Source organism: Capsicum annuum, chromosome 3, assembly GCF_002878395.1.
Source record: "Capsicum annuum cultivar UCD-10X-F1 chromosome 3, UCD10Xv1.1, whole genome shotgun sequence".
NCBI classification, from domain to species: Eukaryota; Viridiplantae; Streptophyta; class Magnoliopsida; order Solanales; family Solanaceae; genus Capsicum; species Capsicum annuum.
This window is the reverse complement of record NC_061113.1, coordinates 25869246-25941334: the sequence shown is the minus strand read 5'-3', so window position 1 is coordinate 25941334 and position 72089 is coordinate 25869246. Positions and strand designations below refer to the sequence as shown.

The 72089-nt window shown below is 34.0% G+C and overlaps 4 protein-coding genes and 1 long non-coding RNA gene across 6 annotated transcripts in view; 3 read left to right on the top strand and 2 right to left on the bottom strand.

The window, feature by feature from the left end:
• The window catches only part of LOC124897047, a 4529-nt gene extending 2909 nt beyond the window's left edge, over window positions 1-1620 (bottom strand). The window contains exons 1-2 of the long non-coding RNA XR_007053482.1: window positions 1540-1620; window positions 938-1022 (exon numbers count right to left, since the gene is read on the bottom strand). This is a non-coding gene — a long non-coding RNA (uncharacterized LOC124897047). The remainder of the gene's footprint in view (window positions 1-937; window positions 1023-1539) is intronic.
• Window positions 1621-7453: 5833 nt separating this feature from the next.
• On the bottom strand, window positions 7454-8457 carry LOC107856518 (4-hydroxy-3-methylbut-2-en-1-yl diphosphate synthase (ferredoxin), chloroplastic-like). Its single transcript, XM_016701516.2, has 4 exons — window positions 8371-8457; window positions 8088-8194; window positions 7897-7997; window positions 7454-7816 (listed from the first exon to the last, which is right to left on the bottom strand). The coding sequence occupies exons 1-4, from the start codon at window positions 8455-8457 to the stop codon at window positions 7647-7649; spliced, it is 465 nt and encodes a 154-aa protein (XP_016557002.2). The 3' UTR covers window positions 7454-7646.
• A 23684-nt stretch (window positions 8458-32141) lies between these two features.
• Window positions 32142-39441, top strand: LOC107864091 (cyclin-T1-3). Of its 2 annotated transcripts, XM_016710353.2 has the most exons (7): window positions 32145-32374; window positions 33452-34088; window positions 34277-34358; window positions 34453-34587; window positions 34706-34881; window positions 38223-38368; window positions 38997-39441. In XM_016710353.2, the coding sequence occupies exons 2-7, from the start codon at window positions 33457-33459 to the stop codon at window positions 39026-39028; spliced, it is 1203 nt and encodes a 400-aa protein (XP_016565839.1). In that variant the 5' UTR covers window positions 32145-32374; window positions 33452-33456; the 3' UTR covers window positions 39029-39441. The 2 variants fall into 2 exon arrangements, with proteins under 2 accessions (XP_047265171.1, XP_016565839.1); XM_047409215.1 differs by lacking the exons at window positions 38223-38368; window positions 38997-39441 and adding an exon at window positions 35201-37432 and having other exon boundaries at window positions 32142-32374.
• Window positions 39442-41675: 2234 nt separating this feature from the next.
• On the top strand, window positions 41676-44403 carry LOC107865506. The gene is made up of 5 exons (XM_016711759.2): window positions 41676-41818; window positions 43204-43207; window positions 43322-43671; window positions 43786-43885; window positions 44254-44403. Exons 1-5 carry the CDS (start codon window positions 41676-41678, stop codon window positions 44401-44403), a joined length of 747 nt encoding a protein of 248 aa, XP_016567245.2.
• A 9157-nt stretch (window positions 44404-53560) lies between these two features.
• On the top strand, window positions 53561-65132 carry LOC107864092 (long chain acyl-CoA synthetase 6, peroxisomal). The gene is made up of 23 exons (XM_016710354.2): window positions 53561-53944; window positions 56263-56323; window positions 56395-56472; window positions 56588-56659; window positions 56741-56822; window positions 56974-57079; window positions 57162-57238; window positions 57675-57719; window positions 57820-57906; window positions 58848-58937; window positions 59021-59100; window positions 59247-59340; window positions 60476-60564; window positions 60651-60739; window positions 62280-62409; window positions 62525-62643; window positions 62721-62844; window positions 62943-63029; window positions 63245-63348; window positions 63431-63516; window positions 64325-64411; window positions 64488-64574; window positions 64662-65132. Exons 1-23 carry the CDS (start codon window positions 53824-53826, stop codon window positions 64758-64760), a joined length of 2094 nt encoding a protein of 697 aa, XP_016565840.2. The 5' UTR covers window positions 53561-53823; the 3' UTR covers window positions 64761-65132.
• The last annotated feature ends 6957 nt before the right edge of the window (window positions 65133-72089 follow it).

Below are 72089 nucleotides of genomic sequence, written 5' to 3'. Positions count from 1 at the left end.
ATCAATAGTGGTGCAACAACTCTACACAATATTTTAACTAATTGTTCCAATCAGTTAACGCAGGATATATATATATACTTCTTTCTTTATCTGAATCAATAAGTGCGAAGACACTCAACATTATATCCTTATAGAAGTTAATTACCTAAGATTCTCTACCTTGTAAGGTTAAGGTCTGCGTACACACTACCTTACCGGATCTCAGTTAAGGGATTATACTGGAGATATTGTTGTTATTGTTTTAAATCAAAGCTATACGAATCAACTTAAGTGTATCAATAGTGGTGCAACAACTCTACACAATGTTTCAACTAATTGCTCTAATCTGTTAAAACAGGAGAAATATATACTTCTTTCTTTATCCGAATCAATAAGCGCGAAGACACTCAACAATATATTCATAATAGCTATGGTACTTCTCATACCTAAAGAATTCAACAAAAAATTTAAGAAATTGATAAGGTAAACAATCATATACGAAAAAAAAATATGGGAAAAAGAAATTCTGTTTAAGAAATCCACTAAGTTGATTAGTATTTAGTGTTAATCAACAGTAAAGGTTCCTTTTGTGAGTTATGAAAGGTTTAGTTATTCATATGTATTCATATATTGATTATTTTGGATAATCAAACACCATACTTGGTGTGCTGAACTTTATACATAGTAGCTAAACTGCTATCAAACATAATATTAGTTGGGAAGGTTCCCAGGTGACCTAAGAGTTTCTCTATTGTATGGTGGGCACAATATTATTGCTAGAAAGTTGATGAATCTATGTTGCTTGGACTCTTTAAAAATATCAATGGGTGCGTGTTGAATTCTTCAAAAATAGTATATTTTTGAAATATCTAACATGAGTGTGGTATAAAAAATGAAGGGTCTGAGCAAAATTAGCAACATAATTCATGGTAAAAAGGTGAAAATACTTGATTTTTACCTCTTTAACAGTCGACAAGTTTAATGTTTGCTTGAACTCTCTAAATTGTCGTTGAGACTTTCAAAAGTAGAGCATTTTGGAAGATCTGACATTGGTGTGACAAAGAACAATGGTACCTTAGCAAAGACTTCATAACCAATGTAAATCAAGATATGCAACAAGCATAGGTTGTACTTAGAAACACCAATGAAGCTCTTACAAATGTGATTGTTCAAAAGAGAAACAACAACATTCAGTCTTATTTCATAATTTAGTCGACAAAGAATCAACTCTTTTATTACTACTATTTTTCCATTTTTATCCCGTTTGTCCAATTTATTCATTCAAGGTGAATTTTTTGTGCTTAGTGTCCGTAGAGATTGTTAAGAGTTTTATTCTTCACAATTTGTAAAATGAACCAACCTTCTGACTAAAGAATTAGAAATCTTATTGACGTAGTGACAATGATGCAGTGCGTCCTCTACAAATACTAATTTGTTACTTGTATAATAATTTCTCTTTTGTTTTTTATCCGACCAGTATGCATTATGTTTAATACATACACCAATTTGCAGTTTTCTTGTAAACTGATTACAAATAAGCCCATGATAGAGACAAGTTACCTGGTACAAGAAGGATCTTCTGTAGAATTATCTCAGACCTTTTCAACTGTGTAAACGAGAAATCCAAAACTGAGGTTATGGAGCCATACCTGCAATATGGGAGATTTCAATTACAAGAATAAAACCAAGGATTAACCTATTACTACAGTCATTGAATTTACACAACAACAACAACAACAACAACAACAACAACAACGATAAACCTAGTGGTACGCAGTCCATACCAGTACTTTCGAAGAAATAAAGAGGATGTTTTCTGATAGACTCCCAGCTCAGGAGCAATTGAATTGATGAACATGCAAAATAAATGATAGCTTACGTTGAATTTATTCAAGCAGAAAATAGGTTTGCAAGCAACATACAACAATGTATAAAATTAAATAATAATCATTAAACGGATAGCAGGAGTTCAGGCACAAATCAACATTCTTCTGCTTGTTACATTGCTTTCTTGAATAAATACATTTGCGTCTTTTGAATAGCTAAATCATTGTGCTCAAGACATTCATTACACAGAAGGTTGCCATTTTTCCAAGTACTGAAATAACAGCTACATTTCAAGCAGTTTAAAATTAGGCATAAATATTTGAGTTGTGCTAGTAGAATAGTTACCTCTGTAGGAAAATGATGGTAAGTTTGTTTAGAAAAATAGTGATAGTATGGGAACTCATACAAAACAGCAGCTGAACTATTCGTTGAAGTGATATACTTATTAACTTTGGTACATGAAAGAAATAATAATAACAACATACATTAAGTATCATCTCTTCTAGACTATGTTTGTTTATGATATCGAGATACCCTTAAGAGGAGATACACAATTGTTAATTCTATACTGATTATGCTTTTCGACAGAGATTGAAATTGAAGTGGGATCGGTGAGAATAATAGAACACTAACATAAACATTAGATATGAATTCACCAATAGAAATCAATATCACAACGGTAACATACATTTCAGACATGAATTCACCAGTACAAATAAAAAAAAATCAACACAAGTTAAGAAAGTCAAAATCAATCAAAATCCTCAATTTTTTCTTACCAGAAGTTAGGGAACCAAAAATCCCAGAAGTTAAGGAAACTAAAATCAATCGAAATCCCTAATTTTTTTCTTAGCAGAAGTAAAGGAAGAAAAAATCAATCAAAATCTATTCACTAATAGAAATAAAAAAGAAATAATTTACCAGAAGTTAAAGAAGCCAAAATCAATGGAAAACCCCAATTTCGTAGCTATTCTCTTTAAATTTTTCCACAGCTATTTTTATCTTTTGTTACAAAAAAGAAAAAGTAAGAGGAATTCACTAATAGAAATGAAAAAGTAACAACTTACCAGAAGTTAAAGAAGCCAAAATCAATGGAAAACCCCAATTTCGCAGGTATTCTCTTCCAATTTTTTCACAGCTATTTTGTTTTCTGAAGGAAAAGAGAAAGTAGATTTGTTTGGTAAGCAATAAAAGGCAAAGTAAGTAAACAGGTGAAAACAATAGTGACCACATATATTCTGCATATGTGTATTACTCTTATACGACTCTTATACACTGGATAGCAAATTTAGGAAAAAAAACCTTCATTGTAAGAGTAATTACGTAAAGATCATTTATATAGGACAAAATAGTAGTAACCCAACTTTTTACTTATATATAATAGAAATAGAAATGTAAGTATAAGAGCTCATTTGTTTGCACTTAATGGAGGTCTGAATCTGAATGGTTCAGACTTCACACCATTAAGTATATTTGTTTTTGTCACGCCCCAAATCCTATTAAGGCGGACTGGCACCCGTTGCCGGTAAGGCTCGGGAGAACCAACCTGCAGCAATACATTACCTATGAACATTATAAGTTCCTTTCATACTAAACATGCCCTCAAAAGATAAATAGGACTAGCAAGCCAAAAGATATTATATGACTAGGCCGTTGGAGCCACAATGTCTACGATACGATACATGACCATACTATACTTTACGTAGTCTACAAGGCCTCTAGACAAGAAACATTATCTTATAAGGGTCGGGACAGGCCCCGCCTCATGATAAGATACTATACAATGCAAAAAGATATGATAAGACTCAAAGCCCCGAAGCAACCTGGAGCTCAGTGACTGCGGTTGATATCCTGTACTCTTACTAGGAAGGTTTATTAGCTTCTGTACCTGCAGCATGGAATGCAGGTCCCCCAAGAGGGACGTCAGTACGAAATAATGTACTGAATATGTAAGGCAACATGTACTATATATGAGATAAAAACTCAAATGAAACCGTGTACTGCTGTAGGGTAAAAGACCACCTTTATGAATATTGTGGAGTCATGTATCTTATAACAATTATGTTACTTTACTCTTATTACTTGTATAATCTGTGCACAGCATGTAATACAAATGACCAGCTGATCAGTGGTAAATCTATATCAGGATCGACCCATGCTAGGCTTTCCTTTCACCCCTGGGATACCCCCTGTAATACTGGGATTGACCCATGCTAGGTGATTCTTTCACCCCTGGGATACCACCCATCAGAAGCAACTGTAGACATAAATCTTCTTATTACTTTTGAGATGAATCTTTGGTGGTCGTAACATTTGAGCTATAAGACTATAAGCATGACAAATGACAAGTATGTGTCCATGTAACATCATGTCATAATGAAAAGAGTGGTTTGTACAATTAGTGAAACATGTAGGACATAAACAACGTATGACCTTTATTTAGCTAAAAGGAAGACTCATATGTCATGGTATCCAATGTATGTATGCAACAGTGACAATGCTCGAATCTGGACACACAAGTACATGTTAAAGAGTGGAGTGGTTATGTCGAAGTTTGTAAAGATCTCTATGTGCCAATGAAGACTTTGGATTCCATGCCAAATAATAAGAGATCGAATAGCCTTACATACCTCGACATATCAACTTGTTTTTACCTCGAAATGACTTCTTTTCTTCCAACTATTTATCTACAATATCATGTTTTAAAGCTAGTATTAGCAGCTAATCAATGCATCTGGACAGCCCAATCTCACAAGACACAACACTTTGGCAACAAACGTATAACCATCAACTCAATGGTGTTATTCCGACTTTCTCAATTCTAACTGTATTCAACCAGCATAGATTATCATATACATGATGTATACAGCCTATATTAGTTCTATAACATGCTGGCAACAGTCCATAACTACAACACATAACCATTTTACAAAACGCTCAACTAAGAAGCACAACATCTCGTCGTCTCCCTACATTTCGTCGTTAACAATTCATACTTGTCCCAACTTTGAACCAGATGCTCCCAACATATATACACATCAAATAAACCTTAACATAGTCACAAAAATAGCTCAAAACGTAGGGGGAAACGTGAAACAACATCCCCCTCAACAAAACAGTCCAATACCAGTTTGGAAGCACATAAGATCATATAAGGATACTTGTTTCCAAAGAACTAGCAAAACAGTCCAGCAACCTTGGCAACCATATACACACTATAACATGTTAATAACCTCAACTTTACATCATATTAAAGTCAAAAATCAGGGTAAGAATCGTTCCAAAGCCAAAAAAACCAAACAACAACTTTCAGGACACAAGCTGTCCAGAAATTCCTGCACAGTGAACCAGCTAACTTATCTTGTTTTCCATGGAAAATTCATATCAAGTATATGGTTATTTTTACATACCTTAACTCCCAAGGTGTCGGTCTAATTCAAGAACTCAAAAAGTAGCCTTTGGTTGCCTTCCAAGGTGAAGAAATAACAAGAGAAACTTAGAGAGAAATTCTGAAATTTTTGGTCTTTTCTTTGGTTAACCTAGAGCTCGGTTTTGGTCCCTTTTTAAGGAGACTTTAGACCGACTTTCTCCTAATATTTGTAGCTGATTAACTCAAGTTGGTCAATGAATAATTTCCCCCTTTCACTTGGGCCTTTTGGATCTCTAAATCAATGGGCTTTAGTGGCCCATTTCCTTACTCTTTCTTGCACTTTGTTTGGGCTCAATTTTGTTAGTAGTGAATGAATGTAGTTGGGCCTATTATATAAAAATCTTGGGCTGAACATCTTGGCCCAATATAATGTTAAACCATTGTCTTTAATAGCCTCCCTAACTTGGGCTTCGTTTGTCACAAGACTTGGAAAGTTTCGGCGTTAAGCCTTGTCTTCGTTCCCCTTTCTTTTTACTAACGTCTAGACTTCAAGTGAGTTCACTTATGAATGAATTCTTCTCCCTCATGTATATATAATTTTTAAGCTAAGCACACAGGTGACTCACCTGCTAGCTTCCTAAGTTCCATAAGCACGTCAATGATTTTCTCCGTTTAAGGCCACAGTCTCTAAATAGACTTCCAGATAGTGCCCCAATCTAACACTTGAACACTTGAAAAATTTTGGTAGTAATTAAATCAAGTCGTATGTCATTTTATGTGAACATTACTAGTACATGTAAAATGTGGGGTGTTACAGTTTTTTATTAAGATTTTAGCTTTTAATAGGTCTGAATAGGTCTTAATCATTCGATCTAAAATCAAGTCTTAATAAGCCTGAAGAGGTATTCTAGTGTTGGATAATATTCACCGACACCTTATTCATAATCATCAGTCACCACCTCTTCCACCGCCGTCATTGTCAACCACCACCAACCACCTCCACCATCACAACCACAATCGACAACAAATATCGCTACCAACCACTATTGTCAACTGCTACCTATTACCTCTATTATTCTAATTATATTTAACGCTACCACCGTTGTCAACACCACCATCACCATCACGCACTATCGGTCAATCCCTACTATCGACCTCATTTATCAAAACTAGCACCACCGATAACTGCCACTAATACATCACCACCGCTAACTATCCCTAATACATCACCACCTCCACACATTCTTCGGCGGCCACCATTATTGTCACTAGTAACGCCACCTCTACCATCACTTCAATTACCATCTTCGCTATAATTTATCTGAACTAACAACCATCTCCACCACCACAACTAATAATATCTCCAACTAGCACCAACACATCGTCAACCATCATTCATTCATTTTTCAGCCATCACAATCAACACCTCCAACTACTAACATCAAGCAATATCACATCACAACCACCACCACCACTATCAACTGTCACCATCATAATAGTCACTACAATACCAATCATCACAACTATCGCCACTAACATTACTAATCATTAACATCAATTATTGTCACCGCAACCACCATTATAAACTATCTCCACTATCACTAACAAACATAAATATTTTTTTCAATCAAATAATAATTTTGTTGTATTATATTACATAATTTTTTGATATATAATTAATTTTTTATTTGAATTGTATTTTTTATTTTATTATATGTACAAATAATTTTTTTTGGTACATTCAGATGTTGAAAAACAAACAGTCTTAATCATTCAGTTTTCAGATCTAGAGACAACATCTTAATTATTCAGACGGACATTCAGATTTAGACGTCTGAATCTTAAAAAAACACATGCAGCCTAAGAGTACATCTTTAATTTAAAATCACAAAATTTAAAAACCTTAATTGAAATGGCGCAATGTCAAAGACCCAAATACACCAATCATGAAGATTCATGTAAAAAATAAACTTAACAGAGAAAGAATTGAGTGTTAAAAAACAAAAAAAATAAAAAAATTATAAAAGAAAAATAGAAAAGACAAAAGAAAGAGCCAAATGAAGCAACATGAAAGGATAAAAAGTTTTGTGAGGACTACCAAAACTTTTTATTCTCCCTTATATATAAGTACTATATAGGTATGCCCATGCGTTGCACGGGCCTAACACGTATAGTAGAATAAAATAAAGATATAACAACAAGGAACTATTTCGTTTGTTTGGATCAGTTGATGGAAATGATTTCAAATGTATGTTTTATACAATCATGGGAATAACATACTACTGGATGCTCATATTTATATCTGATAGTGATTGTTGTCTATTTACATTAGTATGGATAATATTTATAATTTCTACAATAGGGGATGTAGTTGTCGCTGTGATCAATCTCTCGAGCATTCACGATGAAACACCTGTTAAAAGACATTCCAACTTGCAGGACCAACACCTTACACCATGTTAATGACTTCTTAAGTATCATCTAAAGCAGGGCAAATAATTATTTTTACATGTATTATCAGTTGAAAAAAAATGCTATAGTCAACAAGTGCAAGATAGTCTGACCTCCTCAATATGCCCGAGTTCTTTCTGATAGTCATCATGTGTGTACCTAATTGCTCAAACTGGGCTCGCCTGTTAGCTAAAAGAAATTAACTGATTAGATCATCTTTATTCTAATGGCTCTTCCAAAGACCAAAACATAGATAGAGGATGAAATACCAAAGTTTCCAGGATTGACACATATTTTGTCAAAGCACTCCGCCACTCGAAGTGTAACAAAAGGAGCAAAATGAATGTTTGCCACCAGAGGGATGTTGTAGCTACAAGTGCAGAACATAAATGAAATAAAATATGCTTGTATAATCAAGTCCATAAAATATCGATATATACTAATGAAAAATGAGACCTACTTCTTTTGCACCAGAGAATTTTTAATTTCAAAACATGCATCAACTTCTTTCTTCCCTTGAACTCTAATTCGGTCTATGTCAGCTCCTGCATCAGTGATTTTCATTACCTGAACAAACAAGAATTAGCATCATGGCTAAGATTGTGTCATCTTCCAGGTTTTCAAGCTCATTAAAAGGCATGTTCAGATACATCGTGCAAATAATTGGCAGAATATTTATGTTGAAAGTAGTTTGGAAGTAACAAGTGTTATGCTGAAATATCCACAACATAGTTTTTAGGAACCCAAACAGATCGCCTCACATAAGGTCCAGCCAAATTTCCAACAAAAGCAATATAACATTCCTTAACAAACAAATCCAAAAGCAACATTCCTCAATCTAAATGGACATCTCTGTGCAAAACTTAATATTTTTTAATAATTTTACATAAAAACTAAAAAAATCAGTGGAACAATAAAAAATAACAACGTACTCACTGTAATCCTATGAGTAGAGTCGGGGGAGGATAGAGTGTACACAATTCTTACCCCTACTTTGCGGAGGTAGAGATAGAACCCAATTTCAATAATATAAAATGCAATCCATTAAGCTAAAAAACCAAGGGTCTATAAAAAAAAATCTTTCCGCAGCATAAGAGGTGGAAATCTCACCTTTTCGTGGAGCAACCGATGTAGCATATGGAGTATGATTGGAGGGACAGGCTGGAAATATGGATAGTGGTAGTGTTGTGCTCCATAGAGATAGCCATCATGCCTCACAGTGGGGACAGGGAAAGTAGCAGGCGAGTATGTAATATAGGCTGCATAACTATAGCCGTGGTGATACATAAGTGACCCGTGGTCCCCGTAAGCTTCCTACAATTTGAACATATGAAAATCGAAAACATAAACAAAAACCCAACTAACATTTATTTAAAAGCTATAATGTAAGTCAAAAGCATAAAAGATCTGGTGACACGAAAAATGCAATCCAACACGCAATTAGATTACCACATCAAACACGTTCAAACAGAATAACTTACAGTCATATCAACTCCATCTTAGGCAGATGTACCTCTTATAAATTCAATTGACTAAAAACAGAATATACTAACACGTCACAACTGTACACATCAATATATACTTATAGCTCAAAAAATAGGAAAATGGGTAACTATAGCACAAGTATTATGCTATACACATAATTTCAACATTCATAACTAAAATGGAGAAAAGGTGTATGAAAAATTAGGATTAAAAAACATAACAACACAAGATTATACAGTGCACCAATATAGCACAATTAATGTAACAAGACACATAATCTTTAACATTTATAACTAAAATAAACAAAAGGGGTAAAAAAGAACATACCAATGCAAGATTTTATAATGCATCAATATATACCTGTAGCTTAAAAATGGCTAGTATAGCACAAGTATTATCCTATACACATAAATTTTGACATTTGTAAGTAAAATTGACAAAAGGGGCATAAAAATTTATTGAAAAAAAAAACATACAAGCACAAGATTTAATAGTGCATCAATAGATACCTATGCTTAAAAATTGTTTAAGTGTAGCACAATCAATGTAACAAGACACATAATTCTTAACAAGTATAACTAAAATGGACAAAATGGGTATCAAATATTGAACATACCAGCACAAGATTTTATAGTGCATCGACTTCACTTGCATCTTGAACAGGAACCACATCGTCAGAACCCTCCCATGAATCCATAGGAGTATTCAGATCCAGGTTAGATCTATCAGTGCGTACAGAATCATCAGCACCATTGTTATTCAATCCATTCTTTCATCTTTATTTCTGAGACATGTCCTTCTATTCATTCAAGAAAGATTTACAGTTACACACAGGCAAATACAAAAATCAAGTATTATATCTCAACAGAGAGAATTGTGTTGTCATGTAGCATAAATTCTGTCAAGGCAACAATAATATTGTTGTCCCCATCATACCACAAGGTAGCATAAAGAAGGATTTTGTGTATGGGAACATCATGTTTCGGCAACTGAATTGCGTCATAACAAAACAACACTTATTAAGGGCAGAGTACAAAATAATGACACAAAAATAATGCTAACCCGGGCCATCATCTGTTTCTTTTTGGTCAGTAGCCTAGACCATCATCAATGCCACATAGACACCAATAGTGAAAGGATACAGAGGACCAAGATCACCCGCTAGTCATGTTTCTTGAATGCGCTCACCAACCTTCCATATTCTTTGTCCATTAATTTTTCCCATTGGGAAGACTGGTAATCCCTTCTTTTCCTGCATGTACAGAACCAAAGATAAAATTATTTTACTTTCATATTTGATGTTTTTCTTCAACTTTCCCCTTGAAAACTTAAATTATCAGGTCTAATATGTGAACTAAATTAAAATGACCAAGAAAAGGCGTCATTAGCTAGGTAGTGGTAGGATTTTAATCTAAAACTTAAATACAGAAGACACCAATGCCGTTCTGCCAATTGATTAGAAAAGTTTTTAGATAATTGTCCAAACCTAAAACACTTGTTTGTTTGTAAAACAAACTCTTTTCAGCAATCATACTCAACGGCATTAAAAGAGACCCGGTGAATGAAAATACTTGCATTAATTCCAACACTATTGATTTCTTTTCCTTGAAGATATAATCGCCTGACTGAGGGACCCATTCCCTTGAGACAAACAACAATCACACTCATGTTCTTCAGGAAGTCTAGACCTATTGACTGCAAATGGCCAAGGAGGAAACCATGTGAAAGCCAAAGTATGTTGTTTGGCTTCATGTGAGCACACACTTTCTCATAATTATTGGCCTGCATATACATCAGAAAATTAGACAAAGCAATAATGAAACAAAAAGTAATATCTGCACACTGGTGAAAGAATAAACTACCAGGTTAAGCAATCAAAAATCTAGATGTGTTAATAGAGATTCACTTGACATTTTGAGGCATCTCTGGAGCTTCAAACCGCTCTCCTCCCGCTTCTCAAGAAAGCTTCTGCAATCCAATTACATTGATTCCAAATACTCAGCAATATTTATACCAAGACAAAATTGGCCCCAACATTCTAATTCATAATTTGAGCACCCCAAAGGTGAATGTGATTCCAAAAGATGAAGAAGAGAAGGCATGAAAAGTAACTATATACCATGAGCTAGATTGTATCTTGATAAAAAATAGTTGTAGACTAAGAAAATTGTACTAAATTAGCTAAGATGTTGAACTATTGTGTGAAAGAAGCATTCAATAAAATGTAACTACAAAAAAACATAATTACCAAGTGTACTTGCTACAAAATGTAATTACCAAAGTCTGAAAAGGTTCAAAAGAGTATATATTGGCTGTCTTAGGATGAATGAAGATAGCAGAGGTTAAAACCACTCTTATGTCGACTCCACCAGCCTCATATTTGTGAATACATTGATCATCAGAATCTTGGACTCAATAGTGCCTTTGAGACTGAAAGCTTATCGTCTTGCATGATGGAATCCTCACCCGAACCAATATTTCTTTTGTGCCTTTTTGCAGCAACAACAACTTCAGTTTCTGGGATAAGTTGTACTGATAATAACTAGGCAAGTCAGATATTCACGATTTTGAAGTTTACAAAATACGGATTAAGCGCATGAAAAGAACATTTTATATGTCCTCACACTATTGACATCATTTGCTACCAATATGAAGTTAAAAAGGAAAGGCAAAAAATCAACCAAGAACATTGCAAATATGCAACATTTATAAAATGTACATCGTAATCTTTTTGCCATCCTTAAATAACAACATGTATATATTAAATGAATGCAACAAAAAGCCTTAATCCATGATCTTGGTAAATGACAGTCCCTGGAAATAGACACCAACAATTATCTTCTCTTTCTAGTAAGTGAAATAAGGATTTACGCAACATTGTCAGATAATACATGAAAGAAAGTAAACACTAAACTCTACGACATACATCTCCCTTCAAAAACTTTAGATTACAGTTGGGGAAGCTTTTGAAGAAATTAACCAAGTTTCTATTTAGAAATAGAGAACAGCTATAAGGAATAATGCAAATCGATCAATAAATGAATTAGCATCATCTTACCTACCTATGTCAACGAAAGGGTTGAAACAACTTAATAAAAAACCAAAACAAGTCATAAGTGGGACTTTCGTTGTTCATTTTGTTGGGATATAAAAAGAATTTTCAGAGCAGTAATAACTTACTTCATAATCAGTTGGGTGGGGGCAAGTGGTGATCACTGATTTTGTGAGCAGGTCAGATCCAGGCGAAGGTCCCTCGAGATAAAAGACAACTTGATCGAGCATATTGGTAGTGAAAATGAGCCCTCCAACAGTACCAACCCTCTTTCGTAATAGATTTTTTGCATGGAATAAGGTGCTAACATTATACATGTTTCATAAACAATATTCTGTAATAATAAGGCTAAAGATACAGACTCTAACTTTGAAATAACTAAATAGTGTATTTCTACATTTTGGTAAACAAGTCGTAATGTAGCTTGGATGTTAATAGAGCCATGAAAAGTACTTAATACGCCCAAATTACACCTCTCTTACAAGAGAGTAAGCGGTCATTGTCAAATATATAACCCAACTAGGTTGGGGTCGAATTCCACAGGGAATATAGTGCTAATTAAGTTGTATGCAGATTAGTTGACTTTTAATCATTCATTTTCATAAAATAAATAAGAGGATTTGATTCAGTTCACAAATTAATGGTTTTAGTTTAACAAGATGAAATACGTGTAGTAGTATTCAAATTCAGAGAAATAGCAAACTAGGGTTATGTCCACATTGTAGTTTTCAATACTTTCTAACTATGGGTTTACGAATTCATACATGCATCGTGCTTACAGAGAAACGTATTGTATTTAATAACATAATAATAGTATTTCTCAATCATCAAGGACTAATTCACTTTTGTTCTGTCGAATCAAAAGCTTTTACCGAAAACAATATGAAATCTCCAAGTAGTTAATCCTGTTAAGGCATTAACATATGAAATAGGGGTTGGAAATCCTATTTTCTTGTCACTACTCTCTTTTTTGAACATTAACCTTTCTTTCGAACAAGTTGTGTTTTAAGGCATATCCTCTATGTTTGCAACCATGAGAATTCAAGATAAGCGAAGAGAGTATGATATAAACAAATTAATGCATAATGAATTCAAAATCCAAAGTGATAGATTGTATGCTACAAGGCTTCCATAACCCTAACTAATAAACTTAGCTACTCATGGGTAAAATGGAAATCACAATAGAAATATTTATCATACCAAAAACTAGAACGATCTTGGTGGAGAAGATGAATAGTATTTTTCCCTTGGTGTAAGCCGCCTCTCTCCAATCTCAAATAATACAGAATAATTGAATTATGAAATAAAAATCAGCATTAAGCCTTTTAATAATCCTTTCTATCATAATTTCCTTCTAAGTCCTTGAACTAATTATAAATGACAAACTAGTCTTGGACATAGTTTCTAGGCACCACATTTGGTCCAGACTGCTACTATCTCTTGTGTCATATGCCATCCGCATTCCAGAGTCCCATTATGTCTTCATCTACTTCATTAATACCTGAATTTATGCTAATCACATCGGTTAGCTCAATTACATAGAAGTAGAGTAAAAACATAAGAAACTAGGCACTTTGTTCTCTAAACTTAGCTAAAATATGGATAAGTTATGGTGCTTAGGCGTATAACTACACCCAAGATCAGTACCCTAGACTCCAACATGAGTTGAAATTGTTTAAACGCAACCTGCTTAAATTCTACTTGTAAATCTTGCTTCAAGCCTTGCCAACATTCAGTGCAATTCGTGAAAACAACATAAGACCAACGTATGTCTTTTATAACTCCTTTATATTTACCATAACAAGCTGGAACCAAAAATGCATTGCAACAATTGGTGTGTCACAAGTGTAAACTTTCTGAAAACTCATGGTTAAGGATGATGTTAATAGCTTCATATCTTCCTGTCCATCTGTTCGCAACAAATTTTCGTTGTGTATGAAAAATTAACTGCAAGCAAAAATAAATAAAAGAAAATAATAATTTTATTAATATGAATTTTGCGAGTACAATTTTGTTATTCTTTTGATTCTTCTCTCCTAAATTTAGAAATGATTTGAGGGCCTTCAGTAGCGTGTTTCCCAAATCTTTGGATGATTTGGACTCCTAGAGACATATTTTAATTGTCTGGAACGTCGGAAAGTATTTTGTCATTTTGGAATAATCTCTGGGAAGAACTCCGTTGATTGCTCCTTGCAAGAACTTGCTAGTCAATGGTGAAATTGTCAATGTTTGTCGAAGTGTTCCTTTTTCCGCCCCCCATAGCATGTCATGTTATCCCCTATTTATAGTTGTAGGGGGTAGGCCTGGTTGCTTGTGATTGGCTGAAACACGCCATCTTGACACTTGGTGACTTTTGACTGCTTCTTGAATTTGAATGAGATTTTCACATCATTTGTACATGTGGCGGCATCTCGTTGGTCTTGGATTTGACTGGGATGCCACATCACTTCATGAGTTTGGTATTCCAAGTGTAATGGACCTTAGGCTTGAATTTAACAAAATGGACTAATTAATTTGTAGGGCCCAAATTAGTTAATAAACCCAAATGATCATGAATTAAATTCAACTTTTGTATGAATTTGACCCGTTGAATTTTGTATGTCTACAAATGCCCCTTACTTGGCGACGAGACTTGAAGTACCTATGAATGTATTTTTTTAAGGTACTTGTTTCTTGTCAATGCCTTCTAGGTAGACCGCCACTTGTGAGTGGTCTAAAATTTCCGCCACATATTTTCACATTGCGAAAGTTCTTCTCTTGATTAAGGGTGAAATAAATGATCCCTAATATTTATTCAAGTCATTACACACTAGACAATATTGAGTCCCCTCCATATGGATTTGAAATAGGACCATATTGAGTAAATCCTTAACTTACTGCCCCTTGCATGTTAGTAAAGATTCTTGCATTGAACTTTTGAACCAAAGAAATATTAACTTTCCTTTGGTCCTCAAAAAGAATCAATTTTTTTTTTTTAAAGAAATCTTTAAAACATAGTAATTTTCTTTTAGCTACTTGGAAACTTAAATTCCTAAGGATCTTTTCTTCCAATCTTGCTACAACCTCCCTTATATATGAAATTGAGATTCTCCTCAAAACTTCTATATACAATTTTCCCTTGTAGAGAAAATTCATCAAAGCACTAGGCAGCCACACAAAAAAAAGTGTTCGATTGTGCTTGATTGTCGGACGGTAAAGTTGTGACCTTGCCCAATATGATTGACTCCACAAACTGCTCCTCAGGTAACTGTAACTTTCATAGCAGCCTATTTCATCTTGCTTGCTCAAATTTGCACGATTGCAATATGAAATGTGTGACTGCAATCATGAGCTATTTTTTATTTTTTACACTCAACTTCAGGTTCTTTATTTTTCTATTTTTTTAACTTATGTGTTCATAACGGTTAATATCTATTCTCTTATTAATCCTCAAGAACGGTGTAGGGTGTTTCTAGTCTCCAATAATGACTTGTTTTAACGACCGTGAAAGTCCATGCCTTTTCCATAAGATCATGGAAAACAACTCAGATTCGCATGCCGAAGCCCTCACTTTGAAAGTTCATCCTCCGATGATTGGCGCCTTTTCGCTTATTCAAAAGCCGCTGAAAACTTTCCTCCATCTGACAAAATGGTCAACGACGAAAACTAAGGACGTCATGGATAACTTTTTGGGTAAAATTATGACTGAAAAATTTCTCCTTTTGAAGTCTTCTACACATTAAAATGGTGTTGTTGGAGCTCTCCTAGTTGCAATGAAAGCGTTAGAAGTTGGCGTGTCCCTTTCTCTGGCTTCGGGGAGGTTCGATATACATCCGACTACTTAGAGTGGATAGAAGACGTTCTTGCCCGTAATAAGGAGACCTTAGAGCAAAACAAGACTTATGATGTTGTTTTTGCTTCATTGTTCACGTATAACCATAACAATAATATGCTCCAGTACTTCTGTGAGAATTGGCATCCTTCCACCAATATAGTTTCTACTTTTATTGGAGAACTGTCCATATCTTTATGGGACTTGAGAAAAATCGGAGGCCTTCATGTTCATGGGTCATTTTATGATGAAGTTATTACCTAGGCTATGGAGTTGACATATGTGGATGACAAAGGGAAACCTTTTATCCCTAGAAGCTGCTCACATTTATTTTCGGCAATCTACCGTCTTATAAAAGATGTCACTGATGATGTCTCTTTTCTTGATTGGACTAATTCTGGTTTCGAGGACCAAGAAAATATGTTAAGCCTTCACAAAAGATGTCAAAAAATTGGACGAAGCCAAGGATGAATCATGGCCCATTGGAAAATATTAACATGAATTTTTTACCGCGAACCGAAGAAGAGAATGCCCCTTTTGTTGAGTTAGGCGTGGAAGAATCACTCAAAGATGAAACTTATTTGGCGGATTTCCTTGCATGTTGGCTCTGTAAAGTTTTACTCCTCAACAAGAAGGCTGGTTGTATTCATGCTAGCGTCTTCAAAGTCGCAAGCTTGATGGCTCATGGAGAAAAAATTTCTTTAGCGGTCCCAGTTCTTGCAAGCATTTATCGCAGCCTACGGGAGATCTCTATTTCTTCAAACTTGGGGTCCTCCCATGCACTCTTCCCCATCCATTATGTTTATAGATAGCTAAGTGAGTATTTTGAAACTTATTACCATGTAAATTATCCGCAATGAGGGGTGCAAATGTGGCTAATTTAAGGAGAAAAGATGGCAAAATAATTTGACCTTATTGATGCTCGCAAGTTATTTCAACAAGTCAATGTAAAAAAACTTCCTCATTTGGCCTTGCTACAAGGAAAAGAGGTACAATTGATGATAGTGGCAAATTATCCAATTTTTGGAGTGACTTCTTCATAGGCCTTCGTTCAAGTTTTGTCATTTTGAGGCATAATGATGATCTGATCGTGGAGCCTTATAACCCCCATCGATTTAGTCGCCAATTTGAATTTTGTCAAGACGTTCTCGGTATTCTGACAAAGCATCATTTTGACTGTTCGCTGCTAACTTTGGTTCAACTTTGGGATTCTTGTGTTCATCTTGAAAGTTTGTCAAAGCTTAACATACCAATGCGTCCGTTGGACAATGCACCTCTTATAACTCAAGAATATTCGAATTGGTGGTTAGCCCATCGGGAGACTATGTTAAGACAAAATACCCACATTATTTTAAGAGGTTCGAAGAAAAATGATGCGCCTTCATCAACCAAAGAAGACCAACTTCAGCTGGATGGTTAAGACAAGCCTTCTCTTTCTTTAAAGTCCAAGGTGGTAATGGGTAATCCTGCTCAATCTGTCCAAGTCGCTACTAAATCTAATAATTCAAAGGGCAAGGATACACAAGTGGATAAAAGAGTAAAAAACCACTCATTGGCTCTCAAGGCAGTAGCCATCTCCACTTCCGAAGTGATCAACGTTGTCCACAAAACAAAGAAATCTTTCAGCCCGTGGGGTAAAGGCGTTGAAAAGTCGCTAGACCTTGTGCCATTTTGCAGTGACATATCCAAACCACCTATTTCACTCAATGGAGTTGCTATTGGTAGTGCCGCCTCTAGTTTGAATGAAAGCAATGCTAGCCAAGAACCACGCTGGAAACGTTTGAAAAAAAAACATAAGGACTTAAGCGATCAACATCATGAGTTTGCTGATTTGGATTCCATAAGTATTGACACTGCTATCTTTGAAGATGGTGCCGCTGGTTCAATAATGTCCTTGGCTAATTTGGCACATCAGGTAATGATTACTTCTTTAATATCAGAACTTGCCGCTTTAATCAATATTAACTTCTTCTTCTTTTTAGTTGGGTCTTGTGGACGTTTTCAGCAACATATTTGGTAAGGATTGTGTCGCAAGCCCGAATCCTCTAAGTTTGTTGAAGAGTCCCAACCTTTCTCTTGACAATGCCACGACTCAAGCTTCAAATAAGGATCCATCAGCAAAGTTGCCCGAAAATGTTGAATCTTTTCAAAATGTTCCAACTATTGATATGGTGGCTGAAGCAAATGATAATAAAACTTCAAATGTACCCAAGGATTTGGTTCTGCCATTACAGCAATTTGCCCCACATTTTGAACTACAAAAGGCTATTTCGGCTTTTAAGTTGTCCTACGTTTCCGGATTGTGGCGTACTTTGTGTGAACATATTACACAATTCCTTGTCGAATCCTTCGAAAACCTCAATGAGTTAGAGAAAGGTGTTGCTCTAATTCTTAAAGGTCTTTGATAGGTCAACGTCGTCGACCTCTCTTCTTTGGAGTTTCTACTTGTAAACTTTTTTAAGAAGTATGGATATTATGATGTTGCAAAATTTTCTAGTTCCCAAAAGATAACTAGAGTCTAGAGATGCTCATCAGGAGTTGCTTTTCATTGCGCAACATCGTCTTCATGCTGTAAATGAAGATAAATTCAAGATGGACAAGTGTTTCATAGAGATTCAAAAACTCCTTGAGAGAGCCGAAAAAGAGTTAGTATCCTGGACATTAAAGAAGAAGAAGAAGAAGACCATTTTGCTTATTGAAGAACATCAAAAGAAATTATCCAAAAATCAAGAGAGTGTCACCAACATTGAAGGCGAGATTCATGCCCTTGAGAAAATCAACCCTTAAATTTATTTTTTTTGCTTAAGATTGCTCTTTTTCCTTTCTAGTTTTACTTTAGATCTTATCACGATGTAATGACAGACTTTCTTGGAGCAATAAAAGTGGCATTTTTTTTAATATCTTTCGTGCTATGCAGTTTTTTTTTAACTTGACACGCCAACATGTTCTTTTATTTGCCTTCCCGACTCATATGCCTTGACATTTGTAACATGAGATAAACAATTCAAAATTATGAGTCACTTGTGTTGTTGGAATGGAAATTCTCAGAACTACAATGTACACGAAAGTCCTGACCAATAGATTTTTTTTTACACTTGTGCAAATCTTTTGAACTTTGTGACAACCAATTTTTTTTCCAGCTTTGAATGGCTATAGTAAAAAAAATTCATGACTAAAACTAGGAGGGTTGAAATCACGAAACTCTTATTCAGCTGGCAGGCTAACTCATGTAAATATAATGTACGTAAAAATCATGGCCAAAGGTTCTTCGGATTTGCCCAGGTACCCATCCGAAATTAGCCTTTCAGTTCTTTTCGTCACTTTTTGTTTGTTTTGTGCAGCCTCACGAAAATCCACATATCTAGACATAGGAACATCAAAATCAAGATCCGTTTTTTGCGTTGGAAATTAGACTTGTATAGATACATGTCACGTGGGAGTAACAATCAGATTGCACCCAAATCATCCCAGATATTGCTACAAAACCATTCTTCTTATCTTGGTTTGGTAGTCTTATCAGTTTTGCACAGCGTCATGATAAATTTTGTATCTTGACTTAGGAGTATCAAAATCTGGTGCCATTTTTTACGTTGAAAACTATACTTGTAGAAATACGTTTCGCATTGGAATCATAATTATATTATACCCTAATCGTCCTAGATATTATCTCAAAATCGATCTTCTAATCTTGGTTCGCTAGTTTTATCAATTTTGACCAGCGTCATGATAAATTCTGTATCTCGATGTAGGCATATCGAAATTAGGTGTTATTTTTTTGGTTGGAAAGTAGATTTGCAGATCTACTACATACTTAAAAACCACACTCAACGCTTTTATGTATTTACACAGATACGTCATCAAAGTCAGCTTAGTTCGGAATTTGATGGCTTATTTTACAACTTTGAGGTTCTATGATAGGAAATTCATAACTTGGTGTAGGAGCTTTCAAATCATGAGCCAATTTTTTTTTATATGAGAAAGACTTTAATATCTACCACATATATAAAAATAATGATGAACACCTTTACAGATTTATACAGATGCATTGTCGAAATCTGTTTTGCCTTGCTTGTCTCTTCACCTTTGCACGTTCGCGGTAAGCTTAGCGAAGGAACGTCTATTCTCATGTGGTACCTATGTTAATTCAAAGTATTATTATCGTGCTCAAATAATGACACGCGTTTTCCCTTTTTTTTATTTTTTAACTCATATGACTGAACTTAGAGTAAAAATACTCTAAGTTGCCTACGTACCTTGGAAGGATCAAGTCATAACGTAGCTCAGGAATGATGAGTTAATTTTTTTTTTAATAATTTTTTTCTCTTTTTTTTAGAGCCCTTCACAGTTTAGACTCATGTGGGCCAGGAGTAGACATGCAGTTTATACTCGTGCCTTAAGGAGTGTAGCCAACCTTCAAGGAAAGTACTGCTTCAGGAACTTGCCGTTGATGGGGCCAAATCCTAAAGTACTGCTTCAGGAACTTGCTGTTGATGGGGCCAAATCTTACACCATCTTGATCGATAATCTTATACGCACCACTTGAATATGCTTCTTTCACTATATATGGTCCATCCCATTTTGATGTAAACTTATCACCAATGAGTTTGTTGAGGATTATGGGTCTTCGAACTGCTAAGACCAAGTCTCCTACTTGAAATGATAGTGGTCACACCCGTTTGTTGAAAGCTCTAGAAAGTCGGGCATGATAACACTCCAACGTTCGTTGTGCTTCTAATTTCTTCTCATCCAATGCCTCCAACTCTGCTAGACTAAGTTAAGCGTTATGTTCAGTTGTAAGCCCTTCTTGAATCGCAAATCGCAATGATGGAATTTGTTGTTCTAATGGAAGGACCGCTTCTACGTCATACAGCAATGAATACGGAGTTGCCTGCATTGCAGTTCTGAAGGTTGTATGATATGCCCACAAAACTTCACCGATCTTTTCATGCCAATCCTTTTTATTTTTTGCAACAACTTTCTTCAATAGGTTACCAAGCGTCTTGTTAAAAGTTTTGGCAAGACCATTGGCAGGTGCATTGTACATTGAAGACTTATGCTTCTTAAAATTGAAATTCTCACACAAAGTCTTCATGAGTTTATTGTTGAAGGGCATTCCATTATCCATAACTATGCATCTTGGTATACCATATCTAAAAATTATGTTTGACTTGATAAAATCAGCAACATTTTTCTTTTTTACTTCTTTTAATGGCACAACTTCAGCCCACTTTGAGAAATAGTCAGTAGCAGCTAAGATGTACATTTGCCCTTTCGATGACTTTGGAAGAGGTCCAACCACATCTAGTCCCCAGGAACCAAAAGACCATGAGGCCACAGTTGGATGAAGAGGATCTGGAGACTGATGGATGTAATTAGCATGGAATTGACATGCTTGACACCTTTTGGCATGCTCTAGACAATCTACTACCATTGTCGGCTAATAGTAACCCATCCTTTTGATGCGGAAATGAAGCTTAGGCCCTGATTGGTGTGCCCCACACATACCGGAGTGTGCTTCTTCCATTACCTGTTGAGATTTTCCTTTGTCAAGACACCGCAAGAATAATCCCTTGTAAGAATGACAAAATAATATTCCCTCATGAAAGATGAATCATGGTGCACTTCTCTTAATGTCTGCTCTTTTTTGTCGATCCTTAGGTAACCTTCCATGCTCGAGATACTCAATTATTTGTTTTTGCCAATCTTCTTCTTCTACCACTAAGACAGATGTATGATGACTTTCATTTATTTGAAGATCGAGACAACCAGGAATAACACATCGATGACATACTTGCACCTTTGTTGATTCATTCTCTCCGAGTGCCAATATGGTAGCTAAGTTCGCCAGAGCATCCGCCATGAAAATTTATTCTCTTGGGACATGATTTAAGAATACCTGATAAAACTTTTCAAGCAAACGAATAGCATGCTGGTGATATGGAAAAAGATTTTCCTTCTTCACCTCATAACTCCCCAAAAGTTGGTTTATGATCAACTTAGAATCACCATAGATATACAATTATGGAATCTTTATGTCTAATGTCATTTCAAGGCCAACGATTAAAGCTTGGTACTTGCAGCATTATTGGAACATGTTTCACCCAAAACAAACAAGAATGACAACATTAATTTTTCTGGTGATATCAGCACAACGCCTGCTCCTACAGTATCTCGATGTGCTGATCCATCAAGAGCATTGTCCAGGGTAACAGTTCTTTAGTAAATAGTGCATCTTCATCAGGAAACTCATCTAAAACCTCCCATTCTGCTGGAAAAGGGTGATCGACGAGGAAATTGGCAAGTGTTTGCCCCTTCACGGCCTTTTGAGGTGTGTATATGATCTTATATTGATTAAATAATATAGACCATCTTTCTAGACGCCCTGAAAGAATTGGCCATGTCATTACAAACTTCACGGGATCGGCCCGAGAAATTAGCTTGATGGTGTATGCCTGCAAATAATGCTTTAACTTCTTTATCGCATAAAGAAAAAATAAGCATATTTTCTCAATAGGCGTATAATTTATCTCAGCTCTTATCAAGGTTCGACTTAGATAATATAACATTTGTTCCTTCTTATCTTCATTCTCCTGAGTAAGAAGTGCTCCAAGTGATCTCTCTTATGATGCAATGTACAGTATCAACGGCCTTCCAGGAGTTGGTGACCCTAATGTGGGTGGATTCACCAAGTATCTTTTAATGCTTTCAAAAGCAAATTGACATGATTGATCCCAGTGGAAAGGTTCATTTTTTCATCATATGGTTGAGGGGTTGACACCTTCCAGCCAAGTTAGAGATGAACCTTCGAATGAATACCAAATTTTCTTGTAGACTACGGAGGTCTCTCAAGTTTTTTTGGATCAGACATTTTTTGAATAACATCAATCTTTGTGGGATTAACTTCAATTCCCCGATGACGCACGATAAAGCCAAGAAACTTTACCGAAGTAACCCTAAAGGCATATTTGAGTGTGTTTATGTTCAAGTTGAATTTTCTTAACCTCTCAAAAACAATGTGAAGGTCTTCAAGATGGTCATCCCTGCACTTTGTCTTTACCACCAAGTCATCGACGTAACATTCCACCCTCTTATGTAACATGTTATAAAAAATATTTTGCATTGCACGTTGGTAGGTTGAACCCGCATTCTTAAGACCAAAAGGCATAACTTTGTAATAATATATACCTTTTGGAGTTTGAAATACAGTGCATTCTTCGTCCTTTGGAGACATTCTGATTTGATTATATCCGAAATACCCATCCATAAAAGTCATAGCTTCATGTCCAGTTGTCACATCAACCATGAGCTCTATGATAGGTATTGGAAAATCATCTTTTGGACATACCTTATTCAAGTCTCGAAAATCAACGCAGACATGTATCTGACCATTCTTCTTCTTGACAAGCACAATGTTTGAGATCCATGATGGTTACTTCACTTCTCGGATAAATCTGGCTTTGATAATCTTATTGACCTCTGCTTCAATTTGTGTTACCAACTCGGGATAAAACACTCGTTGTGACTGCTTTATAGGACGTGCCCCCTTTTTTATCCCCAAATAATGAATAACTACCCTTGGACTAAGGCCTGGCATTTCTCGGTACGACCAGGCAAAGACATCTTTATACTCAACTAATAACTTAAAGTAGTCCCTTTCTTCTTGTGGTGTAAGAGGCGCACTAATAAACATTGGGCGCGGGTCATCCAAAGTGCCAAGATTAAGTTCTTTGAGTTCATCTACGATTGATTGTACTCCATCCTCCAGTTGGGGTGGAGCCTCTTGAACATCATCATCCACACTATCCGAGTATAGACCTTCTTCTACTATTATGTGGTAGGATGCTTGTACAAGGTTGAAATCTTCCGATTGACTTCCTTCGAGTATCGTGATGGCTTCTTCTTGCTCCTTCTTTGTCTCTCCACAAAATTAGTTAATGAACACAATGGTGCTTATTTGTACTTTTAGTGAACCATCTGTGATGATTGACAATACAACCTTTCTCTTCATACGTGATGGAAAGATACTATGAATGTCTTTGTCATCGATTCCTTCAAGAAAACCTTGCTTTTTATTCTCCAGCAACCCTTTTTGCGCTAATGACTTTCTTGAGGTTCCCAAATGCCAAAAGACAAATACAGAGACACGAGGTGTCAATCTTCCTATGCGTTTAAACACAGAAGTTTGTTGTGGAATTTTCTCATCCTTGGATTCCTTGTCTTTTTCTACTGAGGCATAAAGTGATGAAGTTGTTTCTTTGCCCTTCTTAGTAGAAATTCGAAGAGGTTCCAGCAACTTGAATCCTAGGCCAAACTTAGGAGTGGCAACATAAGGACCTTGCTTTCTCAACTTCATTTGTGTCTCTGTAAGTCCATGTATCTTCTCACTAATGACCTCATCTTTGATCTCACCTAGTCTTGTCGTCTTAGAAAAATCGTATCCCAATTTTTCAAGCAGTGTAAAGGCTTTCTCACCAAACTGACCTTTTTATTTTATGAGCCAAAGTATTGTTTCCTGGAAGCTCAGGCATGATAGATGGGACCTGTATAACAGGGACAATCATAATCTCCTTCAAATCTTGGAATGTTTTATGGCTCATCTCTCTCCTTCGAGGGTGGCTTTGTTGAGTACATACTTCCAGCAAGGGTTGTCCCTCCTTTCGACGGTTATGAAGGATGTAGCAAAAAAACAAAATGTTCTTCATCCATCTTCGTATGCATGCCTCCTTCAGATGATGAAATCTTAGTGGAAAAAATTTCAATTCTCTCCTTAGGCATCTTGACAGCAGCCTGCTGAACCTCTACTTCTTTTGGAACAACATTATTTGGGTTGGATAGTATTGGTTTCTCAATACCCAATTCACAAGAATTCAAGTAGAATTTTGCATCTGCAAAATACGACTCTGTCTCAGTGAAAGGATTGACATCTACATTAATTTTGACTACTTTACCATCCTTTACATACTTTATGCATTGATGCAAAGTAGACGACACTACTCCATTTTCATGCATCCAGGGGCATCCGAGAAGCAAGTTGTATGATGTTTTGGCATTAATAACATGAATCAAAATGTTTGATTTCATGTCGCCAATGGATAATCCTACTCGAATATTTTCCAAGGCTCGTTATCCTCCTTGATTGAAGCCTTAAATCATTATGTTGCTTTTGGATAATTCATCAATGGATATTCCAAGCCTTTTGAGCACTGTCTTTGGCATGATATTGACTGCCGAACCATCATCGATCAATATGCAATTGAGATATTGTTCTCGAATATCCCCTACCACAAACAAAGGTCTGTTATGTAATTTAGATCCTAATAATAAATCATCATTCGTGAAGGAAATTACAGCACAACATGATGCGACTTCTCTATTAGCATGAAGTTCTTGTGCTATCGTTGGACAATGACCTCCTTTGCTTTCATTTACTTTCTCTGTGTTGGAAATTACATGTATGGCACTAATTTGACTATCTTTAAGGAATTTTTCCTAAAAGAACTCATGCAATGTAACAGACCTTCTGTCCTTCCGTGATAATATGCCATCAATCATCTTGTTAGTATCAAACTTAACACTTTCTGGTGGTCGTAGATGCCCCGCGTTATTCTTCATCACTCTTGGCTTAGGAAGTCGTATTCTTAGAACCGCCTGATACCTCTTTTTCTTATGAGAAACCAAGGTCCAATCATCATCCTCATTGCCTTTAGCTTTGTTGTCTGTTCCCAATGATCCTTTAAGAGTCTTTCTTGGAAAATCTACTTTAACTAAATTGAAGCTCCCAAACTGTAAGAAGATTGAGCTCGGTATGGTTTGCAACATTAAACACTCCTTCTTCTTGGGAATGATACTAGCGTGATTCGCCTCTATTGTTTCATCCACGTTGATGATGATTTTTCCTTCACTTACTAGCATCTTGATTTTCTCCTTCAAGATAAAGCACTTTCTCGTTTGATGGCCAACGATGCGATGATACTTGCAGTACTTGGGATTATTGATCTTATTGATTTCCTTCGACCTTTTTTATTCAGGAAGATCAATCATTTTCTTAACTATTAATTCATCCAGAATCATAGGTACATCTGAATCTGGGAATGGATAAACCTTAGCTTCTAATTCTTTCAAGGTTAGATGACGTTTATCCTCTCTTGGATATTGCCTCAAGCCTTCATCTTCCTTCACCTTTTGCTTGGTTGTGACCTTCACAGAAGTTGCTTTCACTGCCCTAGACTCTTTAGCCTTTGAGGTCATACCTTTCTTAAACTCTTTTTTCTCTTTCATCGGGTCAATAAAAGGGGATGCCTTCCCATGACTTGCTATGCTTAATTCCATGCGTATGCCCGAGTAGCCAGCTCTTCAAATGTTTGTGGTTTGATTCCTTACAGTATGTGTAGGAGGCCCCAATGCATTCCTTGAATACACATTTTTACCGCAGATATTTTAGAAAGGCGGTCTTTGCAGTCCAAACTCAATGACCTCCATCGATTGATGTAATCCGTTACAGGCTCATCCTTTCTTTGTTTAGTTCCCGTTAACTCTATCATGCTCATAGTTCATCGGGTGCTGTAAAATTGATTGAGAAATTCCTTCTCGATCTGCTCTCAACTATCAATTAACTCATGCTCCAAGTTAATATACCAGTCAAATGCGTTCTCCTTCAATGAACGAACAAACTATTTTACCAAGAGATCGTCATTTGTTCCAACGTTGCTACATGTTTTGACAAAGTGAGCAATGTGTTGCCTCGAGTTTCCCTTGCTATCAAATTATTACAACTTTGGTGGTTGATAGCCCGTTGGCATAGCTAAACAATCAATTCGTCTTGTGTAAGGCTTGGATTAATACAACGAATTCTGTGGTGCTCCATCATATTGAGGCTTGATGGTGTTTGTTATCATGTTTTGCAATTGTTGGACAGATAAAGCCGCAACCAAAATAAATTGTTTCTCCTTCTGAAATTTTGACTTAGCAGGTTATTCCTCAACACCTTTGTCCTGTGGAGTGAAATCGGGTAGATAGGTAGGGACATGAGTCGACTCTCCTGGTTCATAGGCCTCCAGTTTGTTCATGAGTTGAGCGATACGAAGATTCTCATCATCAACCGACTTCTTTAGGGCTTCAATGGTTTGCTCCATTATTACGAATTTCTCGTCTATGTCAGTTGAGTCAGCCATTAAGGCATTGACCTTCGTTGAAACTGGCGAATCCATTGAATTTTCAAGTTTACCAAAGTTGGATCCGGTTAGAGAAAGTTCGCCAAGGAATATAGGTGCAAGATTTCCCCTATCAGTCGCCACATGACAGTTGTTGTTTTCTACCATCTCCAAAGAGGTGAAGTATTCAGATTCATCGAAGCCACTAGCCTTGAACTGTCGGCGAGTAATTGGTCCAACATAACTGTGGCCAGCAGATGCAGCAGTAGAACCCTTGGATGTAACACCGTTTGTGTTTTCAAAGTCCATCACAATAGTTGAATTTGTAGCTTTCGATTTGCAGGAGGAAGAGATGAAGAGCAGAACTGGTCCTATTGGGCGTGCCAAAATTTATTCGCAACAAATTTTCATTGTGTACGAAAAATCAACTGCAAGCAAAAATAAATAAAAGAAAATAATAATTTTATTAATATAAATTTTGCGGGAACAATTCTGTTATTTTCTTAATTCTTCTCTCCTAAATTTAGCAATGATTCGAGGGCCTTCAGTAGCGTGTTTTTCGAATCGTTGGATGATTTGAATTCCTAGAAACGTATTTCAATCGTCTGGGACGTCGGAAAGTATTTTGTCATTTTAGAATAATCTCCGGGAAGAACTCCATTGATTGCTCCTTGCAAGAACTTGCTAGTCAATGATGACGTTGTCAATGTTTGTTAAAGTGTTCCTTTTTTCGGCTCCCCATAGCATGTCAGGTTACCCCTATTTATAGTTGTAGGGGGTTGGCCTGGTTGCTTGTGATTGGCCAAAACACGTCATCTTGACACTTGACGACTTTTGACTGGTTCTTGAATTTGAATGAGATTTTCACATCATTTGTACATGTGGCGGCGTCTCATTGGTCTTGAATTTGACTGGGATGCCACATCACTTGATGAGTTTGGGCTTCCAAGTGTAATGGACCTTGGGCTTGAATTTAACAAAACTGACTAATTAATTTGTAGGGCCCAAATTAGTTAATAAACCCAAATTATCATGAATTAAATTTAACTTTTGTATGAATTTGACCCGTTGAATTTTGTATGTCTACACCATCTATGTTTGAAAAAAAAATCAAGAAAATTCAACCTAAAATATCAAAGAACCTCGAATCCTTGGCAATCAGGTAACATATCTGCCATGGGCTTTCCCAATCAAGTGCCATTGGCCAAGGACCAAACTACGCTCCAATAACAGCTCCATAAGCAGATAGACAGATCATATAGTGACTCATTTGGCCTACAAGAACAAACATACTAAATAAGGTCTAGGATAACTCTAATATACAAATATCTAATGCCCACAACAGAGAGAATGAAAATTACTTTGTTCTAGAAAATATTCTGTGTCAATCAGTCCATGATGAGCCAAAAACATAAGCCACTGGTACAAACTGCCAAACCAATATTACTGAAAGCATGAGATGAATCCTCCAAACCATGATATGAATCCTGCCAAACCAATATTCTCCAACGCAAACGCATTCAATATAACACTCCAAGACACAATATTTCTCACAAGTGTTTCGTCAAACACTTGGTAAGCATCCACAATTCCTTCAAAATTACTATAAAAAGTGATGAAAGAACTACCAACATACACATTTGATAAAAACCCATTAATAATAACTAAACAATGTACTTGAATCCTTACAGTAAAATTCATTTTCGATGCACATAAACTCATTGCATTTGATACTAAACTCACACTAATTTTCGATCCTTCTTTATGCAACTATTACTCCTAGAGTTACAGTTAAAAACTGTGGCAAATAATTCCAACTCCTTTTACGTTTTAATTTGGAGAAGAAAAGGATAATAGAAATAGCAAATAAGAAATCAATTTGCATTCACACGAAAATAGAACTATTTCTTCGTACAACCATTCATGAATTCGTCCTTTTTCACAGGATTTGAAGGTATACTTCTAAAAATTCAAAATCCAAAGTAAATAAAATCAGTGTCATCATCTTATCTTTCATCTTTACCTATGTTGGATGACGATCATATCGAAGCACAAAATGATAAGAATCATGTTAGGAATCTTAAAAGAGATCAAAAGGCAAGTACTGATAAAATTGAATGAAAAATGAAGAGTTGGACAAATATTGTAAGATGAACACTCGAAATTGTAACCTTTTGTTAAAAGAAAAAGAACCAAAAAAGTGGATTGAAAGTGAATTACACTCTATGGTCTTTTCTCTGGGAATATAAAAGAGAGAAAAAAATCAGGATTTGACCACCATGAAAAAACTGGGAAGGCAGGCGTAAGAGAGTGATATGAGTACTCTAGATGCTTCTAAACGTTGCTAATAGAGAAAAATATGTTGATGTGAAATTACAGTATTGCCTCTGGTCGTCCCTTTCTTGGCTTTTCTACATAGTAGAAATAATATAATATATAATGGGAGGGACTCAAGGAACGAGTGCTAGAAAAATTTATCAAAAAATTAAAACTTTAGATTATAAAATTAGACAAATATCTATAGCATGATAGACTCGTACATTTTTATCAACAGACAATAAATTTTATCAATATTATCATTTATGTCCAGATAATATATAGAGTTTATTTCAATTTTTTTCTTATTGTTTTTGTTTGTTCATAATTTTGTCAATTTCAAATGATGAGAAAAATGAATAGACAAGTAAAGGACCCCTTAGGTTAGGTATTTATTTACTTTAAAACTAACAAAATCAAAGTAGGAGTGCTTGAAAAGACTTTACCTAACTACTTTATGATTCTTTTCGTTTTTCTTAAATAGAATGATTACATTTTGTAAAACAAATATTATAAATTAAAAATACGAAAAATGCTCAAAAATACCCTTGAATTATCTGAAATAACTCAAAAATGCTCCTCGTTAGATTTTAGGCTCAAAAATACCCCTCCGTTAAATATTTGGCTAAAAAATACCCCTTCCTCTAACGGAATTCGGAAAAGGATCAAAAATACCCCTGAACTATCTGAAATGGGTAAAAAATACCCCCTGTTAAAATTTTTGGCTAAAAAATACCCCTCCCCTTAACGAAATTAAATTATTTCGATTGAATTAAACCCTAACTTTAAATTTTTAACCGTAATACTTCAATTTTTTTTTATATAAAAGTATTTTTAAAATTTTAAAAATAAGATGATGAAAAAAAGTATTTGAATTATAATATAAATTGGTTGAATTTGATTTGAAAAATAAATATACATTTATTCTAAAAAGGTGTTTTCACTTTACATCTTTTTAATCTTTAAAGAAATTAACAAAATTAACGAAATATAAATTTTCACTTAAAGAAATTACCGAAATATATATAAATTAAATGATGAACTTCATATAAATTAGTGAAATAATCAAAATAATTTAATTTCGTTAAATACCCCTCTATTAAATAGTTGGCTCAAAAATACCCCCCTAACGAAATTAAATTATTTCAATTGAATTAAACCCTAACTTTAACTTTTTAACCCTAATACTTTAAATTTTTTTACATAAAAGTATTTTTTTAATTTTAAAAATAAGATAATGAAAAAAAGTATTTGAATTATAATATAAATTAGTTGAATTTGATTTGGAAAATAAACATACATTTATTCTAAAAAGGTATTTTCACTTTACATCTTTTTAATCTTTAAAGAACGAAATATAAATTTTCACTTAAAGAAATTAACGAAATATAAATTAAATGATGAACTTTATATAAATTAACGAAATAATCGAAATAATTTAATTTCGTTAAGGGAGGAGTATTTTTGAGCCAAATATTTAACAGAGGGGTATTTTTGATCTATTTCCGATAGTTCAGAGGTATTTTTAATCCTTTTTCGAATTCTGTTAGAGGAAGGGGTATTTTTGAGCCAAATATTTAACGAAGGGGTATTTTTGAGCCAAAAATCTAACGAAGAGTATTTTTAAGCTATTTCGAATAGTTCAAGATTATTTTTGAGCTTTTTCCGTTAAAAATAACAAATCAGTGTAGTTTTGTATGCTTGTGGCTAAACTCAACTACCAAAAACCCAACAAGGAACAACAAATATTATGGTAGAATAACTAATAAAATTTCTAGCAAAGTTTTGAATTTGAGTTATGAATTATAAAAAAACATTAGGAAGAATTTATATACACGTATTTAGAGTTGATACGAAGTGAAAAATCATTTCAATTTTAATTATCTATTTATATGTTCAACCAATATATATATATATATGTAACTTAATTATGTAATTCTCTAGCGAATGAATATGGATTAACACTCCTTAAATATGTGCTCCACCACCATTATAGGTCACATTTAATTTCAATGAACATAATTATCCTCGTGTAAGTGATAGAAGATGACAAATAACATATAAAATCAATCTAACACATGTACAAATTAATTAAAACATGACAGATTAATTTATGAAAAAATAACATAAACATACACATTAACTTAACATATTTACATAAATTTTTATTCTCACAAAGTAATTATAAAAATTTCAATTAATTATGTAACTTTATTAGATGTATTGAAAAGCTAATTATGTATCTGTACAGATTCAAAAGCGAGAAAAATATATCAGGAGCTAATTATGTATCTTTACAAGAAAAAAATATATCTTCGTTGTATGTATTATATATTTCGACAAATTAAAAATTAAAAAAAAAATTAGAAGCTAATTATGTACCTTTATACAAAAAAATGCACCTTCGTTGGATGTATTATGTATCTCAACATCTACAGAATTGAAAAAAATATATTGTGAGTTAATTATTGTAGCTTTATAGAAGAAAATTGTATTTTCGTTAAATGTATTTGAAACTAATTATGTATCGATAGATTCAAAATTAAAATTTTTAATAATTATATAAAATATTAAAAAAATTTATAATTAAATTTTAAAATATCGGAATTTATATTATTTGTCCTTATTTTTGATTTAAAAAAATAATTTAGGTCATCAAAATATATGAACTAAAAAAAAAGTAACAAGAAAAAGCGAGTATAGTTGAATAACACAATAACACAATTATCTGTCCAAATTCCAAATACACCCACAATAACACAATAAGAATGACCGCTTTCTTTGTCCAAATTCCAAATAAATTACCCTATCATATATTCTCTCCTTCACCAAATCTCCAAACCCTATTCTCTCAAGCAATTCCTTTGTAAAATTCGCCGATTCTTCCGATCCATTACGCACTCTCTCCATCTCTTTTCCCTTGCTATATTCTGGTAATTTCCTTTCCAAAATAAAAGTTACATCTTTTATCTACTTTAATTTGTATTTTGATTCATAATCATACCTTTGATTTTTTCGTTTTTCGAGGATCTATCTGATACGTAGCTTTGATGAGTTTTTATTTATTTATTTATTTATTTGTTATTATTATTATTATTATTATTATTTGCAAAACTGGCACCTCTATCTATCTATCTATATATATATATAATTTGGGTATTTCTAATATATGTTCCTGAGCATTTCTAATATATGTTCCTGAGCTAATTCAAGTTTTTATTTAGATGGTGATGATATCCTTAAGTTTTATGATACTTGAGTTTTTCTTTTAAAAAAAAATTGGCACTTGAAAATTTTTGCTAATTATTCAGAGTATATTACTTGATTGGATCGATTGGTGGTTGGTGATTTTTATTTTTTATTTTTTTGAATTATAACTAATTTTGATGTAGTTTGAGGTGTTTTTTTCTCTGCAATTAAATTCGGATGATCGGTTGTTGTTTCATGGGATTGTAGAAAAAGAATAGTTGGTGGTAGTTTCGTCGTATTTATGAAGGTTTATTTGCGGTGAATTTTGTTCTAGTTCTATTTGAGTCTAGTTTTAGTTAGGGTACGAAGATTCAGCAATCATGTTTGCGGTCGTATGAACTTGACTTTATGTCGGTTAATGCATAATGGTGAAGGGAACTGGCTCTGCGAAAAGGACTTAGTTTTTTGTTTTATTTGAAAATACTGTAGTTTCAGTATGAAAGTTTCAGTCTTTCTTATGTTTTTATGCTTTTTAGGCTGATGAACGTGACTTTGTGTCGTTTAGTGGATTGTGTATGGAACTGGCTTTGCAGAAAGGACTTCGTTTTTTGTTTTATTTGGTTTTGTTTGAAAATACTGTAGCTTTAGTATGAAAGTTTCAGTCTTTATATATTTTTTTAATATTTTTTTATGGGTCTTAGGCTTTAAGAGAGTATAGCTTCATGATAATTCACAGAGTATACCAAATTGGATGTTTGTTTCTGTGATAGGAGAAATTGATGGAATTCAGTTTGTACTGATTTTTATTTTGAATTGAACAGGGACCATGGCGCTCGGGCAGACTTACTATTCACAAGGTGGCCCTTTTTGTGGAGACTCTAGGTCTTTTTACGGTAGAAACCAGATGAGTGGGATGGTTCATTCCTCTGCTTACAACCATTGTAACACTGGTGATAGCCATCTTTTCAACTCTGATAGTTCCCTTGACGTGAGTAGAAATTTTAGGGAGTATAGCTACAATTATGATAATTTCATAAAGCCTGAGGCTGAACCTTCCATGAAGAGGAGGAGGTGCTCAGCTTCTGGCTGGGAAAGCAGTGGCAGGCACTCTCAAGCACCCAATGCATGTAAAGATGTTCCTTCAAAGCAGCCAAGCTCATGCTATAATGTTCCTTTAAGGAATTCCAGAGCGTATGATGATGCCTATTCAACCTGTAACAATAATTCAACCCTTACTACGAGTTCTTCTAAACCTCGTTGTGATGCAAGTGCACCCACGCGCTCTAAGCGCGACCATTCATGGCTTGAAGATACCGAAACTGACAATATCTTTATGTCGAAAGAGGAAATTGAGAGATGCTCCCCATCTAGGAAAGATGGTATTGATGCAATGCATGAAGCACATTTGCGATACTCGTATTGTGCTTTCCTTCAGAACCTTGGAATTCGCTTGGACCTGTAAGTTTCCTTTTGGGGTTTAAATCCATTTCATCTTACATAACTTTGTAGACTTTACTTCAAACAGGCTCTTTAGCTTTTGGGACTTGTCTTCTCCTAGTTTTCTCAGGAGGATTGCTATCATAAGTTGCTTGTTCCTTTGAATTTGTTATCCGATGGAACTAATGTTTGTTTTAATCTGCTTCCAGGCCACAGACCACTATAGGAACTGCCATGGTTCTGTGTCACCGCTTCTTTGTGAGGCGATCACATGCATGTCATGACAGATTTGTGAGTTCATTGTTTTATGCTCTAAAATCTGCTAGATTTCTGCTTCTTATGTCTGATGTCTGGCTAATTCTTACCATCTTTTTGATGTATGCAGTTGATTGCTACCGCTGCTCTCTTTCTTGCGGCGAAGTCGGAAGAGACTGCACGGCCTCTCAACAATGTTCTGAAGGCCTCGTGTGAAATTTTCCACAAGCAGGATCTTGCAGTTCTGTCATATTTTCTACCTGTGGTTAGGATTTCTGATTTGTCCTTTTGCATTATTGATCATCCTAATATCCTTCGTATGGCAAGATTGTGAATTTTTGAGCATAATTCTAATGCATTCATTATATGTTGTTTTTCTGCAGGACTGGTTTGAACAGTACCGTGAACGCATTACTGAGGCTGAACAGATGATATTGACCACTTTAAATTTTGAACTGAATGTGCAACATCCATATGAATCTCTTACATCTACCCTTGAAAAATTAGGGCTATCTGAAACAGTGTTGGTGAATCTGGCACTGCATCTTGTCAGTGAAGGGTAAGTTAGTTAACCTCTATTATGATTGATAATGTGGTTCAGGAATCAAAGTTGATTTCTGTTGGAGCCTTCCGTTTTGTTTTGGTATCATATCTTCTTTTCCAGAGGTCATAAATTCCCGTATTAAAACCAATATGTTGATCTAAAGGTATTCAATATTTCGTAGTATATGGATGATAAGTTCTCATCCAATTTATGATTCATTTTAGATCTATAACTGCTTGTTACTTGTGTAAATATGGGTTTTCTCTCCCTTGACTGCTCTAGCTACCCGTTCTGGCTTGTGATATTGATTTTTTGGATTGCCATATAATTGCAGGGTCTATAGAAGGATTAGCTTGCTCACCTGTATGATATTTGCTGGCGGTTGATATGCATGCTGTACATCAAATGTTTTGTTTTACAGTCTGAAGTTAAAACTAGCCATTTCTTGTGGATGCTTTTCCATGCTGACATCTTAATAGTATGGCCATTGACCTAGAAGAATGTCAAAGATGCTCCAGAAGTTTCACTATATTTTATGTTTTTTCATGTTAAAATGATGTGGAGCCCTCATGCACTTTTTCTCTTCGTGTAGCCTATTCCACAGGTTGTCCTTGTAGGATGCTAGTGATTCCGTCCGGGAACTCTATAAGGGTTGGTGGTGTGTTCTTGACTGCCTAACGGTGGGGTATGGGTAGTCCAGGTCTTGGAACTGGTGAATACAGGTTTTAGAAGTTCTCATCTTGTTGGAGCAAAGAACTTTTCTTAAAGCATGGTATCAAACAGAGTAGCATCTTGAAGGTATAGTAACCTTTGTGGCCGAACAGGTCTGAGTAGACTATTATTTTCTGGGCTGAATAATTTGGAAAGATTATCATGCTTCTGTTATTAGTTGCTCTGGTATCATTTCCTCAACAGCATGTAGTTGCCCTACCTTTTTTACTGAAATGCGCCATGATCTGGGGCTTGCTGTTTGATTCCCAAGCTCCATTCAGTGCTCTCTCTCTCTTTTGAAAAATAAGAATAAAAATTACCAGAACTTTCCTACTTTTGTTCTTGATCTCCTCCCCTTCAGCTACCAGTCACATGCTGAATCAAGCTTTTCGAGTTCTGCTGGTGTTTTATGCACTTGTGCACTCCATAGGCACGCATATAGCAGAACAGGTTACTGGAAGGATAATTCATCACCCAATTGGCAGGTGCATTAACAATTGTCACCTGCATCTGAGTAAACCCTGCTCTGTTCCCTTACAAATAGAAGCAATAGGATGTTTGGTGGAGGCTTGATTTATGTCTTTTCCCTGGTTATGTTCTTGATTTCTGAAAAGATATTGGACTATTCATATTTGCCAGCCATTTGGACACACCTCCAGTTCCAATGGATGAGCTAGGTTCGTTTCGACTGATCAGTTAGTGGAGGTCCTAATCTGCCTCTCCTCTTTCATTGCCTTGCTGCTGTATGGCTAGCACCCGATTTTGGTAGTCTGTCTCAATGTGCTAGGATATTGCAATTAAGTGGCAATGATTCTTACGGGGAGGCAGGTAGTGGTGTTAAATATTAGTGTTTTAACTTCTGGGTGCTTGATGGAACTCTTAAATTGGAAGTCCTATAATCCAGTATACTAGCACTAGCAAAGATGGGATGACAAAGTTGCTGTGGTGAAGTAATTTTTGGGCTAATGAGAGGAAGTGTTGCTGCAGTTCTTGCTTTTTCCTCAACTACTTGGTAACTTAAAATGATTGTTCTACATGTATTTTATATATACCCACACATATTATACATATAAGACTCACACACAACAAAGAAATCATTATATTACTAATATAATGTCTATTGATATTTTTATAAATATACACATACTTATTTACCCCTATATATATAGGTATCTATGTTATATTATGTACATGTATGCTTGTTTTTCTTACAACAACAACAACAACAACAACATGCCCAGTGTATATTCCCAGTGGGGTCTGGGGAGGGTGAAGTGTATGCAGTCCATGCCACTACCTCAGATGAAGTAGAGAAGTGAGAAGTTGTTTCCGATGGACCCCCGGCTCAGGACAGATACCACTAGTCTATGCTGAGGTGGAACTCTAATGTGTGAAACGTACTAATTGAATATTTTGCACCTCTTTACCATTTATGTATAACTATCCATTACTTTTTGAAGGGTGAGCACCATAGTGGCTTGAAAGCATTTTTTATGCTTATCAAGCTTTGTAGGTGAAAGTTTGTCCACTCTATTAAATCAAAGAAATTCAATATATTTATTTTGATAAAGCTTTAAACTAGTAATTTCAGAGACCATATACACTCATCTACATACATGCACACACACCCCTATATATATCTACATTATAAAAGAATTATAGACGCACACACGCCCCTATATAAATCTACATTATAAAACAACTATATATACACACATTTTATGATGTTACTTCGGATGAGGAACCTTCACTCCTCGTGCGCTTTCTTCTCCTTTTGGTTTGGTAACTGGATTGGGCAGCATATTTTCAGAGATTGTGGGATGCCAGACGGCCAGGGATGTTTAAGTGGGAAAAATGCGTACTTATTTTTTAATATTGTAGTTGTACGGGGCACTAATTTTCTACATGCTAGTGCCTTACTAACATCGAGCAGTGGTTAGCTAATTTGTGGGTGTTCTGTTTAGTTTTTTAGCACTAAATTTTGGGCATGGAATAGTGGAGTCTCTTTTCTGGGTAATCCTGTTAGTTCGTTCACGGTAGATATGTTAGCAAATCATCTATATGTACCATTACATTACGAGTTAAACTAGAAGTGCGTGCCAAAGCTGGCAAGTCACAGTCCACAAGTTCCATCGCGTTTTATCTGTGGATCACAGTGAAAAGAGAACGCAACTGTTGTTGCTTCTTCTGTCTTTCTGTTTTGATATATGAGGTGCATATATTTTTGGGGTTATGCTGCTGCAGCGGAGCTGGGACTAGGAGTTGGTGCTCTATAGATGAATACAACATGTTTGTTATATATTTCGTTCTCTCTCAACATTGTGCAGAAGATTCTTGGATTTTTCCAACTCGGTTGCTGCATTCGTAGTTGGTAAGAGAAAGTTGCCTCGGCTTGCTCTTTTGGCTTTTCCTCATGACTCAAAACAATTGTTAATGGATCTGTTAAATGTATTAGACATGTATTCTAGTAAGTGTTTATTGGCCAGTGTACCTTCTAGAAAAGTTTTGGATCCCAAGCTGTTCTGAAATGTGGCTGACAAATGGCATGGTGTTGCTGCAGATATTGCCTATCCATATAGTTTTCAGGGAAGTAAATTTTGTGAAGCATTAGTAATCTCCTATTCTAAGTAGATTTCCTTTTGCAGGCTCCGAAGTTCACTCTGGCTTCAGTTCAAGCCTTACCAGATCGCTGCTGGGGCTGCATATCTCGCGTCAAAATTTCTGAACATGGATTTTTCTTCGCATCATTCAGTCTGGAAAGAGTTTCAAACTCCGCCAGTTGTACTTAGAGGTATGCACTTATACGTCACAGAACATAATACTAATTTCAATTATTTGGCTGCAGTATTTTGGTAAAAGATTTGATTTTTATTTATTGAAAGCTAGTTTCCTTTCCTGGACAATAGTAGAACAGCTTTTTCTGGATCATAGTTTCTCCAGTTTTGACTTTAATTAGATGATGTTTAATTATAAAGGGGAGGTGGATTGAAGCTAAGATCAAGATGGTTAGGAGTATACTAGCCTCTGATCCATCTAGGTTATTAGGTTATGAATTAATACTTGATATAAAGATTTAGATAATTGACTTGATTGTGTAAATACTTTTGACACAATGCGTAGAACTTAACTTCATTTCAATTTTGTGTGTTAGTTTTTTTAAAAAATAATTAACATTTTACCAGTGTTCTACATTTTTTCCGCTGCTGCAGTTTTAACCACACTATAAAGCACTGTGTTTTGTTGTCCTTTTTTGCTATTCATTACAAAAATCTGAATTTTACTTCCATAAGGAATTTCCATTGTACGTGCTGAATCTTCTATTAAAATGTTGTGGTTCTTGCTTGTGCAATTCACCATATACATGCATTTTAATGTTGTTCTTGGTTGCTCAATTCACGATACATGCCTTTTTACTGCAGATGTTGCGCAACAGTTGATGGAGCTCTTTTAGGAGATCATGAGAGCCAGCAGTAAACATCAGCAACTTAAAAAGACGGTGATATCAACATTTTTTCTGTCTTGGCTTGGTAGATGTATTTGTAGATATTCTGCCATCATGCATAGGATTAACCTGGGGATCAATCAAGTATATAGATTCACGGTGGAACTTTTCTAGTTTGAAATTATCCGTGGAGTGCCTCTATGTATGTTTATTTCATTTGTCATATAGTAAACAAATTCATACACCCTGTAAATTGTTTCTTCTTCCTATGTAAAAGTATCCGGTAATTATTGGATGTGTTTTTTGGTCCTCAACCTTTGCTGATGTTCCTGGTTTAGAATTAAGAGAGCAATGTCATGTCATTACTGTTCAATTTTTTGGTGAATTTGAACAAGTTTTTTAAGAAATTCTTTGTTATCGTACTATTTGTTGTTCTTATTGTTCCTTTCTTCATTGTTTCCTTGACTGTGTTTGCTTTACAACAACATATCCAGTGTAATTCCTCCACAACTGGGGTTTGGGGAGGGTAGGAAGTACGCAAACTTTACCTCTACATTGTAGAGATAGAGGTCTCTAATAATGTTTTTACATGCTTCTGTTACATGATGTTCTAGAATCGGGGTGTCTATCGAAAATCAAACCTTCACAAGAAATAATGCTGTGTACACCCTACTTATGGGATTACTCTGGGTATGTTATTATGCATGTTATTGTGCTGTAGTTCCCAGAAGTGGTTGTTTGGGGTAGAACTATTTTCCAAATTGCATTTTCTGCAAGTTCTTCAAATCTTAAGCTCTGCAAGTATTCTGTTTCTGCCTTCATAAAACAAAAATAGAATAGAATTCTCATTTTTGCAGTGTTTAAACAAGTGCAGCGTCGAATTAATTTGAAAGAGTTCATTTTCAATCATCATGCCATCCATTCTGTCTATTGTACCAATTTGATCCTAAAGTTTTATGAAAACTTTGCCATCTCTTTTTTCTATTTAAAGTTCTAGATGCCTATTTGTTTATTTACGTGAATATTATGAGACTTTGTCCCTATAAGCAGCAACGGTTTTCTCCCTTATTATTTGCAAGAAAACAAGTATGCTCCATATATAACTACCGGTAGCGGTATGTATGGCTGTTATCGTGTTGTACTCCATATATAACTACCGGTAGCGGTATGGCTGTTATCGTGTTGTACTGTACTGTACACTTTTATTCCCAGAGGTAGCGTTTGTACTGTACTGTACACTTTTATTCCCAGAGGTAGCGTTTGGATAGATTGCATTGTTTGATGTGAATTAATAACATATTTATTTCTGGTTTTGTCTATAAACTATCATATAATAACGAATGAATTAACTGAAATATCTTCAAGCGTTCTAAATATTAAATTTGTCAATGAGCGTTCCGGTACTAAATATCAATTTTATCAATAATTACTGGATCCTAACAATTTTTAGTGACAACGGATTTTGAATGTTACGTATAATGGACTTTTTTATTGATAATGAATTTAACGAAAGCAATACATATGTGTAAGCAATTAAAATAAACATCATGTTCAAAGGTTGCTTAATTAGGGTGGACCGGCGGTCCATATGTGAGGTCGTCTGGTTGAGAAAGGTTATTTCGAAACTAGCTAATATCTCCAACCAAATATAAAATAAAATAATTTTACATTTTATTTCGAGATATTATGTCTTATACCTCACACCAAACAACCCAAAGCGCTCACCTTATTGTTGATAGTGATAACATGGAGGTTTCTGACACGATTCAAACAATTGTAGTATTCATTAAGTCTCACTTTATTCTATCTTCAAGTCTTAGGGAATAAGAAATCAACACGACCGTATAAATATAAAAAAGAAATGGGTAAATAACATAAATTTCAAGTTTTAGATAGTTATTAGTTAATTAACTCTCTTGGATTTGCTATTTTATTCTCTCTTCCGAATCTTTAATATTCTTATACATTGCTAATCATTATTATATATTACAGTTTATGTATATGAAATAACCTTTTTAACGTTATTTATGAAAAATCAGTCATCTTTAATTTATTGTACAATTAAGGCCACTTATTGTAATTGTGATTAATGAATTCTTAAAATCAGTAACAGCAAAACAAATTCAAAAAACTTCTAACAGCATAAAAATTTCATTGATCAAATTTCTCTGTTTTTTTCAAGCAATTAATTTTTGTGTTCTTGAAGCTGCAGAAGAAACATAAACCTATACATAAAAAGGTAACATGAAAATTTTAAGGTAAAAACTAGCAACAGTAAACAATAGTCTTATACATAAAATATACAAACATATAACATTGGGTCAAACCATATAAATTGCATAGCACAGACAACCCCTTATACATAAGTCTTACACAATACTTCAAGCTATAGATACATTACATGTCATTAACAACCCTTATACATAACCCTTGCATGTATAAATAATAGAATGGATCAATCATATATATTGCGTATTAATGTATATGGAGTAGAAATAAGAGCAGATCTCATAAAAAAAACGACTTCACCCCTATACATAACATAGCTATGTAGAACAAAACATTTGAAAGTCGAGATTGTGCCGATCCTTTAATATTTTTCTTACTTGAAGATTTCGCAACTTTACCTCTATACATAACATAGCTATGTATAACAATGTTACATTCTTACTTGAAGAACATCGAAGAACCCCCACCACCACCAGTGTGGTTCGCCAGCAAAATGGATTGGAGAGGGCGTCGGCGACGTGGTTCGCCGGCAAAGGGATTGAGAAACTATGTTATCTTTGACTTGTTGCGGTATTGACGAAGAAGACTGTAAATTCAAATCTTGAAGTTATGGTTACTTTATTTTAGATACAAATTATGGATCATTAGGAGTAATAAAAGAAAAGTTGTGATATGTATATGAAATTTGGAGAGAGAAAGTGTAAAAAATAGGATATTTATAATTAGTTTTGAAAAATGAGATTTTATGTAATAATAGAAAATTAGAATGTATATTTATATAAATTTTTCAAAGTGGGAAATTTGTCAGATTAAATTGGGTGCATGAATCACTATGTTTTTTGGGGGGTACGGTGAGAAATCAACTAAATAAACTCAAATTCGTGAGGAGAAGAGATTTCATTTTCTTTTAACACATCGCCCAGATTATCAAATTCTTTTTGGTTTCGTGCACTTGCTCGATTTGCCTCCTAAATATATTTGAAAGTGACCTTGTTTGTTTTTTACAAATATATTTACAATCTTTAGTTATAGCAATAAAAAGGTGACACAAACCTCTTTGATTAGTTTGACGATAATAACTAGGCAGTCTTTTTCCTTTTTTTTTTTTTAAAAAAAATATAGTATTTCGTCTCTTTTTCTTATTTGACTCTTATATTGACATTAATTATATTGAGTTTATTGAAGTTGGGATTAAATTTCTTCGTATTTTTTTTTACTTCCATATCATTTAGTAGAAAGGGTTTGAAGGACCATTATTTTTGTCATTTTTACTACTTTATCTTAAGATAACGAGTTTCGCTCGTGTAATAAAATAACTTGTTTTGGTATTAATTATTAATCTATGCATAAAATATTTCAAAATTAATTAATAATTAAATAAAGAATAAGATACTGCTATTTTTTTTAAAAAATTATCTTATACGTGTCTAGCATACCAAACACTCTTTAATGTTTGCATAAATGACCACTACGCTACGTCTCTTGACATTTATCCAACCATATTGCCCATAGCTTTCAAAGCAAATCAGTCGAAGCAACCACAACGTCATTAATTGTTGGTACACCAAATGCATACAACATCTAATAATTGTTCACTTCTACTTTATTTGGGTTTTATGCCAAACCGATCAAAGTATCAATCTACTTTTCCTTTTTTTTTTTTTTTTTTAAGATTATTGATTGCAGATAAAGACATTGTTAGACGAAATAAACATTTGGACCGAGATAAACATTCGGGCAACAACAAATAAGATCATGGGTCAACTTAGAATTAGACTAAAAGGTTCCTTATTTTTTAGCTTAGAAGAGAAGTTTCTTTTATTTTAATATATTTAGTCTTGGTTTAGCTTAGAAGAGAAGATTCTTTAGCTTGTATAAATAAAGATGATTGGCAAGGAATATACATATAGAGAAAATTTTCATATACTGTGTCTTGTTTCCTAACATGGTATCAGAGAGGTAGGTCCTTGCATATAAATCATTTTCTCGATTATCAATTTTCTTCATCTGACCGATCTCTACAATGACGGATGGAGTCACTACTTCTTCAGCATCTTCTGGTTCTGCCACCAGGCCTCCACCAATATGGATCCCGCTCATGTTTATTATCTTCACTCTTCGAATTCACCTGGAATGCGCTTGGTTAACACTCCATTTGATGGAAAAGGTTATCGATCAGTGCTTATAGCACTGTCAGCCAAGAACAAGCTTGGTTTTATCACTGGTGCTGATGCTTCACCATATTCTCAGTCTTCAGATCTGCAATTTTGGAACAGATGCAATGATATGGTAATCTCTTGGCTTCTCAACTCTCTGTCCAAGGATATAGCTGACAGTGTTATCTACTCCAGGACTGCCAAAGATTTATGGCTCAGCTTAGAGCATAGATTTGGGCAATCTAATGAAGCTAAGTTGTTTCACCTGTAGAAGGAACTAAACAAATTAGTTCAAGGTAACAATGATATTGCAGGGTACTTTACTAAACTCAAAAGATTGTGGGATGAACTTGAATACCTAAATTCTGGAATAAAATGCAGTTGTGTGTGCACTTGTGAAGGAAAATTGAAACTAGAGAAGTCTCTAGAAGATGAGAAGCTTATACAATTCTTGATGGGTCTGAATGATGTCTATGCTCAGGCAAGAGGAAATATTTTAATGATGAATCCTCTACCTAATATAAATATTGTTTATTCATTAGTTTACAAGATGAGAATCAAAGAGAGACTTATATGAGTTCATTGGTGTCAACTGACTCTTCCTCTTTTATGGTAAGCAACACAAATCAGTATAAGTTTGCTAGAAAAGTTCAGAAATCTCCAAATCCTATGCTAAATTATCCAAGAATGAACAACTTTCCACAACAATCAAAATTCACAAATACAAACCAGCAGGGCCAAAAGTTTAAGAAAAAGTATAATCCTAATTTGTCTTGAGATTATTGTGGTAAGATAGATCATGTAGATGACGATTGCTTTAGGTTACATGGTTTTCCTGGAGATTTTCAGTTCACCAACAAAGAAAATCAGCCACAAGTCAGGGGAAACAATGTGACAACAGTGGAAGAAAGTGAGAATGAAAACACAATTGACATGGATCTCATTAATCAACATATAACCAAGGAACAATTTAAGTACTTCATTCAGTTGGCAAAATAAAAATCCACTGAAGGAATAAGCATGAACAAATCAGCTGAAAGTAATGTCAATGTAATGACTGGTACTATTCTCAAATACTCAGGGTCTTGTTTTCCAGTTCTTAATACTAGTACCTGGATAATATATTCTGGTGCTTCAGAGCACATGTGTTTCAATTCTAACTCCTTTATTTTCATGACTGCTCTTAAAACTCCTATTAATATCAGTTTGCCTAATTCTTAGTCCATCCTTGTTACTCGCATAGGTAGTGTTCAAATTCCTTATGGTTTCACACTACACAATGTTCTTTATGTTCCTAGTTTTAAGTATAACCTGCTCTCTGTTCATAAATTCAGTGTTCAATACAAAAATACTTTGTCCTTTAAATCCGATGCTTGTCTACTGTAGGGCCCTTTAATGAAGAGGCCACAAGCTTTTGGTGAAGTAAAAGAAGGTCTTTGCATCCTCCAATTCACCACTAAGAAGTCTAGTGCTACCCAAGATGCTCACAAAGTTTTCAGACACTTTCCAGTTTTAGTAGTTTTATGTTTAGTCCTGTTTCAGCTTCTTATCCTATGTGTTTCAATGCTACTTCTGATGTAAGGCTATGGCATGTAAAACTTGGGCATTTGCCTTATTCATCAATGAAAGATGTCAGTTTTCTCAATATTCCTTCTAATTGTGATTATCATTGTAAAATATGTCCCTTAGCCATTGACTTGATTTACATAGATACATGGGGGCCTTATAAATCAGCTACTTATAATAATTATAAGTATTTCTTGACTATAGTGGATGATTATAGTAGAGAGACTTAGACATACTTGTTAACCACTAAAGGCAATGCATTCTCAGTCATTTAATGTTTCCTACATATGATTGAGAGATAATTTGGCAAGAAGGTGAAGATTATCAAATTTGATAATGCCATGGAATTAGAGAAAAGTCTTGTTGCTTCTGATTTTTTAGCTCTCAAGGAATTATACACCAAACTTTATGTGTTGCAACCCCACAACAAAATGAAGTTGCTGAAAGAAAACATAGACACTTGCTTGAAACTGCAAGAGCTCTAATATTTCAGTCCAAGGTTCCTATGATTTATTGGGGTGAGAGTATTCTTACTGTCACCTACTTAATCAACAGATTACCTTCTAAGGTTCTTCAAGGTAAAACACCATATGAAGTTTTGTTTAGAAAACGACCATCTGATCAGTTGTTAAAATATTTTGGTTGTTTGTGCTTTTCAAACACCTTGTTACATGGGAGAAGAAAATTTGATTGTAGAGCTACTAGGTGTATTCTTAGGGTATCCTAATGATAAAAGGGGATACAAACTCTTTGACCTATCTTCTAAGAAGTTCTTTGAGTCCAGAGATGTCCATTTCTTTGAAGATGTTTTTCCTTTTGCTGAAGATGGTTCATATGTTCCCTCTTCTATTTTTCCTATTCCTACAGGGAAAGATCATTTATTCATTCCCTTTCCTTCTAGTGATTCCACTTTACCACCTGATTCATCCACTTTACCACCTAATTCTCAAGACCCATCCAGTTCTCTTGTTAGTTCATCATCTAATTTATCCACACCAACACCTTCAGTTTTGAATCTAATGCTTTACAACCTTACCACCTCCTAGGAGATCTCAAAGGATAAATATTAGAAATTTACCTTCTCATTTAAGAGATTACATTTGCAACACTGTTTATCTGAGTGATGTTACTGACTTATGTTTTGCTATGCCTAGTGCCCCTATTTGTCTATCTGTCTCTACCCTATCAGCTCCCAATCAGGTTGTTCTAAAATCTATTCCCTTTATTAATGAACCTAGTAGTTATTCACAAGTTTGCACCCATCCTAGTTGGGTACAAGCAATGAAGAATGAGATTGATTCCCTATTACTTAATCAAACCTGGGAAGTTGTTCATTTACCACAGGGCAAAAAGGTACTACCTTACAAATGGGTGTATAAAGTTAAACAATATGCAGATGGTATACTTGAGATTTTAAAGGCTAGATTGGTGATTAGAGGTGATATTCAAAAGAAAGGGGTTGATTTCAATGAAACCTTCTCCCCAGTGGTTAAGATGACCACTATCAGATGTCTTTTGGCAATTGTAACCAAGAAAATATAGGATATTTCCCAATTTGATATGAACAATGACTTCTTGCAAGGAAATTTGCAAGAAGAGGTCTATATGAAGTTTTCACCTAGTCTAAATCCACTTAAGCCTAACATGGTTTGTCGCCTCAAGAAGTCTCTCTATGGGTTGAAGCAAGCTTCCAGTAAATGGTATGCCCGGCTTGCAGGGGCTTTGAATTTCAAAGGTTATACAACTTCACTTAATGACTACTCCTTATTCTTTAAATGCTCAGGGGATTCCATTTCAATTATTGCAGTATACGTTTATGACATCTTAATAACAAGAGATGCTATTGATGAAATAAAAGAACTCAAGGCTTTCCTTCAAACTGAATTCAAGATTAAAAATCTAGGTCCTTTGCATTATTTTTTAGGAATGGAAGTTTTAAAAGAGGAACAAAAAATTATTTTGAGCCAATGGAAGTATACCTTAGAGACTTGCTTAATGAGTTTGATATTTCCCATCTTTCTCCATTCTCCTCTCCGATGGATCCTACAGTGAAATTCCCTGCAAAACCACCCAATCTCATGTCAGATCCCAGTTTTTATAGACATCTCATTGGTAATATCAATTATTTAACTCATACAAGGCCAGATCTATGTTTTGTTGTATTAACCCTTAGTCAGTATATGCAACAACCTAGTCTTGACCATTACAAAGCAGGCTTGCGAGTGCTCAATTACTTGAGAACTTACCCAAATCAGGGTGTATTCCTTAATGCTTCTTCATCCTTTTCTCTCCATGTCTATTGCAAAGCCTACTGGGCTTTTTGCCGAACTACACGTCGATCGGTTAGTGGATTTTTCATCAGCTTAGGTGGTTTACCAATTTCTTGAAAGTCGAAGAAGCAATCCTCCATCTCTCTTTTATCTACAGAAGCTGAATATCACTCAATGCGATGATTGATTTCTGAATTGACTTGGTTAACAAGATTACTCACTGATCTGGCAATCCCTCCACCAATTCCTATTCTAATTCACTCCGACAGTCAAGAAGCCTTATATATAGCTCAAAATCTAGTTTTCCATGAGCGAACGAAGCATGTCGAACTTAACTGCCACTTTATTCATCAACAATATCTCTCAGGCTTGATATCTCGTTATTTTGTTCCATCTAAGGATCAACTCGCTGACATCTTCACCAAATCCCTTGCCGGACCTCCTCACCATTAGAATTTGTGCAAGTTGGGTGTCACTTCTTTCCCCCTCCAACTTGAGGGGGGTGTTAGAGGAAATAAATATTTGGACCGAGATAAACATTTGGGCAGCAATAAATAAGACCATGGGCCAACTTAGAATTAGAATAGAAGGTTCCCTATTTTTTAGTTTATAAGAGAAGTTTCTTTTATTTTAGTATATTTAGTCTTTGTTTAGCTTAGAAGAGAAAATTCTTTAGCTTGTATAAATAAAGATGATTGGCAAGGAATATACATATAGAGAAAATTTTTATATACTGTGTCTTGTTTCCTAACAGATATTCCATTGCTAAAGATAATAATAAAGCAGTAGATATTCCTTCATTTTTAGTCATAAGACTTGTGTTGAAGTCTTAGCATGAAATCATCTTAATGAATGCTTTACCCGAAAGTGAGATTTTCAACATGAATTGAAATTACTCGGAGTCCAAATAAATACCAGACAACAATAGTAAAACAAAAAGATTAAAACATAATGTGTGCTTTATTGCCATGATATATAAAGTTTCAACTGTTAGAGAAACGTAATAATCTGAATATTATTTCTCTGTCTTACAATAATACAATAGGAAATACTTATAGCTATACAAATGTAGGATTCAAGTTCTATTCTAGAAAGGATTATATATTGTAATAAATATACAATCCCTAATTAAGTCATTCTAAGAAGGAGTATATTTTGTGATATCTATATTTAGCATTACCTAACACCCCCCTCAAGTTGATATTGGTGGTCACACAGTAGCAATTTGGACATCGTAGTGATACCTTGAACGTATTATCACCTTTATAGATAAATCGACAAGTTGATCATAAGAAGAAATGCTTGTAGAGTGATGAGATGATCGACTTATTCTCGAATGTAATGACAGTCCACCTCTATATGCTTTGTGTATTCATTTTGAACTGGATATGTGACTATTTTAACTGCACTAGTGTTATCATGTAACAACGTAGGAGTTGTAAAAGCAACACCAAGCTCAGATATTAAGCATTCTAGCCAAATAATTTTCGAATTTACTGCCGACATAACCCGATACTCAGCCTTTATAGATGATTTAGATGTACAAGATTGCTTCTTACATTTCAAGCATATTAAGGATATGCTCAGAAACATACACCAACCAATAATAGCTACGAGAATTTGGACAACCAGCCTAATTTGCATCAGTATAACCTTCTAAACGCTTTGGAAAATCTGAACGGAAGAGAACACCTCTAATCATAGAAGCACGGACATATCGAATGACGCGAAGTAGTATAGTGTGATGTATGTAGTTTGATTAGCCACAAACTGACGTAGAACTTGTACTGCATATGAGATGTCTGATCTTGTTTAGTTATCTTAAATTATTTATTGTTTCCGAACTTCAAAATAAAATTAATTATTTTTTAAATTTTACTTTTACTAGTACGTAATTGTTTTTGAAGATTACGCACACCTCAATTATAGTATGATATTTTGATTTTTCATATATATCAATAAAAGGTAAAATATATATATATTTTTTAAAAGACCTCATAATTAATGTTTCTTACACTTTGTTTAGATGATTGTTGCATATTGCTTTCGAATTACCATGCTCCTCTGGATACTTTTACTTGCCCAACACATTATTAAATATAGTATAAACAACAAAAATCCCACCTTTAATGAAACTAATTACATTGTATCCCATGTTCTTTTTCTCTTTCCCTGATTTGAAAAGTACATATATACATGTCGACCTAACCTCATATATAACTCGAATGTAGAAGATAATTATTTCGGCTAAATTGAAGGAAATAAAATTAGCTGCAATTATCTCTATCTTACTAAATTTAAGGAAATAAAATCAGCTGCAATTATCTCTATCTTAATTAACGGCAATCAATTATTTTCTGATTTGGTGGAGCCTTAAAAATAGTAATCGTAATTCAAATTGATATTTTACTCTGAAAATTCACAACAATTAACTTTATTGAAAATTCAATTTCTCCACCAACAATTCTTGGCGAGCATCAAAATCTTATTGTTTTTTATTTATTCAAGATCTTGTTTATTCCAACTGACAACATCAATATGAACATTGCTATATTGTTGAGGCATTCGGGTTCTTGGTAGTATAAAATTGTATATGAACAATACAAAAGTGATGATATTGTTGTTTCGAAAAGTATAACATATTTGAGGTTGATCTCGACGATTGCTACAAAATTAGATATTGATGAAGGTTGAAAAAAAATAGAAGTAAAGTCTATTGTGAAAGGTAATTATTCACAAGCGACGCATCTGCGATTTTTTCTCAAAGGATATCTGAAAAGATAATTTGTTTTTTGATGTGACGATCCAATTATGTTGTCTCATACTTTGCGTGTCCATCTGGAAGAAACAAGTGATTAATAATGTTAATTTTGAATAACCAGCTTTCATTCTCATGTAATAAATCTAATAAATGGATGATCTAGTTTTAATAACGTTAATTCAATTTCAGTTCTTAATAATTTTTTTTATATTTCAATAAGATTATTCAATTTTATATTCGTTTATGATTGTTAATTCGTTTTCTTTAGATGCTTTAATTGTTCTAGATGTATATTTCCTGCTAACAGTAATATTTTGTTGGTGTGTATCTGTTTCACATATATTACAGATTGTATGATTGTTTGAAATGATAAGACGTTGCATGGCAGTGATGTATAAGATCAACATTATATCGATGTATAACCAACCAGCTAATGTATAATGTTATCATATACAATGGTTAACAAATGTTAAATCATGCTAAAGTATGAAATCTAATAATATAATGGTTAAGTAAGAACTTGCATTTATATTATAAACTAATGTGTAAAGGTTCATTATACATGTGAAATCTTAATTGTAAAAATATCGATGTACAACTAATCAACTAATGTATAATGTTATCATATACAATGGTTACTAAATGTTAAATTAGGCTAAAGTATTGAATCTGATAATACAATTGTTAAGTAAAAATTTGCATTAATGTTACAAAGTAATGTGTAAGGGTTCATTATACATTTGAAATTTAATTGTATAATGTTTAATGAGTAAGTTCTGTTAATTGTACAATTAATGTACAATGATTTATTATACATTGGATATAAATATGAACTTTTTATTCTATCATTGTAATGTTTTATGCTAAAGTAATATACATGTAGTGAAGCGTTTGTATGGATCAACCAATTCAATGTTACAATATCTTCATACATTATAGTTTCATGTATAAGGTTACCAAATTTTAGAACATTATTAAACATGTATGTGTAAACCTTATACAATTAATAATATAATATTAATACATGTATAATGAAATCTTATACATAGAATCATACTGTCAAAATAAATAAAAGATAACCTCATACAGCAATTTCGCATGTATGTGTAAATCTTATACAAGTAATAAATATAATCTAATACTGTTTCACATGCATACGAACACCTTATACAATTCACTATATAATCTTAACAACTGTATAATGAAATCTTATACATAGAATAGTGCTGCTAATACATAGTTTAATGATAACTAAACTTTTGGCAGACGTGGTCGTCCAGAATCATCAACCTTTTTCTTACTTGACGATTTTGGAGCTTTCTTGTTTGAACTTGAACCGGAAACTTCCCTCAATTTCTTCATTGTTACTGAATTGTTTCGGTGCTTCGAACGGTTCTCTACAAAATTGGGTTCTTCATAATCAAAAGAACCAAGAACGAAATCAACAACGGAAATAACAATACACCACCAGACTCCATTGCAAAAAAATATATACTTATGGGTTAAATAATTTCAAAAAAATAGCAAATAAAGCAAAGATCTAACTTTGAAAACTATGAAAAAATACAATTAAAAATATATTAGCATATGCTCGTTTCAAATTTTGGTAAATAAGGAAGTAAGAGTCTTTATTCCGACAGTACATGAATTAAGTTTTGATAATAATAATAATAATAATAGTAGTAGTAGTAGTAGTAATAACAATTTAAAAAATAATAAATAAATAAATAATTAGTGATGTAGATTGTATGCCAATTGCCAAGTCCAAACCCCTAACTACCTGTAGGCAGATTCCTAATTTCTAAAGATAAAAAAGAAAATTTTGAACTAAAATTTACATAAGTGACGCAATAGAAGGGGGATGAGAGAGTATTAATATTACATTAACTTGATTGTAGGCGTAAATAAAAGAGCACATATATGGAGCAAAAATCAGTGCACTAAAATAGGAGCAAAATATGATATTTTGATATGTATGAGGGAGATGAGAGAGAAGAGTGATTTTAAGGGATTTAAGTAATTACTTTGGAATTTTTGTAATTTCTTTTCCAATATGGGATTTTATATAGTAAGGTAAAATTACCTTGTGTGTATATGTAATTTATAGTTAAGTAAAAATAGATGTCATTCTCCATGGTCAAGTTAGATAATCAAGAGATAATCTATCACTTATAGTTTTTAATTTACCTTTATTAGTAAGTATGATTATTTTTAAAAATATTAAATTTATTATATTCAAACAATAATATAGCAAAGTTGTCATTCTTTTATTGCTGCTCTTTAAGAGATGTGTCAAGTCAATATTAGACAATAAAAATGAACGAAGAAAGTATTATATTTTATTGTATAGTATTCTTTCATTGATTAACAATGTTTATCATTTTTTATCATTATATAATGTCATACATCAGTAATTTGTAGATAAACCTATAAGAAAACTAAAATATGAGGTATAACTACTATAAAAAGATAGGATAAAGTATAAAATAAATTTATTAATCAACAAGTAAAGATAAAATAATAAAAAAGTAAAATAATGATACGATTATATCAAAGTGATCATTATAGGGTTTGTTATAATAAGGGATCGTTTATAGTGTATAAAAATAGTGTTGAATATGGTGTATTAGTAATACTGATATTCGTTATCCTAAAATTATTTTTTATGCAGTGTTTGATTTGATGCATTAAAAATAACATGCACTGTATAGTTTTTAAAATTTAAATATATCAATTTATAAAATAAATATTCATCACAAATATGATGAAAAGAATGTGTAAGGGGTCTTGAGAGTCAATTGTGTTTTTAACCATGCTAATGTATGCATTAGAACCCACTGCATTAGTGATACCATGAATTTTTGTTTTCATGTAGTATTAGTTATATAGATTTTAATACCAAATAGAGTGTATAACTAATGAATAGTTATACATATATTGAAATAGTGTATCAAACACGATACTAATAATACATAAAATTAATGGATGCATTATTTTTAGAAGCACACTCTACCAAATGACCCTTTAGTTACAAACAACTCAATAAACTGCTTTCTCTGCTTATTTTTAATCATCACTTTTAATATTTAATTATTTTTTTTTTACATTTTATTCTTAGCATTAATTACTTAATTTTTAAGACTAACTTTCTCCGTTTCATATTAATTGGTCATCTTACTAAAAATAGTTATCTCATATTTGTTGTTCATCTTATTATTCTTACTAAATCAAGAAAATATTAATTAAAATTTTTCATATTATCTTTGTAATTAATTCTTTTTGTTTGTAAGATTTTCAAAAATAATTTAAGAGGTAATATAGTAAAATTATTATTTTTTATTTATAATTTTTTAATACACGTATAAAAGTAATAAAATAATTAATTAATATGAGACGGGAAGTTAATAGGACAAAACATCACCAATTCCAAATATGACTAATAACTAAGAATACTTAAACGGCAAGTGTTAAATGACCACAATATTTTAGCTCAAATTTGATCATAAATGTGAAAAGACTTTCGTAACTTTGTTTAGATTTTATCATAAAAAGGCAAAAAAATCTAACAGTTAACTAATTTATAGTATGAACGCAACTTTTATAGCCAAAAGATTTTTTCTAAAGGTGGAGGTTAGAAGAGAATTCAAAGAGACAGACTTGAAATGGAGGTAGTAGTTAGTATATTTAAGATGAGTTATGGAATGAAATGAGCATTTATACTTCCATGTATAAATGCATTGATGTCATGGCTTATATAGTTGTTCACCAAAAAAGCAGCACCAAAATTTAATTTGCTGCCAAAACAATAGAGAGAGAGGCCTTATGGATTCAGTAGCTGAGCGTCGTTTTGGAACTATTCACAACCACCTCATCACTTCCGCCAGTGATCAACATCAACCGTCACTTCTCCGCCGTAGCAATGTCGACTCCATGTTCACCCATGGTATGAATGAATGAGTACTTACCACTCCACTACAATAGTTGTTGGTTATGTGATTTACAGCCTGTTTGGAAGATGGGTTGCCATGGTTTCATAATGTATGGTATGGTGTAATATGGTATGGTATGGTATGGTATGGTATGGTACGGTACAGTACCATGTTTGGATGGACTGTATCGTAGCTAGCCTATGATCCTTTTAAGATGCCAAATTCACAAGGATTTTTGCTAAACAAAGGTTTGACGAACTCAAACTAATGTAATCGGGAAGTACTTCCCAATCAATAAAACAATTGGTATACATGGATGTATCTTAGAGTTCAAAAATCACTTCCCATGTATATGCTTTTTGTGCATTCATTCTGTTTCCCTCCATTTCAATTTTCAATTTTTTTTTTGATCGAATTGAGTTTTTATTGGCATTAAAAACTACTACTACTAAATAACTGTGATCATTTTTCTCACTCTTTGAATTTTTATATTGCTAAACAGGAAGTCTTGCAATCTTCGATCTTGTTAACAAATGCGTAGTCTTAGCATGTATTTTGTTGATAAGGATAAAATAGGATTAAAGAAAATTATAGAAGAGTATAGTTGGAAAAGAAAAATGAAAACCATGGCACACCACCAATTTGGTGGTTCAATAAATTGCTTCATTCCATGGTTATCAAACCATGGAATAGTAACATACCATACCACCATTTTTAGAAAACCATGGAACCAAACATGGTTCCCATGGTAACCATACCATACCGTACCATGGAAACCACCATCCAAACAGGCTGTTACTATATATATATATGTGTGTGTGTGTGGCAAAAGTATGAATGAGTACTTACCACTTCAGTACAACCATTGTTGGTTATGTGATTTACTATATATATGTGGCAAAAGTATGAATGAGTACTTACCACTCCAGTACAATCGTTGTTGGTTATGTGATTTACTATACATGTGGCAAAAATCAAATAAGCTAAAATCTCCTTATATGCTGTAAGATCAAAAATCCTTATATGTTGTTGGTTATGTGATCATTAAAAAGATTTGGATACAGCCAAACAAAAAAATATTGCAAGTTTTAGTTGAGATTGACATACACATACTCTTAAACTCCACGTTTAGCATGTGTTACATTGGTGTTTAAGCCTAAGATCAACTTCCACGCTCTCTAATTACCGTGCTTCTGGATAATTGGAGAATTTTTGTACTGGCATTTAAAGTTGAGATCAGTTTATGTCTTCATAAATGTTGTGTTGTTGCTTTCTTTGAGCAGAGGGTCTTTCGGAAATAGCCGACAAGGTAGGGGTAAGGTTTGCATACACGCTACCGTACCTAGACCCCGCTTGTGGGATTATACTGCGTATATTGTTTTTACTTAAAGCTGAGATCAACTCTCACTTCCACCAATTACCGGGGTCTCTTTGAGAATGGGGAAGGAAGGTTTGGTGTATAGTTGTAGAGAGGGCCTAACATAAAAGGCCAATTGTGTATTGAGTCTCAACTCATCTACAAACATAATTAGGATTTAGGCTGTTCACAGTGTGCCACATCACTATCTTTTTAGGCTACTATCGATCAACTTAAGTCTGAATTCAACATTTCAGGTTTGATTCGTTATACAGCTGTGTCGATTTGGGGAGGTGGTGGGAGGGGAAAGGGATGATCAGGAGATTAACATTTCCAACTAATTTACTTGATCATTATCAGGGCTGAATCAAAGTATCCGTAGGGGGTAACTACCAGCACTATGAGTCTTGAAGAAAACGATCCTTTGCATTATGGATAATAATTGTTGTTTGATTTGTTGTTTAGGACATGATGCAAGCTGACCTATAGAACCATGCCTCACTTGTATTTAGCTAAGTTCTCTTTTTGTCAACTAGGCTGTGTTGATAAAGTAGATTCTGTTATATCTGGATAACTCCAATTCTTATCCCAGATATCTTGGTTACTAATCCTGCTTCTCCAATTCCGAAGGGCAAGCTTAAGAAATTTTCCCGTACTTGAGCAGGACTGAACTAAATAGTTAGCACATGGTCCCTCGAAAGTAGTTTACACCTTACTTTGCTTCCTTTTTTCATACTAGATCCATACCAGGTATAAATTTGGAGAGCAGCTGCACGCTGCCTGATAATGTAGGTCGAATGTCCAGCTATTTGTTGGATTTATTGATATCGTAGTCCACTCCTCTACATGTTTCTATGACCTCCATTTTACAGTTTGCTAGCTTAAAACTTGGTGATCAAGCTACCTTGTTTTCTGTGCTCTATCTATCTCTCTGCCCTCCATTGTCTGTTTTGCTAATTATTGGACTGTCACCAGAGCAAGGATTTAGTCAAACACTCCCTGAGGAACTGAAGACTGGAAAATGGAATGTGTACAGGTTAGAACAGTTGGTTCAAATCACTCTATGTATTCTGAGGCACAATTGAGCTCTAATTTTTTAAAATGCAGATCTGCTCGCTCTCCATTGAAGCTTGTTAGTAGATTTGCGGATCATCCAGAAATTGGTACCTTACATGACAATTTTGTGTGAGCAACCAAGCTTGGCTTATCGACTCCCCATTTTCCTTTTATTATCAAGAAAATTCACCACAGGCTGAATTATTTTTCATCTTTGTTTGTTTTGATTTGTTTGTTTGTTTAGGCGCTCGGTTGAGGCGTTTCCAGACTGCAAATACTTGGGATCACGAGTTCGAGAAGATGGAAAAATAGGAGAGTATGTTAGCCACTGGAAGCCTGTAATTAAGATTACGATTTATCTTCAAAGCATACTCATCCAATGTAACATACTCTACAGGTACAAATGGATGACTTACAGGGAGGCAGGTACTGCACGGTCAGCAATTGGTTCTGCACTAGTTTGTCGTCAGATACCAAAGGCAACTCACTTCATCAGCTTTTAAAACCAATTTCGAAGGCTTTCAGTTCTCTTTCTTAATTTACTTGTTCTCATTTTTAGGAAAAAAATAAAGTAAGTCTATTTTTTATGTTTATATACTGATCATTTTTGTTTTCTTCGCTTCTTGATAGGGATCTCGTGTTGGTTTATATTTCATCAACCGACCAGAATGGCTGATAGTCGACCATGCCTGCTCTGCGTATTCATATATTTCTGTTCCTTTATATGATACTCTTGGTTGGTATTCAGACATTATCAAAGAAACTTCATTTAAGATCTTACTAACATTGCTAAAACTCCTAAACCATAAAATTTGTAGGTCCAGAAGCTATAAAATATATTGCAAACCATGCAGCAATTGAAGCTATATTTTGTGTGCCAGAAACATTAAATCATGTGAGTTTACTTACAAGTTCTGTTGAGGTGACATGGAAGTTGAAGAATCAAGCAGTTTCAAGTATGGGCTTTAGAAATTTTTTGAGATTAATTGTTCTTTTGCAGACAGAATATTGGAACACTTTATTTTACTTGCTACAATTGTCGCATTTGGATTGAGAACCTGATGTTTCAGATCTACTTTCTACTGTCCATATTGTTCTTGTGTTCTCCTTGACCATTTATTTAATAAAAGAGCCTTAACTTCCCACCACCTTCATACGTGGATTATATATTTAAAAAGGCTTTAAAAAATATCAACATCCTGGAATTTGGCAAACTTTAAACGCAGGGGTATAGAAAGAGATGTACTCGATGGACCTTTCTCTCCCATACATTTCTTTCCTTAAAATCACTCTTGCGGTTCTTATTTATGGCGTTACTCTTCAACTTGCAGTTGCTTAGCTTCTTATCGGAGATTCCCTCACTGCATTTAATTGTGGTATGCAGCACTGTACCTTTATAGTGATCAAATTGATGCATAATTATGATGTTGCCAATTTGCAATTCATCTGTCCTCATCTGGCTTGGGTATGGTGTAGGTAGTTGGAGCAGTAGATGAGAGAGTTCCATCACTTACGCCGTCATCTGGAGTGGAGATCATATCGTATTCAATACTACTTAGTCAGGTGATAATATATTTTCAAGTTGTATTTTCAAGGTTTGAGCACTTTTAGATTTTGTGCCGAGTAGGAATAAGAAGATGCAGAGATGTGAACTTAGCATTCATGGTATCTTTGTGCTGCATATGATCTTTTTAACATATCTCAGTTAGTGACATGAGTAGAGTAGCAGGAGATATATACATAAGTGTGATTCACTAGCAGCACTGAAAATGTCTACTGCTATAAGTAGCTGCAACTCTTCTCCTGTCTTTCAAAAGGTTCATTTCTCAATGTAGCATGAGATTACATGTTCATACATTGAAGATTATCACTAGAATAACTTTTTAAAGCACTCATGGAAATATGTTCTGTTTTTCCTTTCTAGATACTGGTGCATGTGTAACGTTTTTGCCTCTACTTTTCCCTCATTACGTGAAACTCTTTTATGGGAGCAGAGGCGGATTCAGACTTATGAGTTCAATCTTTATGTCCTTGTTATTGAACTTGGACTTTTCAACTTATGGTTTCAGAATCTAAACTCTGTATTGAAAACGCTGGGTTCAGTTGAATACTCTCCATCCTCCAACTGAATCTATTTTGGCTGGCCAGATCTGAGACCTTCCACGTTATTATCCCCCCCCCCCCCCCCCCCCCCCCCCCCCCCCCCCCCCCAATTTATGAAAATAGGAGGACATAAGAGGAATATTATATTTTCTTCGTAGTTTCATTTCATGTGCCCTTTGAAATTTATCTTACAGTGTGTCGTCTGTGTTTTAAGATATTCTCCTGTAAACATGAATAACAATGGAAAGACACAAATCTCTTCAGTATTCAGATATATACACTCTTAACTATTATCCTGTTTGTGTAATCTTGTGGGATAGTTTATGCGGCTATCTACTGTATTTGTACTTCACTACTTGATTGTTGATGATTCATAGTATAAGTGAATGATTTTCCTTCAGGGTCTCAGCAATCTTCAGCCCTTTTGCCCACCAAACCCTGAGGCTGTTGCTACAATATGCTATACGAGTGGCACAACTGGGACCCCAAAGGTACATCATATTACTATCTACTCAATTCTAAATGTTATTGCGTTTCAGAATTGAAGAAAATTTCATTTCTTTAAAACTGATAGGGTGCTGTTTTGACCCATGCAAACCTGATTGCAAATGTTGCTGGTACGAGTATTGGCGTCACACTTTACACTTCAGACATGTGAGTGCTCATGATTATATACAAACCAAATATCAGTATGGATCACTTTTTTATTGAAAATTCAGGAGCTAAACATCTCGTACATTTAGTTGAAACTTTCTACGGAAACTGTTGATTTTTCTGAAACTTTTATCTAATTTTTATAGTTACATCTCATATCTTCCGCTGGCACATATACTTGAGAGGGCTACCCAAGTATTACTGGTCTATTTTGGAGGAGCTTCTGGATTCTATCAAGGAGTATGAGACTTAACCTAGAATGCTTTCTGGATTTTCTTTTAGCAGTCCTTTCATGAACTGTTTCTGTCAAGTCTACGAATTATTCTAGCTCATCCAAAACTATATGTAATTCTTGTGACTTAATTTTTTTCGATATGAATCTGTTCAAACTACGGCTTGAAAACATGGAATACAACTAATACAACTGTAGGGGGATATTGGAAAAGCATAAAGCTATTCATCGCTGGAATAAATATGTGAATTTGTAGGTTGTAAATCAATGATATCACTGTGCAAGAGATTCAGCATATATAGATAACGTGAATTGTTTGTTATAGATTTCGTGACATTTTTACTGAACAGATATTTGCTACTTAGTTTACCCATTGTCATTCTTTCTGCTCCTTTTTGTTTCTAATTTCTGAATTCCTTCTTAAGGAAGAATACATACTTGTGAAATCAACGAATAGGACTATCAAGAGTAAAGGAAAATAAAGCCCCTTAAACTGTAATGAAGTAGGAGTTTACTTGCTTTGATTAAATCTATAGCATTTTCCTCTGAAACTTTTTTAAGTTTTTGGACTCTCCGTTTAGGCTTGCTGTGCGAGTATCCCCAGGGAAAAGTAGAAATTCTATATCTCATGATTTTTTTTCTTTTATTCTAAACTTGTTTAATTTATTAGGGGGCCTCCCTCCATCTTCCTCCTCTTTCTATGCCAACAGAAACCATCCATTAACTTCCCTGCTGATTAGTGCTACTTTTGTTTCTCCTTCCTCTGAATGTCTACATCCCTCCTTGTCCTTTTTCTTTTCCACCCTGTTCTAAATTTTTCTCTCTTTTCCCCTCTTCGTCTTGTTCCATGCCCAGTGAAGTAGGTTGGTAGTTCTGAAAGTGGCGAAAAGGGAGAAAACCAAAAGGTAAATGTAAAAGAAATGAAGGGCTGAATTTGTATTTCTACTGTCAAGATAATAGTTTTTAACCATAACTAAATCAAAAGGGGAGATTTTCCACACTTTTAAATTATTAAGGACAATGCTACAAGCTTAGTTGACAGAGAGGAAAAATGTTCACCCTCTAAGGGTAAGAGGATTTGTTCTAAGCAATGTCTTCACATTTCTCTAGGAAATATTGTGTTAAACTTTACTCTGCGTTCAGGATAATCTGAAATTAGTGGATGATATGGCTGTACTAAGGCCCACTCTCTTCTGCAGCGTTCCTCGATTATACAATAAATTATATGCCAGGTAAGTGACTGTTGATACTGATTTGCTATTTGTGCTAATTTTAGTTTTATGTGATCCCTAGTTAACTTAGCTGCTTCCTTTTGCAGCATTATGAATGTTGTGAAGACATCTGGTTCTCTGAGAGAGAGGATGTTTAATGCTGCTTACAATGCTAAGAAGCAAGCAATTTTTAATGGTGAGGTATTTTTACCTTTATCGAGAAATAGATGGCTGTACCTACTCATCTTGAACCTCTTTTTATCTTGTTTGCATTATATGATGTTTCTTTAGAATTTAATGTTGTTCACATAGAAGAATGTTAGTATGGATATCGGTGCATTCGGAGTTAAGAGCAACATTTTTTCTATTTGAGCAAGTTGAATATTATGATTGCACATAAAAAAAACTAACTAAATTCTTTCAGAATGTTTTGAATAATTCCAACATTGTATGTTTAATGTCCTCTTGAATTGCTAATTGTCTCATATTTGACAAGAATCATTTTTTCATTATGTAAAATGACAAGAACCTTTTATCAGTTAGCTTTCGACAGTGCAACAGCATTACACAGATAATACTGATTAAAGCCGACAAAAATGTATTCAGTTTGTTTGAAATCTCCCGAAACATGATTACTGCATGTTCTAACTTATGACTGGTAAATTTGTCATGTCTCATGGGTTTGGAATATTAAATTTTGTAAGAATTTTAACATCTATAGAGTATGCTGTATGTGCTTGCATGGGTTTGGCCCCGCTTCAGCTAAAGATGAGCCTTCAACAGCTATTTGTAGATTGAGATCTGCAGTCAGTCCCTTTACCGAGTCTACGTCAATCAATTTAGCTGCTGTTACAGAAGTGATATGTCAGTGTCCTCATGTTAAACCACTTGTAGTATGACATAGCCACAACTTTCTAAAAATGAAAACTATGATCTAGACAGCTTGTACTGAATACTTCAGCCTTAATGATACCAGTGGGATAATTCCCTTTTAATTTAAAATGTTGCTTAATAGGTTTTGTTTTGATGTTGATGTGTTATTCTATTTGAATTAGCCCCTTTAGTACTTTGTTGATTTTATGAGTAAATGTATCAAGTTCAAATACCTCCGAAGCAGTTCTTTTGATATGGACTCTTGACGTCTCCCTATCTGTAAATTCATTTCTCTCTTCTCGCTAAGATGGGAAAAGGGAACAAACAACAACAATATCTACGCCGCAGTCCCAATAAGTTGAGGTCGGCAATATGAATCCTCACTTTCATTTGAACTCATTTCATATCATCATCATACTAAGAAAATAAAAAATGAAGCCACTCAAGGGGATCAAAAGGTGTAAACTCCCTGGAAAACTTTGCTGTGAGCTGACGACTCACTTGTTGACTACTTTAAGAAAAAAAGGGAAATGAGAAAGTAAAGTACTTAAATGGACAGGAAAGCTGCTTTCTGTTCTTGTGGTACTGCTCATTTGGTGGTATTAAGGTCTTTGTTTATGAGGTTGGGAATGGCAGGTGGCTTATATTTTCCCTAACTAGCTCACCAAATAAATTTGTGCTTTATGTTACGGTGCTTTTTAGTTTTGATGCTTTATAGTTGGATTGCGCCTTTGGTGCATTTCTACCAGTATGACCTTCCAAACAGCTCTGTAGTTGCATTTCTAGAAGGATTGACTTATGAAGAGAAGGAAGGCACATCTCTTTTTGCTATGATATATGTAGATTCTTATTTACTTTTCCAGGAAAAAATCCATCCCCAATCTGGGATAGATTGGTATTCAACAAAATAAAAGCAAGGCTAGGCGGAAGAGTTCGGTATATGGTCTCAGGAGCTTCACCATTATCTCCTCACGTGATGGACTTCTTACGGGTGTGAGTTGAACATGCTTAACTGCATTATATTTCACCAATTATGATTAACTTACGAGCATAACTGAGATCAGATACTCTTTTTGTGTGAAATGAGTTCAATAGTTTTACTGTTCAGGTGTTTTGGTTGTCAAGTTGTAGAAGGGTATGGAATGACTGAAAGTTCCTGTGTTATAACTAACATGGATCTGAACGATATCTCATCTGGTCATGTGGGCTCTCCTAATCCTGCATGTGGTTAGTACGACTCCAAGTAAGTTATTATTCCATTTATCTTATGATGGACAAGGACTAATTATGTTTTCATGTTTTAGAAATAAAACTTGTTGATGTCCCTGAGATGAACTATACATCTGAAGATCAGCCTTATCCCCGTGGTGAGATTTGTGTAAGAGGCCCCATAGTGTTCCAGGGATACTACAAGGATGACGTACAAACGTAAGGGCATATCCTTAACTTACTCACCCTTCTGTAGCTTGCATATACGCAGGGAGTCTCCAAGTTAAATTTTTAAATTTTCCAATGTCATTGTTCAGGCGAGAAGTGATTGACAAAGATGGATGGCTTCACACCGGAGACATTGGACTGTGGCTACCTGGGGGGCGCTTAAAGATAATTGATAGGTGAGAGGATAGCTAATAGTACTTCCTTTGAAATTATTAGAACGGCCCTTAGAAGTAGTTCTTCTTCCTTTATTGCGATCTAATTTATGTTCCTCGAACATGGAGAATCAAAGAAGGTTGCTTCCTGTAGTATAATCCATTTTACTGAAGTTGCACGATATATGGAGATCAGTGGCTACTTGTAGAAAGTCTTATCTTCTGCTACTTGTTTGCAGGAAGAAGAATATTTTCAAGTTGGCACAGGGAGAGTATGTTGCCCCGGAAAAAATTGAGAACGTTTATGCAAAGAGCAAGTATGTTGCGCAGTGCTTTGTACATGGTAAGATATGGCATCTCAGAAAATCTCCCCCTCATGTATGAAGCCTTTAGAAGACCTACTGTACTCTTGTCTGCTTTGTCAGGTGACAGCCTGAATTCCTCTCTGGTAGCCATAGTCTGTGTGGACCCAAACATGTTGAAAGCATGGGCTGTAAATGAAGGCATCAAGGTGACACCCTGAATTCCTCTTACATCTTCAACCTGCTCTCATGAAAAACTGCACAGATTTACACTATTGTCATATAGAGAGCGAGATAATAAAGATCAGAACAATATTCATCATAATATAAGCCGCGCAGGATATACAAGTGAACCTAAAAGACCATTTACCTTATGCAATGCAATGAACTGTGTAGAACAGGACGGCTGGTCCTTTCCCTCCGGGTTCTTTACCTCCTACATAAGATGAATCTGTCAGTAAAAGAATTAAAATATGCATTACTGATTTCTCTCCTTGGAACATACACGTCCTGAGAGTAGATGGAAAAGAAACTTGAAAAATAACAATCCAAGTCCATTATCATTTCACCTCATTACCAAACTAGAGGAAGATACCTCTTTGATTATTTGTCTTGCCTCAATATTTCACTTCTCTGTTCTTTACTCTTCCCTTTAACCTAGAATGTTTCCCTGAGAAATAACTCCATAATTTATATCATCTTGTGAAATCATAATATCATGCTCTTTATTTTGGATCTAGTTTCTTTTCTTTCCGCAATCGTACATGACGTTGAAATGTAAGAAATACGCTTTCACTTGTGTAGCATAGGCACTCAAGACATAATCTGGAATCTGAAAATTCAATGTATCTGGCTGATACTTTCCTAATGAAATGTTCATATGGTCATAAAGAGTTCCAACCGTCATTAATAAAAATTGTAAAGTTTTCATTAGACTTATTTGAACTATGAAGCATTTTAGAGTTAAGAAGTATTTGTTAGTATTGTACGTGATCCTATTTATCTTGGCGAGAGCAGAATAAAGACATGAAACAGCTCTGCGCTGATCCACGAGCAAAGGCTACAATATTGAAAGACATGAATACTGTTGGAAAGGAAGCAAAGGTAATTTGAATTCCCCTGCAAATGAAATGTAGTGCCTCGTGTTATCAACATGTTTCTCATGGTCAATACTTCGCAGTTGAGAGGTTTCGAACTTGCAAAAGCTATCACTCTGGTGCTTGAGCCTTTTACCATAGAGAATGATCTGCTTACTCCGACGTTCAAGGTGAGTGTTGTTCCACGATCATTAGACAACTAGAAAAAGTCTCCATTGCTCAAAGCATTTTTCTGTATTCCTTGTCCCTTCTTTCAGATAAAAAGGCCACAAGCAAGAGCATACTTTGCTAAAGAAATAGCTGACATGTATGCAGAACTCTCCACATCCAATTCCTCTCCAAATAAAATCCTGTGAAAGGCAAAATTACAGTGGTCAATATTGTTCAACTCACAATGGCCTTATATATGTAAGTAGTTGATATCGATAAGAAGTGAAACATATTCTGCTGTAGAACCTAGTAGCTTAGTATAAATGTAAATGTGGAAAAAGCTTTCAACTATATATATATATATATATATATATATATATATATATATAGTTCGAGCTGAAAACAATAGATGCACCTTATGTCAAGCGGTGTCATCTTACTCGCTATAAATAATATGTAAATGTGAATTAGGAAAAATAATTATGGGGTAGCGCCACTTGATAAAAGTAGATTTCGTTGTCCATCAATCAAGTTAGTTCATTATGAAGGGAAATAATGCATTTGATTTTTTTTTTTAACGTGTTTACTACATGATTGTATATTTTTTAACACGTGAGTTTTAAGCTTATTTATGATCATGAATGCATAGCATTACCTTATTAATGAACAAACATTGGACGTAAGCTTTGAGCTTGTTTTTTAAAAGAATAAAAATTTGAATCGTATTTTGTTAGTGTTCTTGTCACGACAATTTGTTCATTTGTAAACCTTTTAGACCATCAACATTCCTTGCCATGTTTTTGGTATACCGTCAAATCGTGGAGGAGTGATAAATGTTTTTCCAGAGGTGGAGTCAGACTTTAAAGTCTGGGGTTCGAAACACTATTCACTATTTCATTTCACCCACATCTTGAAACATCGACGATGAACATTATTTACTTCACCCACATGTTTTTAAGCTTTTCTATGCCTTTGTTCCAACTTCGAAAACCTTCCGTTGTGAAAGATTCACTCACTTTTTTTCCATATCGACGATGAACGCTACTGCATTGCAATCACAATTCACAAAATACAAAAAATATATGTTGCAACAGAATTACATAAACAATTCATACTAAAACACTTCAACCCAAAATCTAAAGCAAAATTGAAAATCTAATCACAATTTATTGGTCGTGACTCATGAATTTCGATGCAAAACTATGAGACTAGCAATTAGCAATCTAGCATCTGCGAAAACTGAAAGAGAAATGAAAACCACATTACATACCTTGGAAGAGCAGCAAAAGTGCAATTTGGAAAAATAATAACCCGTTTGACGTTTCTTGTTCGAAGAGACGAAGAGGCAAGAGCCTAATTGACCAAAGTGAAAAGGTTTCTGCGGGATGTATTGGGATTTTGGTAAAGTTTTTTTTTCTCCTTTCTTTAATAATTATGGGCCCAATAATAATTAATTTTGTTTTTCTTTTTTGTTTTGTTTTTATAAAAAAGTGTAGAAGTGTGAATGTTTGACCGTTGTAAAAGGCTAAAAGCAAGCCTAATAATACTTAGTTGGGAAAAAGCTCAAATATGCCACTGAACTATCAGAAATGACTCATTTATGTCATCCGTTAAAGGATGGGCTCTTTTATGTCATCGCCGTTACAAAACTGGCTCATCCATGCCATTACTTTTTAACGGCCGGTTTTTAAAAACAGTCTTACCACATGGCAGCTTATTAGAGGGCCACGTCATTTTTATTTTATTTTATATATATTTTTTTAAAAAATTAATTTTCTTTTTAATTTTTTTTTTTGATTCATTAAAAAGAATCCACCCAATTTTTTGATCCATTAAAAAAATAATTTGATCTATACTTTTAAAATTTGATTAATTTTTCATGATCAAACAAATATTTAAGATTTTTTTTTTAAAAAATCTACTACTAAAATTTATAACCAAACTTTATTCTAATTAAGCATATAGTATGTCTTAGCATACATGAAATATTTTGTCAGCCGAATGTAAGCAACTTTTAAATTTTTTTATTTTTTTATTTTTTTATCAAGCATAGAATGACATCATCAGCATCAGGGGCGTCTCAAGCAAATTTATGGCCCAAGGTAAAAATCAAACGGAGGCCTTGAGTTTTATTTTTTTATATAAAATTTTTCTTTTTTTCTATAAATAGTATTTAATATATTTCTTAAAATTTGTAATTTATTATTACTAAACAAAAATAGGCCCCTCAAATTTTGAGGTCTTAGGCAGCCGCCTTTTCTCCTAAAGGGTTGAGCCGCCCCTAATCAGCATTCAACATTTGTACGTAACACTTTATGCATCATCATTTATCATTGCAAAAAACAGGAAGGCGACAATATGACGGCATATATAGTATACGTAAAGTTGACAAAATGAGAAGCTAACTATTAATAATATAATAATAATATTTGATGTTTATATATTCCTTAAGTTTCAACTGAAAGATGACAAAAAACTTTAGTTAACGTGAATCTTTTAAAAAAAAAAGTGATAAAAAGCGTGGAGTGTATACTTTCTCTGTTCCCTTTTAGTTACTCGCCCATCAATTAAAATAACTATTTTATTATAATATATTTATTACTATTGTATTTGAAATTAATTTGAAGAAAAAAATAATTAATATTAAAGGTAAAATATGAAAACAATCTTAATATGTCAAAAATGACAAAAAAACGAATCGAACGAGAATGTTTTAAGAATATATTCATGAAAAATTAATCAAATTTTAAAAGCATAGATCAAACTAATTTTCAATGGATCAAAAAGTTGCGTGAATTCTTTTTAATGGATCAAAAAAAAAATTTAAAATTTTTTTTTAAAAATAAAAAATGACTTGGCAAAAGTGTGTGAATGTTTAACTTAGCAAAATGTGATTAGTCGGATTTGAACCCCCATTTTCAACCTAGGAAGGTAATACACCTACCACTGGACCAACAAACTACATTGTATGTGAGTTCTGACATATATAATTATATACGTTTTTCGAATTTTTTATTTACAAATATAGGGTCTGCGCAAAAGCTAGTGGGTTCGGCCAAACCCCCATACAACACACTAGCTCCGCCCCTGTGTTTTTCCATCATTAATCGGAGATCTCGGGTTTAAACATTGGATTTGGCATCGCCTTTGGTAAGAAGTGCTTTACCTCCCAAAGAGGACTTTCCGGTGCGACTTTGTATCGGGCTCAAAAACGAATACCGAATAAAGTGAAAAATAAAAGTAGAACTTTGTTAGATTTTACACAAGTTGAGAGCTTTCGCTTTAAATTTCATTTTGTACTGATTCTTACTTATCAAACGCAACATCAACGGTGTCATCTAGCAAATAATGAAGTGATCGAAAGTCATTGAAGATTACAAAACAAATCTTAAAAAGACAAAATATTCATTCGTCATTTGATTTAAGTTTTTGTAATAAGAGTTATAGAACTTCACTCCCAAGACCTTAAGCTTGACAAAGTTATATGACATCTTTGCTAGTAGAAGGTCAAAAAAAATTATAAGAAAACTATGTATTCACATTTATGGTTGTTTATTTTAACATAGCCAATATTTGCAAAGTATAGTCGCAACTTTAAAATATGACAAAGAAGTTAAAAATAGCCACACATTTGTTGGGGATTTTCTTAAAATTTGAACTGCTGCAAGTGAAACTCCAAGACTATGTCTTAGAGTTACAAACTTATATAATTTGAAAGCTGCAAATGAAATTTCATCATCGTAGAGTTCAAAATATATACAAACTATCTTGAATTTCGAAATTGTACAAATTGCCCTGAAAATTGAAATTTATATAAATGAAATTCAAGAATACTATTCTTAGTCCAATTCTAACATTGCAGAAAACTAAGGAAATTATTAAGAAGTTTCACTTACATTTGTCTTTTAAGTTGTTACTATTAAATGGCTCTAACAAAGAGTTTCATTTTTTATATCAATTATTTATATGAAAAGTTAATACAATTCAGTGTGGTTGGATTTCATTGAAACAAACTTAATATTTGCTTTTACCTTACAACAATAGGCACTTGAAAAAAGAAAAAAAGAGACCAAACAAATTTAGTCTTTCTTAAATTGTGACTATTTTTAATTACTTTGTAAATATAAGTTATATTCCAATTAACAATTCTATAAACCTGAATCTTAGAATACAATATTGGAGTTTTAAGTAAAAAACTGAATTTTAGTAAATTAAATACTACCATTAAATTTTGAACTGAAAAAAATTGATTCAAAACTCGTTGTCTTAAAATATGAGGAGTGACGAGAAGAATAAGTAATATAAACTGACCTTTAAGTTGTGGCTAAGCATTCAAAAGATTTGTAAGCATGAGGGTGTTTGGATTGGTTTATCTTTTAAGTTTTTTTTTTTTTTTTGGTAATAAGCATTTTTTTTATTTTTAAAGATTTTTGGTAAAGAAAAAAAGTGTTTTTAAGTATTTTATTATAGACTTACAAAATAAAAAAAAATCAAAACTCAAAAGTAAGTTGCTACCTACTTTTGACTTTTAAGTCACTTAAAAAAGGCTCATTCAAACACCAAGAACTATCTAATATAAGGAGAGCCTGGAATAACTAATAAAGTTTTAGCTGTGTGACTAGGAGTTTACGAGTTTAAATTTTAAAAATAGCCATCGATAGAAATGCAAGATAAGAGTACATACGATAGACCCTCATAGTGGATTTTTTTCCCAAATTCTTTATATATCAAAAATATTTGTACATCAAACTATCCTTTTTAAGCACTATTTAAAAATTAAACATCGACCCTGAAAGTGGCTGCCCCGTTCGTTTTCACTTTTATTAACCTTATCAAAAAATATCTTGATAACAAAATGATGTGTTTGAGAAAGTGACTAAAATGGTCCATTATGTTCGAGGTATATCAAATGATAAGGTCATTTACATATACTCCTAGTCTTAAGCAATTTGGTCCTTTATATATTTATCAAAGTGAATACTTGTGATTTCTGTCAAATATTTTAATTTTGAATATTAAAATTTAATAGAAGTTGTGCAAAAGAAATTCAACCAAATACATTAGAAAATTTTCATTAAATCTTAAAAACTGTAATGCCAAAAGATACCGGGAAAATAAATTTAAAAATAATAAAAATTGCACTTAAAAGTTGAAATATCAAATTCCAAAAAATACACCAAAATAATTAGAAAATGTAAAAATCACACCTTCAATTTGAGATACTGAGATTCATGTTAAACTCCTATTTTCCCATATTTTCATAAAAATCTAACGATCATATCTTGTTACATATTTGATGGTGATAAAAACTAGCACTCAATTTTGATAAATTTAAAAAATCATATCTATTTAAGAATATATTGAAGGACCATTTTGGAATTTGGCCGCACCCTAAATATAAAAGCACTATTTTTATCATTTCTTGTGTGCTCCAAAGCTTATGCCTTTTGATCTTCCCTTTTTTAACCATAAAATTCACTTTCATGACAGTATAAAAGCACTATTTTTATCATTTCTTGTGTGCTCCAAAGCTTATGCCTTTTGATCTTCCCTTTTTTAACCATAAAATTCACTTTCATGACAGTAACTTTTGCAACTACAATTATGTGGTTCATATATGTTTTGTCCACTTAAGAGTATTTTGATTAACGAATAGTTATAAAAGAATTGTGTTGAATGGACTATTCATGAGATAATCTATGAAGAATAACTTATAAGAAAATTATTAAATAGAAAATAAATAATTTATACATCATCATTCAGTGAATGAGAATATAGAGATTGCCTTTTAGGGATTATCAATTATAAAACTATATTTGTGTCACAACTCAAAATAGGATCTTGACGGGTGCTAAGGAGTTTAGGACTCCAAAGCAAGTCCCGTCAGAATTCTACAGAAAATTGGACAGAATTTCTTCAGTTTTTGGGCCTAACAAGAAAATCCGCTGTCTCAAAACCACAAAACAACCCAACATCACAACCATCACACCAACACCATTCACCAAATCAACAATAATGTATCAATACCACCAATAATAATACGAAATTTATCTTCAAAAATGAGAGGAAGTTCAATACTCCATGAATCCAAAATAGCGAAAGAATACTCAAAACTCTAAAGAAATAACTATGGAGAGACTCTAAAAGTTTTGAAAGAACATAACATAACAAAGAAGTAAACTCTTGCCCACGTGAACAAAATGCGGGGCTTACCAGAAATATGCTACCTCGAGCTCTCTAGCTAACGTAATCCTCACTGTCACCTGCGTTCTCTGTAAAAATAATAGCAAAGAGTGCGACGCTAGCTCAGTGAGTAATAACACTTACCACAACCATTTTAATGGGAACAAGTCTCGAAAACATCATGAAATAAAGGCTCTTTCAGAAAATCATAGCAATAAACATTATCCTTTGTTCATATAAGAAAACTGAACCAATAGTTCAGTAATAAACTCGATAAGCATTATATCATATAAAATATTACATATATGGAAGGTTTCCAAGAATGAATCATGTAATTAGTGTGACATTCTACATCAAGAATAACCAATAACAGTGGACCCCTCATAAAGGAGTCAAATGTCATATCAGAAGGTCCCAATTCGAGAGAGATCAGTAACAATACGCTAGTTCTACCTTCCCCTAGCGAGGGTTGTAACAGTAATCAGTAAATACACGGTGCACCAGATCTAACGATTCCGCTGTTAGCTACGAGATTCAAATCAAGGTCTACTCCCATTTATACTTTGTAAACAATAGGATATTCATATGAAAACATTTTTCAGAATAGTACATATCATTTAAAGTTCATGTCAAATCATGTTACATCTAAACTTGAATAAAAACACATGTCAAAAATACTTATTTTTCATGTAAGTGAAGAATATTCACAGTAATAATGTCATATCTCAAATAACCATTTCAATATCATATCAAGTAAAGAACTTGTTCCGCGTGCAAATTTTCAAAGCATTCAATAACTCTTGTTTTCATCAAAAACATGTATAAATATGCAATTTAAGAAGAGTAAATACATAATTAACCCCCTGGTCTTGTTTGAGATTTGCAAAAAGACACCTAAATTTTAACTTCGACCTATTACCCCAAGATTCTTCTTTATTTCGTTGCAAACACACCATTTTGACCCTCTGCATGTATACACGCGCCACATGCGCGTGAAAGGGCTTGAATTTGACTTTTTGACCAATTAAAAGCTGCCATGTGTAAAATAATTTAATATATAATTTATATTATTTTAAAAAAAATATTTATTTATTTTTTAAAATTATTCCTACCCCCTCTCCACCCCCCAACCCACCCACTCTTTCTTCTTCAACTCAATTCACCATTAAAGCTTCCATTGAAGCTTTTTTTTTAAATCATTCATTAAAGCTCCATTTTACAACTAAATCATATCATTTAACTACCCACAATTTCTTCTTCAACACAATATCTTCTTCAACACCATTAAAGCTCTTCAACACAATGTCACCATTAAAGCTCCTCCATTGAAGCTTTTTTTTAAAAATCATATC

Excerpts from the sequence above, each read along its gene's own strand:
- LOC107856518 (XM_016701516.2), bottom strand. The coding sequence starts at position 8,457 with ATGTTGCTTTTGGATTTGTTTGTTAAGGAATGTTATATTGCTTTTGTT. Across the intron at positions 8,195-8,370 it reads ATGTGAGGCGATCTGTTTGG|GTAATGAAAATCACTGATGC; the intron begins GTTCCTAAAAAC and ends TTGTTTGTTCAG. Across the intron at positions 7,998-8,087 it reads AATTCTCTGGTGCAAAAGAA|CTACAACATCCCTCTGGTGG; the intron begins GTAGGTCTCATT and ends CTGCACTTGTAG.
- LOC107864091 (XM_016710353.2), top strand. The coding sequence starts at position 33,457 with ATGGCGCTCGGGCAGACTTACTATTCACAAGGTGGCCCTTTTTGTGGA. Across the intron at positions 34,882-38,222 it reads CTGCATCTTGTCAGTGAAGG|GCTCCGAAGTTCACTCTGGC; the intron begins GTAAGTTAGTTA and ends TTCCTTTTGCAG. Across the intron at positions 38,369-38,996 it reads TCCGCCAGTTGTACTTAGAG|ATGTTGCGCAACAGTTGATG; the intron begins GTATGCACTTAT and ends TTTTTACTGCAG.
- LOC107865506 (XM_016711759.2), top strand. The coding sequence starts at position 41,676 with ATGTTACATTCTTACTTGAAGAACATCGAAGAACCCCCACCACCACCA. Across the intron at positions 43,672-43,785 it reads GAAGCTAAGTTGTTTCACCT|TTGTGTGTGCACTTGTGAAG; the intron begins GTAGAAGGAACT and ends AATAAAATGCAG. Across the intron at positions 43,886-44,253 it reads TGAATGATGTCTATGCTCAG|TTCACCAACAAAGAAAATCA; the intron begins GCAAGAGGAAAT and ends GGAGATTTTCAG.
- LOC107864092 (XM_016710354.2), top strand. The coding sequence starts at position 53,824 with ATGGATTCAGTAGCTGAGCGTCGTTTTGGAACTATTCACAACCACCTC. Across the intron at positions 59,101-59,246 it reads ACACTTTACACTTCAGACAT|TTACATCTCATATCTTCCGC; the intron begins GTGAGTGCTCAT and ends TAATTTTTATAG. Across the intron at positions 62,644-62,720 it reads CTCTCCTAATCCTGCATGTG|AAATAAAACTTGTTGATGTC; the intron begins GTTAGTACGACT and ends TTCATGTTTTAG.